This window comes from Myxine glutinosa, chromosome 3 (assembly GCF_964187855.1).
Source record: "Myxine glutinosa chromosome 3, kmMyxGlut1.1, whole genome shotgun sequence".
NCBI classification, from domain to species: Eukaryota; Metazoa; Chordata; class Myxini; order Myxiniformes; family Myxinidae; genus Myxine; species Myxine glutinosa.
The window spans coordinates 206,833,346-206,905,434 of record NC_136263.1 but is presented as its reverse complement, the minus strand read 5'-3'; positions in this window follow the sequence as shown (position 1 = coordinate 206,905,434).

Below are 72,089 nucleotides of genomic sequence, written 5' to 3'. Positions count from 1 at the left end.
AGATTCCGTGTATAATGTTCCTCGCTGAATGCGCTGAGGTAAATATGAATAAAAAATATGGATCTCGTCAAATATTTTTAGGTAGGCCATGTCCTTCCCAGGTTCAATCGCCATGTCTGTGCCAAATATCAAGTGCGTGAGCCTCTCCGTTTAGGCGTCTATCGGTAACACACACACACAAACTGTGTTTTATTTATATAGATAAAGAAGTTGAAGATATAAAAAAGTTGACTCGCTTTAAACAAATTCCAAGCTAAACTAGTATATATACAGTATATATACAGTATATATATATATATATATATACAGTATATATATATATATATATATATATATATATATATATATATATATATATATATATATATATATATATATATATATATATATATATATATACTGTAGGTATATATACTAGTTTGGCTTGGAATTTGTTTTAAGCGAGTCAACTTTTTTCCAACCATGGATTTAAACATTACAGTACTTCAAAAATGTACATAATTATGTAAACAAACGATGGAATACAATATTTATTAATAACGTTTGGTTTGAATCTAGTTTTTCTTTGTAAAGCGAAAAGTTTTCCATACATTCAAGCTTCAAAATGAAGAAGAATGATGGCTCCACAGGCCAACGATCGGCCTCCGATGTGCATTTTAAGCCTGAATCAACTCGTCTTCGATCATAAATTACTTTTTGAAGACCCAAAGGTACATTTTGATTACAACTCAAGCAAAGGAAACCAGGCAATGCCTGTTTCGTTCGGGGCGGTTATACATCGCCCAAAGAAGATGCGTTTCATATAGCCAAAGGAAATAAAATAACATTTTGTTTTCGCACAAGTTTTCAAGGCTGAATCGTGTTCACATCCTGGATTAACAAAGAAACTCCATTTGACGTGTGCATGGACATGCAATTCATAGCTCTGAAATATACAGATAAACACAAACGGGAAATAATCTCGTCCGGTAATTACGATTAATTGCGTGACTCGGCGCGCTCCATTCACCTCACCACAAGTCGTTCAGAGGGGTAGGCATCTTTGACCATTTCAGTGTCTTTTGGGTCTTCATGGTGTTTTGGGTCTTCAGGGTCTTTTGGATCCTCTGGGCCCTTCTTTTTTTTTGTATACAGAGTCGAGGCTCGTGAAAGAGCTAACATTTATCAAACAAACAAATTAAACAAACAAGCAAACAAAGTATATAAAAAGGGGAGCGGTCGACAAGATGGGGAGAGAAGGGGAGGAAGCACACAAACACAACATTTGAGATCAGGGACATCGGGAGATGTGTGGGAGGGAGAGGGCCTGTGGGGAGGCAGGATAGGTACTAAACGCAAGGACACCAAGGACTTCCAGGAAAGAAGACAAAAGTCACCTCAAAAAAGTGGATTTGGGGTGAAATTAGCGGGGGTAGAAAAGATCAAGGTTTTGGATTGGGGAAGATAAGAGATGGTGGTGAACAGCCGTTTTAAAGACCTGGAGGGAGGAGTGGGATTGAAGAGAGTGAGGGAGTTTGTTCCAGAGGCGGGAGAAAAGAGGAATGAAGGAGTGAAGGTGAGCAGAGAGTCTTGATTTTGGCAGTTTAACCATAAGAGGGTTGCAGGCAGATCTTTTGCGACCTGTAGGAATATTTGGGGGACAGAGCCCAGAGAGAGCTGGGGGAGCAAGGCCGGAGAGGAGTCGGTAGAAGACGGAAAGACCACCAACCTGCCTGCGGTGAGTAAGTGAAAGGCCCTCAGAGATAGCGTCATCGCGGGAGATTCTGATGATTCTGAACGCTTTGGTTTCAACAGCGTGAAGACGAGCTAGGTGTGAGGCAGGAGCACCAGCCCAGAGGGGAGAGCAGTATTCCATTGAACTGCGGATGAAAGCCTTGTATGTGGTGAGGAGCTCAGGTGTGCCGAGGAAGGACTTCGCACGACGGAGGATGCCCAGTCGGCGACTGGCTTTGGAGGCCAGCTTGGAAATGTGGTTTTCCCAAGAAAGATCATGGCAGATAGAGAGACCCAAAAGCTTTAGCGACAGAACTTCTTGGAGAGGATTTTTGAGAAAGTAGATGGGAGGGTTGTCCAGTCGATTTTTTTGGAGAGACATAATAAGAGTGTGAGATTTGTCAGGATTGAAAGACATGTTCCACTTGTTTGACCAGTCTGTGATTTTGTCCAGGTCTTCAGAGAGTGAGGAGGCTGCAGACTGCCGATCTGAGGGAAGAGGCATGGAGCGGCAGAGAGTGGAATCATCAGCAAAGAGATAGAGAGGATTTTCCAGAGAGTCGGAGAGATCATTGATAAAGACCAGAAAAAGCACAGGGCCCAGAACACGGCCTTGGGGAACTCCAGCCTGAACAGGAAGGGGAGATGAGAGAAATCCATTCAGGGCCACACGTTGTCTACGACCAGAGAGGAAGTCCGCAAGCCATGCATGGAGATTTCCATGGATAGCATAGGAGGAGAGTTTGGTGAGCAGAGCTGGGTGCCAGACCGTATCGAAGGCACGTGATATGTCAAGGGAGACGGCTCTGATTTCCTGTTTGGCATTGTGGACCTCCATCCATTGTTGAGACAGCAGAAGCAGCATGTCCAGAGTAGAATGACCTGGTCTGAATCCAAATTGATGATCGGAGATCAAGCCATTGGAGAAGAGGAAGGATTTGATATCCGAAGCAATGATGGATTCCATGACTTTGCTGATAATTGGGAGCAGGCTGATTGGTCTGTAGTTGCAAGGATCTGTTTTTGCACCTTTTTGTGTAAAGTGGTAATGTTTGCTGATTTCCAGGATGCTGGCAGATGACATTGAGCAAAAGAGAGGGTGAAAATAACAGAGAGAGGGTGAGATAGAGCGGAAGAGCAGGATTTTAGGACCCGTGGGCTGATGCCGTCTGGTCCAGTTGCAGAATCAGAGTCGAGGTTTTTTTTTTTTTTTTTTTTTGTATACTGAATCGAGGCTCGTGAAAGAGCTAACATTTACTTCACAAACAAATCAACCAGACAAACAAAATATATAAAAAGCGGGAGTGGAAAACAAGATGGGGAGAGAAGGTGAAGCACACAAACACAACATTTGAGAGCAGGGAGATGTGTGGAAGGGAGAGGGCTTGGGGGCAGGAGGCATGGGAAGGGGTGGGGGGGGGGTGGAGGGAGAAGTATAAAACACAAGGACACCAATGACTTCCAGGACAGAAGTTGGTATTTCAAAAAAGTGGAATTGGGGTGAAATTAGCGGGGGTAGAAAAGATAAAGGTTTTGGATGGGGGAAGATAAGAGATGGTGGTGAACAGCTGTTTTAAAGACCTGGAGGGTGGAGTGGGATTGAAGAGAGTGAGGGAGTTTGTTCCAGAGGCGGGAGAAAAGAGGAATGAAGGAGTGAAGGTGAGCAGAGAGTCTTGATTTTGGCAGTTTGACCATAAGAGGGTTGCAGGCAGATCTTGTGCGACCTGTAGGAATATTTGCGGGACAGAGCCCAGAGAGAGCTGGGGGGGCAAGGCCAGAGAGGAGTCGGTAGAAGATGGAAAGACCACCAACCTGCCTGCGGTGAGTGAGTGAGAGGCCCTTGGAGTTAGCTTCATCGCGGGAGATTCCAATGATTCTGAATGCTTTGGTTTCAACAGCGTGAAGACGAGCTAGGTGTGAGGCAGGAGCACCAGCCCAGAGGGGAGAGCAGTATTCCATTGAGCTGCGGATGAAAGCCTTGTATGTGGTGAGGAGCTCAGGTGTGCCAAGGAAGGACTTCGCACGACGGAGGATGCCCAGTCGGCGACTGGCTTTGGAGGCCAGATTTGAAATGTGGTTTTCCCAGGAAAGATCATGGCAGATAGTGAGACCCAAAAGCTTGAGTGACAGAACTTCTTGGAGAGGATTATTCAGAAAGTGGATGGGAGGGTTGTCCAGTCGGTCTTTTCGGAGAGACATCGTAAGAGTGTGAGATTTGTCAGGATTGAAAGACATGTTCCACTTGTTTGCCCAGTCTGTGATTTTGTCCAGGTCTGCAGAGAGTGAGGAGGCAGCAGACTGCCGATCTGAGGGATGAAGAATGGAGCGACAGAGAGTAGAGTCATCAGCAAAGAGATACAGAGGATTTTCAAGAGAGTCAGAGAGATCATTGATGAAGACCAGAAAAAGGACAGGGCCTAGAACACTGCCTTGTGGAACTCCAGCCTGAACAGGAAGAGGAGATGAGAGAAACCCATTCAGGGCCACACGTTGACTACGACTAGAGAGGAAGTCCGCCAGCCATGCGTGGAGATTTCCATGGATACCAAAAGAGGAGAGTTTGGTGAGCAGAGCGGGGTGCCAGACCGTATCGAAGGCACGTGATATGTCAAGGGAGACTGCTCTAATTTCCTGTTTGGCATTGAGGACCTCCATCCATTGTTGAGAAAGCAGAAGCAGCATGTCCAGAGTAGAGTGTCCAGGTCTGAAACCAAATTGATGATCAGAGATCAAGCCATTGGAGAAGAGGAAAGATTTCATATCTGAAGCAATGATGGATTCCATGACTTTGCTGATAATTGGGAGAAGGCTGATTGGTCTGTAGTTGCTGGGATCTGTTTTTGCACCTTTTTTGTGCAAAGCGGTGATGTTGGCAGATTTCCAAGCAGATGGAAGATGACCTTGGGCAAAAGAGAGGGTGAAGAGAACAGAGAGAGGGAGTGAAAGAGCGGAAGAACAGGATTTTAGGACCCATGGGCTGATGCCGTCAGGTCCAGTTGCAGAATCCGAGTCGAGGGTTGACAGAAACTTTTCCACCTTGTCAGGAGGAAAGGACACAGAGTCCAGGAGCAGCTGGGTACGACTGGGTACGGTGGGTACAGAGAGGGATGGGTTTGGGACACAAGATGTAGAGGCAAACACAGAGTTGAGGCATTCAGCTTTTTCGCGTGCAGAGTCAGCCGTGTGGCCATTTGAGGTGAGGGAGGGGATGGAGGGGGAACAAACACCAGAAACAGATTTGACCAGACGCCACCAGGATTTGGAAGAGGGAGACAGATAAGAAAGTTCGGTCCTGAGAACGGAGAGATATTGTTTCCTGGCTCTCCTGAGCGTGGACACACACTTGTTTCGGGCTTTGTGAAAGGAAATGAGATTTCCTTCCGTTGGATTTGCTTTCCAGGAGACGAAAGCAAGTTGTTTCTGGGCAATAGCCTCACCACAAGATTCCGTGTACCATGGACGGGAGGAAGGGTATGACAACAGAAGACGAGATGGGATAAATCTGTGCATGAGACAGAGCAGTTTGCTTTGGAAGAATTCCCAGGAAGAATTTATGTCAGAGGCAGTAGAGATGGGAGACCAGTCCAGATGATTGATGGCTGCTTGAAGACCGTGCCAGTTGGCCTGAGTGAAATGCCAGACTCGTCGACGCTGAGGAGGCTCTCTGAGAATGGTCAGAGAGATGTCCACTTTAACAAGCACATGATCAGAAGAGCCGATTGGAGCAGAAGAAGAGCAGCAGACATTTTCAGGGAAGTTAGGCATAACCAAGTCCAGAAGAGAAGATGCTCCGTTGACTGAAATCCGGGTCGGGAAATTGACAGTTTGTGTCAGTCCCAGTGAGTCACAGAAGTCCTTTGCTGAAGAGCCATGGCTGGTGAGAGAGGTACCCACACCCAGCCAACTGGCATGGTGACAGTTGAAATCACCACATATGAGGAAGAGAGAGTTGGGATGGGTAGATAGAAGTTGATCCATATTCTCAGACAGCGAGATGTAGATGGAGTCATCACTGTTTGGTGGACGGTACAACACACATATGAACAAAAGGTGGGAGCGAAGGGGAAGCCGTAGCCAAAGGTATTCCTGGGGGTGAGGTGGAGAGAGGGCAGTGCAGGGCGAGTGAGGAAGAGTTTTTTATAAAGATAGCAACCCCACCTCCAGGACGAGGCTCAGGTCTATCATACCGGAGTAGGGAGTAACCTGGGAGAGATACCAAGGAATCAGAGACATCGTGAAGGAGGAAAGTTTCTGTTAAGCAGATCACGTCTGGTTTGTCAGAAGCAACCTGTATGGAGAGATCAGACATGTTTGAGCGAAGGCCCCGGATGTTTGAGGTCCATACTGTTAAGGAAGAGGAAGGGGGAGCATCGGATACAGAACAGGGGGTGGGAGCGGTAGGGTAAGATGTGGAAGAGGAGGAAGAGGTAGGGAGAGCTGTTGAAGGTGTGTCAGAGATTACAGAATAGCTCGGAGAAAGGGAAGGATGGGGCAGACAAAAGGTTTGATGGTGATTGGGAGAGGCGCAGTAAGGTGTTATTTGACGAGGGGGAAGAGCGGGGCAGAAGGTTGAGGGAGATGAAGGTGAAAGTTGGAAGGGGGAAGAAGCGGGGAGGACGCTTTGAGGGGGAGGGGTGAGAGGGGAGTCTAGGAGGGGAGGAGCGAGGGAGAGTCTCGGAGGGGAGGGGTGTGGGGGGAGATTTGAAAGGAATGGGTGATTGGGAAGATTTGGAGGGGAGGGGCAAGGGGTAAGATTTGAAAGAGATGGGTGATGGGGATGATTTGGAGGGGATGGGCAAGGGGGTAAATTTAGAGGGGAGGGGTGATGGGAAATGGGATTTTGGGGTGATGGGATTTTGAAAAATGTACGATTAATGGGAAACGAACATTTATTGCAAAATGAGTTTCTTGAGACATTCGAGTCAAAAATACGTTTGAGGACGCTGGAGGGAGGATGGAGTGCTGGAGAGTTTAGGGAATGAATGAAAGATGCACTATAAGAGATGGAATTTTTTTTTGGAATGAATGGATTTGGTGAGCAAGTCGAAAGCATCCTTTTATAGAAGAAGAAGAAAAAGGTGTTATAGAATATGACAGAATACAGGTCTTCAGGGTTCAGATGAGACATTTTTTAACAACGTGATCACAAACAGCGTGGTCGAAGAATGAACGAACGAACAACTAAGAACGAATTACCGAATAAAAACGGAAGGAAATCTTTTTGGGTTTTTTTTTTTTTTTTTTTTTGAGATTTTAAAACAAGGAAGTATGGGTTGAAAAGACCGTGAAAACAGAGACCGGAAAAAAATTTCAGCGTGATCGGAGAACTGCTGAGACAAAAACAAAGCCTAAAGCCAAGGTTGGACACAGTAGCCTAGTACTACACTTAGGCCTCAGAATACACGATGAGAAAGACCGACGATTCTGTACACAGGTACAAAAAACCAACGCCAAGAATACTATTAAAGACACCCCAATAGGTACATACAAGACCAGTTTCGACAAAAACACAATTGTGAAAAGTTACTTAACTTCGAAAGCGAGCGTGCATGGACAGCTTTGAAGAGACGAGACCTCCAATCTTCTATTGACAGATTGTGTCAATCCCAGTGAGGCGCAGAAGTCCTTTGCTGAGGTTTGACAAAAACTCTTCCACCTTGTCAGGAGAGAAGGACACAGAGTCCAGGAGCAGTTGGGTTCGACTGGGTAAGGTGGGAACAGAGAGAGATGGGTTTGGCACACAAGATTTTGAGGCAAACACAGAGTTGAGGTATTCGGATTTGTCACGTGCGGTGTCAACTGTGTAGCCATTTGAGGTAAGGGAGGGGATGGAGGGGGAACAAACACCAGAAACGGATTTGACCAGACGCCACCAGGATTTGGAGGAAGGAGACAGGTTTGAGAGTTCATTCTTGAGTGAGGAGAGATAGTGCTTCCTGGCACTCCTGAGGGTAGACATACACTTGTTCCGAGCTTGGTGGAAGGAACTGAGATTGCCTTCAGTTGGATTAGCCTTCCAAGAGGCAAAGGCAAGTTGTTTCAGGGCAACTGCCTCACCACAAGATTCAGTGTACCATGGACGGGAGGAAGAGTAAGACAACTGAAGACGAGATGGGATAAATCTGTGCATGAGAGAGAGTTGTTTACTTTGGAAGAATTCCCAGGAAGAATTGATGTCAAAGGCAGTGGAGATGGGAGACCAGTCCAGATGATTGATGGCTGCTTGAAGACCGTGCCAGTCGGCCTGAGTGAAATGCCAGACTCGGCGACGCTGAGGAGGCTCTCTGAGAATGGCCAGAGATATGTCCACTTTAACAAGCACATGATCAGAAGAACCGATTGGGGCAGAAGAAGAGCAGCAGATATTGGCAGGGAAGTTTGTCATAACCAAGTCTAGAAGAGAAAATACACCATTGGCTGAGATCTGGGTCGGGAAATTGACAGATTGTGTCAATCCCAGTGAGGCGCAGAAGTCCTTTGCTGAGGTGCCATGGCTGGTGAGAGATGAACCCACACCCAGCCAGCTGGCATGATGACAGATGAAGTCGCCACATATGAGGAAGAGAGAATTGGGATGAGTGGATATAAGTTGGTCCATGTTGTCAGACAGTGAAATGTAAATGGAGTAATCACTGTTTGGAGGATGGTACAGAACACATATGAACAAAAGGTGGGAGCGGAGAGGAAGCCGTAGCCAGAGGTACTCCTGGGGGTGAGGTGGAGAGAGGGCAGTGCAAGGAGAGCGAGGAAGAGAGTTTTTGATAAAGACAGGCACCCCACCACCAGGACGAGGCTCAGGTCTATCATACCGGAGGAGGGAGTAACCAGGAAGAGATATTAAGGAATCAGAGACATCTTGAAGGAGGAAAGTTTCTGTTTAGCAGATCAAGTCTGGATTGTCAGAAGCAACCTGTATGGAGAGATCAGTCAGGTTTGAGCGAATGCCCCGGATGCTTGAGGTCCATACCGTTAATGAAGAGAGAGGAGGAGCATCGGGTACAGGACAAGGGAGGGGAGATGTCGGGTAAGATGAAGGATGAGAGGGGGAGGTAGGGAGAGCAGTTGATAGTGTGTCAGAGATTACAGAAGAGTTACAAGAAAAGGCAGGATGAGGAGAACAAAAGGTTTGATGGTAAAGGGATGAGGCACAGTGAGGGATTGTTTGAGGGGGGGGGCAGAGGAAAGTAGAAGGTTGGGGGAGGTGGAGGTATGAGATAGAAGGGAGAAGAAGTGGGGAGGAGGCAGCTTTGAGGAGGAGAAGGGGGGAGGGAGAATTGGAGAGGAATGGTATGGGAGGAGATTTGAATGGGAGGGGTTGGGGGGGAGTGTTGAAGGGGAGGAGTGAGGGGGGAGTTTAGGAGGGGAGGGGCAAGGGGGAGTTTAGGAGTGGAGGGGGAAGGGGGGAGTTTAGGAGTGTAGGGACAACGGGGGGGATTTGGAGGGATGGGGCAAGAGGGGAGTTTAGAAAGTGGATGATTAATGAAAGACCAACATTGATAACAAATTGGGTTTATTGTGATTTTCAAGTTAGCAATCCGATTTAGAACGATGGAGGAAGGATGGAAAGAATATGAATTTAGAGCATGCAGTGATTTAGAGTTATAAGGGATTGAATTTATTTTTTTTGAAGTGGAATGAGTTGGAGAGGAAATTGAAAGAAGCCTTTTAAATATGAAGAAAAACAGCTTGTTGTAATATTCCACTGAATAAAACACTGAAAGGGAAAGTTAAAACATATTTAAATAATATTTAAACAGAACCGTGAACAATCTTAAATGCACAAAATTCCGACGGTGGGAGGGCCGAGAGGGACCACCACGAGTCACGTGAACAGAGCAAAAGGTTGAGGGCAAGGAAATAATGGGGGCGGGGTGAACAGCACACCTGGACAGAGGTACAGGATGAGACAACAGCACACGTGGAGACAGGAAAAATAAATGTTTTTGGTTATTTTGGGGGGGGGGGGTTCGGGGGGTGGGGATTTAAAACGTCACACAAAGAGTATTATGTTCGGGGTAGAAGGGAAAAATCTAAGAGCCGAGCAAAACACGAAGTAGGGGACTTAAGTTAGCAAACAACGACGGGGGTACAAGGCCACACACGACGAGCAGAACACGATTAATTACGGTATTTGCCAGACGGTATTTAAAACGTTAGACAAGTGGTCGATGTTCGGGGAAGTTAGGGGGAGAAGAGTAAATCTAAGAAATATGCAATACAGCGAAGGAAAGAACTTAAATTCACAGAACACCTATGGGGGTATGGAAGCCGAGAGAAACCAGGCCGCGCACGCGGTGGGACAGAAAACGATTAAATTACACAAAAGTTTGCAAGAATTGCAAATCAACACCAACTGGAAAACACACTGCAACACATGCACAATAAAAAACCAGTAGAAATTGACGAAGACACGAATGGAAAAAATACTATAACTTTGCTGCCGTGCAGAGGTCGAAGACGCTTCCTTGCTCCAGGGACCGGAAACGGAAGTTATCATAATAGATTTCGCAAAAGTTAAAATAATATATTTGGCAAAAGTTAAAGTAATATATTTGGCAAGAGTTATCGTAATATATTTGGTAAAAGTGAAAGTATTATATTTGGCAAAAGTTAAAGTAACATTTGGTGAAATTTATTTTTTGATATACAACAGCTGCCTGATGATTAGTTAATAAATGCACAAAATCCAATACAATGCATTCATTTTATTGAATAGAAATGTCTCCATTGAACAAAATTTGTGGAAAATGCTTCATTGTTGGAAAACATACATGTCAGGAATGAAATCTCAGGATATTTTATTTTTGTAAATTTCGTAACATTTTGGGACAAAACTACAGCCAAGAAACGCAAACGCTGTAGCAATGATTGCAAACATTTCAGTTATAATTGTATGTTTTCCTTGTGTGCTTATATAAGCGGGAATGAAAGCGACCACAACCATTAAGAGAAACAGCATGTTGTATGTTATAAACTTTCCCTCATTTGAAGAAGAATCCTTGTTCTGAACCTTCGAAGCAAGGCCGAGGCACAATATTGCCAAAACAATCAAGTAGGTCAAAGAACAAAAAGCCCAAAGGGGTGAGGTCAAAGTACATTCAATAATGATTGTTCCCAAACGGGCCGTTGTGTTGTAGTTTACCCTTGGATCACTTACAAGAGCCCAGAGTAAGGAAAACACCACTTGTGGGGTAAAACAAAATACCACAACATATTTTTGTTTCAATAACTTGACTGCACTTGGACATTTCTTAAGAAGAGAATCTGAAAATAAGTATGAACAGAATCATGTTAAATATTTTCACATTTAATAAATGGAGGGAATTCGATGGCACGCCATCACAAATCCCCATGTTTCCCACCTCAAGCAAAGTTGAAAGATGGCAAAGCATTCCACTTGGAATGACCAGATATCAAATTTTTAATTAAAATATCTTCTGCTTTGACCTCTGTGACCTTAGGAGAGGGAGTGGGAGTGGGGGAGTGGGAGAGAGAGAGAGAAAGAGAGGGTGAGAGGTAGAGGGAGACAGGGGGGAATAGAGAGAGAGAGGACGAGAGAGAGGGAAGGGTGGAAGAGAGAAAGAAGAGGAGGGGAGGAGAGAGACAGAGACAGAGACAGAGACAGAGAGAGAGAGAGAGAGAGAGAGAGAGAGAGAGAGAGAGAGAGAGAGACTGACTGTTTCTTCCTTTTATTACAAGAGTGAAAAAAATCAGTTATGTTCAGTCACAAAGAAACAAAGCACAATAAAAATGGTCTCAAGGAAAAAATATTATCAAATCATCATCATCAAGTGTGCATATGACATCATTAAAAACCCACTTTTCTTTAAAACATGTTAAATTCTTGTTCATTTTAAAAAACCGGTACTCTAGCTTTAGTCTTGCATTTACAAGAGCCTTAAGGGTGAGCAGTACATCATATGACGAGTCAGAAGCCTTTCCCATTTTTTTCTTTCTGGATTTATAAATTGCAAACTTGGCCTGGCCAATTAAAAAGTTCATTATAACCACATTCCTAAGGGAAGACGGTCCTAAAACACCATAAATAAAAACATTGTGATTGAAGAGGGAACCAAGCTTCACAAAGCGTTCCTGAAGGAATGTAAAACGAGGTTGCAATCGTTCACACTCAAGGTATATATGCGGTAGGGTTTCAATGGATGCACAGAAAGGGCATAGATTAGAGTTAGCAGTAGAAAACCGGTTCAGTAAAACATTATAAGGTAAAATCCAGTGTACAAGTTTCCATTGAATATCTCCAACATACTTTGGAGTAGGCAAAGGATAAAAACTCCTCCAGTTGGGGCAATTGGGGGATATTGGGGGTAAAAAATCCCGCCATCGAAGCCTCGGGTGCTCAGAAAATGTTTTTGCGTATAACATTTTAACGTACGCATTGTACAAAGTTTAGTTTGGAAAGGCAAGAAGGGATAATGCAGTATCATCAGGGCTGTTCAGGCCAGGGGACAGATTAAGTGGCGGGCTGAAGACCAGGAGTTTGGGGAAGTCACCCGTTGTTTCCTCAGGGGAAGGGCCAAGTTCCTCGCAGGTATTACGATACGTTGTGGATATCCCTTGAAGGAACCGAGAGATGATCCTGACAGATTTTATTCCGGTTTTTCGTGCCACAGCGGCAGCACTCAACCGGCAGCTCCCAGACTCTGTAATGAGGTCTTTCAATCGCAGCAGCTTGGCATCAACAAAACGTTGAACGAGTCCCCTATTATTCAAGCTGTTTTCCAGGAAGGGGTTGTAGCATAGGGGCTCATTCAACAACATTTCCATGTTGTATGTTTCCATTTCACGGGAAAAGGCCAGGGCTTGCCAGGCGTTCATCACCCCTTGGTAAAAGGTGGGCAGCAAGGATGAATCGATTTGATGAGGGTTCATCAAGAAAAGTTCTCGGCAGTAGCCCAGCTTGCATGTAAGCTGCAACATGCAGTTAGCCAGAGGCCTCCAGAGTAGGGCTTCATCTCCATATACAAGTTGGCACACGATATGAAGCCGGAAGACCATAATCCGGCTGCGGATATCAATAAGACCTTGGCCACCTTCAGTGAGAGATAAGTATGCCACGGAGGGTTGGAGCCAGTGTTTCCCGCTCCAGAAAAAGTCGACAATGCTCTTTTGCAGTGTAATAAGAAGGCTGTAGGCATATCATCTTATGCCATAGCATAGAGGCGACAAGATTGTTAATGACGAGAGTTCTTCTGCGGTACGAAAGTTGAGAAAGAAGTCCTTTCCAACGGGCCAGTTTTGCCATTACCTTGTCCGGTAACCCCACCCAGTTCTGCTGCTCAAAGGTGTTGTCTCCTAGGAAAATACCGAGGTATTTGATGCCACTTTTCTGCCAGTTCACTCCTCCTGGTAGGACAATTGGCGGGCAATCTCCAGGTCCTATCCAAAGAGTTTCACTCTTCTTCCAGTTTACCTGGCCTGAACAAGCCTGACAATATGTCTTTAGTGCCTGAGACACCGCAGTGACGTCAGCACTATTTTTTGTATAAATACAGACATCATCTGCATAGGCAGAGACTTTTAGCGGTGTGGTAAGAATTGATCCAGTGAAGCCAGAAATGTGCGTACGTAATTGGAGCAGAAGAGGTTCGATGGCAAGAGAGTATAAAAGTCCAGATAGCGGGCAACCTTGCCATACTCCCCGTTGTACAGCAATGGGGCTACACAATACTTGATTAATTTTAAGAACACTGGATATATTACAATACAAAAGTTTAACATACGAGATAAAAATAGGCCCAAACCCAAAATTCTCCAAAACTCTAAAAAGGTACATGTGGTCAATACAGTCAAAGGCTTTTACTTGGTCAATGAAAAACAGGCCAACATTCGTATTAAAAATGTTACAAAACCGAATGGTATCACGGATAAGAAAGACATTATTATAAATAGTATGTCCAGGAATACAAAAGGATTGATGTTCTCCTATTAGTACATTCATAAAAGGTTTCATTCGATTAGACAAGGCTTTGGCTAAAATTTTATAATCCGTACATAAAACAGAAATAGGACGCCAGTTCTCGATAAGTTGAGTGTCCGCTTTCTTAGGAATTAAGGTGGTGACTGCTCTCCGGCAACTCCACGGCAGTTGTCCATCCTCTAAACATTCATTCAATACCCGCAGTAGGTGAGGTCCAATGGCATCCCCAAAAAACTGGAAAAATTCACTAGTCAGCCCATCCAGTGCAGGGGCTTTATCAGGTTCCAAGGCCTTCAAGGCAGCGGTGAGCTCAGGTAACCTGAGAGGATCCTCCAACTGCTGCTTCTGATCCTCCGCCAATGTTGGAAGGTTAGAAACAAGTTCCGATATTGCATCCTGGTTAATGTCATGCCGCATAAACCGTTGTTTAAAATGTTTCCGGGCACATTCCCTGAATCTGCCATCTTCATAAAGGAGTTCCCCATCATGGAGCAAGCGTGTAATCATTGACGAAGAGGCCCCCCTTTTAAGGCTGAAGAAGATTTGGTTGGAGCATAAAGGTCGTGTATGTACCTCATCTTCAGGCGCAACAAGGCATTTTGTGCTCACCTTTCAGATATGGAATTCAGCAAGGCCGTTTTTCCATGAATTTACTGCCTCATTTCCTGGTAGCTCACACTTGCAGTTCCCTGGAGCTATTCCTGTAATTCCAGGATTTCATCTTCCAGTAGGGTTGTGGTTTTTCTTTCCTCTTGAACACCATACGCACGATATTGTTGGCAGAACAGTCTGATGTGGGCTTTGGCATTATCCCACCATTGTCTGAGGTTTGAGAAATTCCCTTGGGAGGCAACTAGGATATTCCAAATTTCCGGAAAAATGTCCTTAAAAGGTACTATCATCAAGTAAATTGTTATTAAATTTCCAAAAAGCACTTTTGTGTTTCGGGCAGGGGGCAGAAATTTTGAGAAATGTTGCGCTGTGGTCCGAGAATCCTGATGGGCAAATTTGGGATGACAGAACGAGGCGTTCAAGTGGAGGATTAACATAAAACTTGTCCAAGCGAGCGAGTACAATATTATTCTGAATGCATCGACACCATGTGTATTGCCTGATTGATGGGTGCTGTAGCCGCCATATATCTGTTAAATTCATTTGTTTTAAAAATTGGGTGAGGGGGATTGTGGAGGCAGGATGGGGTTCTGCACTGTTCCTGTCTAGTTGGGGTTGGAGGGTGCAATTAAAATCTCCACCAATACAAACATGATTGTCTTGGTTTTTTAGGGCGTTTTGGCTGTCGAGGGACGTTAGGTGTGTCCCAAGGGCCCAAGGGCCGAGCTACAGGCGTACTTGGGGCATAGATATTAAAAATAGTATAAAATTTTCCACAGTAGTGGAATTCTAGGGATGCTAGGGATCCCTTGTGTATTTCGTCGAATTTAAGCGATGAAGGCGAAAAGGAGGGGCTAATAATTATTGCGACACCGCCTTTACGGGAGTCACCGTTACTAAAAAAAAGGACAGGCCGGGGAAGAGCCTCCACCACTCTGCGACACAGCAGTCGTTGGCATGGGTCTCTTGTTAGAGGGCAATGTCAACTTTCTTTTGTAATAAAAGGTCCCTAACTTGAACTTTACGGACAGAGCTACATCCTCCGTTAATATTCAAGCTACAAATGGAAAAACTCATTACAGCTACAAGGAGGAGTGGCCACCACTCAACTTTTTGATAGCAGTTCATTCTTAGCTTTTTGTAAACACTTCTTTAACCGGTGACGTTGGGAGGAATTGAAATTAAAAACGTGGGGCCGTTTTACCATCCATCTAGCGGAATGTATAAAATCAGGTAGCTCCGGAAAAAGGTTCCTATAACAACATTCCTTTTTCGGAATGTGCTCTTAAGAAACCTTTTTATCTCAGAGGGAGGGATTGGAGGGGTTTCTTCTTCCTTAAGGCTACCATATTCACAAACAGAGTCATCTATATCAGATGGCTCAGATGATGTGTCATACTGGTTTTCATCATTTAGTTCCTCATCGTCATCACATCCCTCCACATTATCGGATGGGGCATAGTCCATAGAGGGAGGGGATGGGGAGGGAGAGAAATGAGCCATCTTCAGGGGAGGGGGGGGGGAGGGGAGGGGTACTGATTTTTGCGATTCAACCATATCAGTTTCTAGGTCAGTAGGCAAGGGGGAGGATTCATCCACATCTATGTCCTCCAATACAGAGAAATGATTTTCTGTGATGAGGGACAAATCTGGGGCCAGGGGGGGGGGAGGGGCTGTCGGTTTTCAGTTGTAGGTTTTTTAAAGAGATGACCGTTTTCATCTGTTGTTTGCAAATGTCTTTTTCCTTTTGGGCAGACTAATTGAAACTCGTCCTGGTTAGTGGGAAGAGATTGCAGGGGTTTGGGGGGAGGGGGGGGCGGGGGAAGGAGGACGTGATCATCGGGAGGGGATTTCCATCGGCTACCACGGCGAGAGAGTTAGGATCAGTTATAGCAGGCAACAAGCTGTGATTTGACGATGTCGCCTGGGGGGTGAGGTCTATCGTTGACAAGAGATGGCTGCAATTAGATCCTTCAGTAGAGGGAGGGGCCCCTGTTTCAAGGGGAGGGGAAGGGGGTATGGCGGGGGTACTTGGATCGGTGGTAGGAGGGCTTGGGTCGGTGGTAGACAATCTTGGATCAGTGTTGGTAAGGCTTGGGTCGATGGTGGGAAGGTTCGGGTCAGTGGTGGGAGGGTTTGGGTCGGCGGCGGGAAGGTGGGGGGCTTGCTTATTCCCGGTTCGGAGGGGAGGTTGTACTTGTGGAGAATTCTCTTTTCGGGGGCAGTCATGCTTAACATGCCCAAATTGTCCGCAACCAAAACATTTTAGAACGTTGGTGGACACGTACACTGTATATTCATTCTGTTGATGTTTTAATTTTATTATAAGGTTTAAATCCTTCTGGGAATCTTTTAAAATCATAAACACTTGCCGCCGGAATGAAACCACGTGCCTTAAATCGTTGTTCCGTGACCCGAAGGGAATCATAGATTTACGAGACACGATGGTACCGTATCGGGACAATTCTTTAATTAATACATCGTCGGATACAATTGGGGGGCAATTGGATATCACGACTTTTATCGCTGGGCTATCTAGTGGGGAAATCATAACAAATAAATCTGGATCGATTGTCAAACCCTGTTCGACAATTTGTGGGACACAATCCGCGTCGGACAAAAAATAACGATCCGCTTGTTCATCCGCGAAGCGGCAACAACCTTGTCGATCCCGACAACACGACCGGTTGCGAGGACAACGTCCTCGACACTAACCTCACGTTCCGGAGGTACACAAAAGAACCCGTGCTTACGGGTCAGGCTCTGAAAGGCCGTAAATCGAGATAGTGCAGCTGCCCTGCTGGAACAGCTGCACTTACAACCCCTCCCCAACTCGGGGAGGGTGAATATATAATATAATCTTCCCTACCCGAACTCCGGGAATGGGAAGTAATCAGACCTCTCCGATTTCCCTAACTTCGGAAAAGGGAGGCAACAAAACAAACTGAAGGAAAGAAAAACGAAAGGAAAAAAAGGAAATAGAGGTTTAAGATGAAGGAGCAAACACCGATCGGGCGACGCCCAAAAATGGCGAACCCTTACCAGCAATCACCCTGTGCTCTCCGGCTCTCTCTCCCGTCTCAACGTATATGGGAATCACCAGGAAGACTCCACGAACAGGCACAAGGACACAGAGGGGGGGGGGGGGGACGGAGCAACAACACAGAGCACTCACAGGCCTCCACAAGCAGACGCCATGACAGTACAAACGGCCAGCAGGTGGAGAGAGAGAGAGAGAGAGGGAGAGGGGGAGAGAGAGAGAGAGGGAGAGGGGAAGAGGGGGAGAGGGGGAGAGGGGGAGAGAGGGAGAGAGGGAGAGAGGGAGAGAGGGAGAGAGGGAGAGAGAGAGAGAGAGAGAGAGAGAGAGTTTTGTATCTTTTTATTATAAAAATAGAAAAGAAAACCCCCAAATAGGGGTCACATTCTCATTTCAAGGAGAGAAACAAACAAAAAAAATATTAATACAGTAAAATTATGCACAAAACATTTCACAAAACAATAAACGTTTCTCCAGGATTTTACAAATGACTTCTTTCACGCACCATTTGGTCTCAAACTGTGGCAGCCTTCCTGTTATGGAAAAAAAGGCAAAGTCTAACTTTACACGGCTCGTCACAAGATTTTTAAACAAGAACAAGGCATTTTCCTCATTAGCTCAAAGATCATCAACGTTTCTTTTTCTTGATTTATACACTGCCATTTTTGCCTGTGCAAGCAGGAAATTACCTAACACATCATTCAAATTCTTGTGTGAGATGTCTAAGCCATAAATGAAAACACAAGTGTTGAAAACCAAACCAATCCTGCCAAAACAATTTTTTTTTTTTTTTTTTTTTTGGAAACAAGATCGAGGCTCGTGAAAGAGCTAACATTAATCACACAAAAAGACAAACCGACACACAAAACACAAAAAACAAGGGGAGCGGCAGACAAGATGGGGAGAGAGGGGGAAGGACACAAAAGAGAGGGGGAAGACGGGGAAGGACACAAACACAACATTTGAGAGCAGGGACATCGGGAGGACTTGGGGGGAGGTGGGAGAGGAATAAAACATATGAACACTGCAAGGACTCTGGGGTGAATTACCGGGGGTAGAAAAGATCAAGGTTTTCGATGGGGGAAGATAAGAGATGGTGGTGAACAGCTGTTTTAAAGACCTGGAGGGAGGAGTGGGATTGAAGGGAGTGGGGGAGTTTGTTCCAGAGGCGGGAGAAAAGGGGAATGAAAGAGTGAAGGTGAGCAGAGAGCCTAGACTTTGGCAGTTTAACCATAAGAGGGTTGCAGGCAGATCTTGTGCGACCTGAAGGAATATTGGGGGGACAGAGCACAGAGAGAGCTGGGGGAGCAAGGCCGGAGAGGAGTCGGTAGAAGACAGAAAGACCACCAACCTGCCTGCGGTGAATGAGTGAAAGGCCCTCGGTGTTGACTACATCGCAGGAGATTCCAATGATTCTGAAAGCTTTGGCCTCAACAGCGTGAAGCCGAGCAAGGTGTGAGGCAGGAGCACCAGCCCAGAGGGGAGAACAGTATTCCATTGAGCTGCAGATGAAAGCCTTGTATGTGGTGAGGAGCTCAGGTGTGCCTAGGAAGGACTTCGCACGATGGAGGATGCCCAGTCGGCGACTGGCTTTGGAGGCCAGCTTGGAAATGTGGTTTTCCCAAGAAAGATCATGGCAGATAGTGAGACCCAAAAGCTTGAGCGACAGAACTTCTTGGAGAGGATTGTTGAGAAAGTAGATGGGAGGGTTGTCCAGTCTGTCCTTTCGGAGAGACATTGTAAGAGTGTGAGATTTGTCAGGATTGAAAGACATGTTCCACTTGTTTGACCAGTCTGTGATTTTGTCCAGGTCTGCAGAGAGTGAGGAGGCTGCAGACTGCCGATCTGAGGGATGAGGAATGGAGCGACAGAGAGTAGAGTCGTCAGCAAAGAGATAGAGAGGATTTTCAAGAGAGTCAGAGAGATCATTGATGAAGACCAGAAAAAGCACAGGGCCCAGAACACTACCTTGGGGAACTCCAGCCTGAACAGGAAGAGGAGATGAGAGAAACCCATTCAGGGCCACATGTTGACTACGACCAGAGAGGAAGTCCGCCAGCCATGCGTGGAGATTTCCATGGATACAAAAGGAGGAGAGTTTGGTGAGCAGAGCAGGGTGCCAGACCGTATCGAAGGCACGTGAAATGTCAAGGGAGACAGCTCTAATTTCCTGTTTGGCATTGAGGACCTCCATCCATTGTTGAGAAAGCAGAAGCAGCATGTCCAGAGTAGAGTGACCAGGTCTGAAACCAAATTGATGATCAGAGATCAAGCCATTGGAGAAGAGGAAAGATTTAATATCTGAAGCAATGATGGATTCCATGACTTTGCTGATAATTGGGAGAAGGCTGATTGGTCTGTAGTTGCTGGGATCTGTTTTTGCACCTTTTTTGTGCAAACCGGTGATGTTGGCTGATTTCCAAGCAGATGACAGATGACCTTCAGCAAAAGAGAGGGTGAAGAGAACAGAAAGAGGGAGTGAAAGAGCAGAAGAACATGATTTTAGGACCCGTGGGCTGATGCCGTCAGGACCAGTTGCATAATCAGAGTCGAGGGTTGACAGAAACTTTTCCACCTCGTCAGGAGGAAAGGACACAGAGTCCAGGAGCAGCTGGGTACGACTGGGTACGGTGGGTACAGAGAGGGATGGGTTTGGGACACAAGATTTAGAGGCAAACACAGAGTTGAGGCATTCAGCTTTTTCACGTGCGGAGTCAGCCGTTAAACCGTTTGAGGTGAGGGAGGGGATGGAGAGGGAACAAACACCAGAAACAGATTTTACCAGACGCCACCAGGATTTGGAAGAGGGAGACAGATAAGAGAGTTCGGTCTTGAGAATGGTGAGATATTGTTTCCTGGCTCTCCTGAGGGTGGACACACACTTGTTTCGGGCTTTGTGAAAGGAAATGAGATTTCCTTCCGTTGGATTTGCTTTCCAGGAGACGAAAGCATCTTAAGAAAGATAGAGAAAGATAGATATCTTAAGAAAGATAAATAAAGGAGCCAACCGTTGACATTCAACATAAATATGAAAGAGGTTTTCAGGCCTTTTACAAAAGGGACATTCATCTGCTAGGAGACTTGAGAAGCGGTGCAGCAAGTGGTTAGAAGGGAGGATCCAGTGTGCAAGTCTCCATTGGAGGTCACCATGTCGTGGCGGCACAGGAGGATGATAGAATCCTTTCCAATTAGGAAAATATGGGGGGGAACAAGGTAAGAGGTCTCTCCATCGAACCCTCCGCTGTGTCATTTGCCCTTGCAAAAGAAAACTTACGCAACCCAAATAGAGGTCTTTTTGTTTAGGAAACCCATTGAATCCTATGCTGAAGGGGGTACACGGAGGAGAGTTGGCAAGAGAAAACTTGCAAATAAGTTCAGGAAAGGTAGCAGGAGAAGCACCTTGTTCGTTGTCTGCTTGGACTTGCTCCCAGTTAGGTGCAAGCTGTACATAGGTATGAAGCACACAGCGTAGCATACGTGCCACAACTCTGGAGGATCGCACGCCAACCAGGCTTGCCAATGCATCAGCTCCAATCCAACTGCCATTTGGGCTTAAAAGATCGGCGACCGATTTTATGTTCTTTGCGACAAAGCATTGAACGAGACACCTATCAGCAGGCATATCATGGAAAATTGAATTGTAAAACAAAGGTTCCATCAAGAACATTTGCTTTGTGTACGAATGCGTAGCTCTTGTTGTCGTTAGAGTTCGCCATGCGTTTAGTACACTCTGATAAAACCTGGAGAGGGGAGACATATCAAGATGCGAGAGATCCATCAAGAATATAGCGTGGTCATAGCCTAGTCTCCCTGCCTGCTGCAAAAGGCGACGAGCGACGTCGACCCAAGGTGGAGAGGGGTGCATGTACAGCATGCATAGAGCAACCGAAAGTCGAAAGCCATTAACCGGCTCTTTATGTCAACCAGGCCTTGGCCTCCATCGGTCAGTGGCAAGCTGAGGACCTCGGGTCGCAACCAGTGCTTTCCATCCCAGAAGAAAGACACAAAGCACTTCTGGAGCTGTTGAAGCAACACTACCAGAGGGTGCAGCACAAAGAACCTGTGCCATAGGGTAGAGGCCACCAAACTGTTGATCACCAAGACCCTTCCACGATAAGACAGTTGTGTTATCAGATTTCTCCATTTTTGCAGTTTTCCTTCAACAAGATCCAACAGACCAGCCCAATTCTTTGCTACTGTGGCATCATTACCCAATAACACTCCAAGGTATTTCACGCCATCAGTGGCCCATGCAAGAGGAGCAGGAAGTTTGGGTGCCGAGTGACATGACGGACCAAGCCAAATGGCGCTCGTTTTCTCCCAATTCACTTTGGCTGAAGAAGCCTTTTCAAACACGGATAGACAATAACGGACAACGTTAATGTCATTGAGGTTCCGCACAAAGACACACACATCATCAGCATATGCCAGCACCTTCATGGGCCGTTCAAGATGAGAAAACCCAACCCCGGTTAGTCTAGCACGCAAATAACCCAGTAAGGGTTCGATGGAGAGAGCATAGAGCAAGCCAGAGAGGGGGCAACCTTGTCGAATTCCCCTGTTGACAGGCATGGGTGTAACAAGTCCATTGTTTATCTTAAGCACACTAGAGATATTGTTATACAGTATCTTAATGTAAGAAATGAAGGTCGGACCAAGTCCAAACCGTTCAAGCACTTTGAAGAGGTACCGATGATCGACGCGGTCAAAGGCCTTCTCCTGATCAAGGAGAAGAAGTCCCAAATCTGTGGGGTTTTCTTTGCACAGTTCAATCATGTCTCTTACGAGGGAGATGTTGTCATAGATGGAGCGCTTGGGTACACAATAGCATTGGTCTTCTTTCAACAATGAGGAGAGATGAGGAGTAAGTCGCGATGCCAGGGCTTTTGAGAATACTTTATAGTCTGTGCATAGCAAAGAGATTGGGCGCCAGTTTTTAATATAGAGCAAGTCTCCTTTCTTTGGAATGAGGGTGAGAATAGCCCGTCGGCAACTCTGAGGGAGCTCTCCAAGCTGGCAGCTTGCGTTCAAGGTGTGGAGGAGTTCGGGACCCAGTAGATGCCGGAATTTCTTATAAAATTCAGTTGTAAGTCCATCCAATCCAGGCGCTTTCCCAACAGCAAGGCTGTGCAGAGCGGTGCCAAGTTCGTCCAAGGTAATGGGCCCCTCCAGGTAGGAACGTCCACCCTCACACAACACTGGCAGCCCTACGGAGATAGAGGCGACACTGACAGGATTTATTTGCTCCATCGAGTATATTTTCGAGAAATATTCCTTTGTGAAAAGTTTGATCACTGATTGGTTGAAAGTGATGGATGAGTCTGCCAAACGCAGTTGAGAGAGCTGTTTGTTCGGGAGGCGTTTCTCTAAGGAAAAAAAATACTTAGTTGGTATGTCTGTCTCGTTAAGGTGCTGCACCCTCATCTGAACTAGGGCACCACGTGCATTCCTCTCAGTTATTTCTTTCAATAAAGACTGTTTTTCGGTTAAGGCTCTTTGCACATTATTATTTTGTCCTGTGACCCTCTGAAGATGTAAAATCTCTGATTGCAATAATTTCCTTGCTTCATAATCAGCCCTTTTTGAGAAGCTCTGGTATTGTTGGCAGAAACCTTTGATTTGGGTTTTTACTAGATCCCACCACACCAGTGGGTTAACAGAACAGCTTAACTTCCGTTCCAAGAGATCTGTCCAGAAAGATTCAAAAGCCTGAATAAAATTGAAGTCTTCTATTAAACTATTGTTGAATTTCCAGTGAGAACTCCCTGGACACGGTTTCGAGAGTTGAACGAATGCTCGAGCTAGGGAGTGATCGGAGAAACCGGAAGGCACGATGTCAGATTTGCAAACTCCATGTAACAGGTGAGAATTTACATAAATGTGATCAAGCCTCGCAAGTGAGATGTGGTTGTTGGAACAACGACACCATGTGGACGATTGTTCGGAAGGGTGTTGCAAGCGCCAGACATCATGGAGATTATATTTTGTGATGATATTTGCAAAGAGTTTTGCGGTACATGGTTGAGGTTCCGGCCCGTTTCGGTCGCATGAGGCATTAACAGTACAGTTAAAGTCGCCACCAATAATTAGACAAGTCTGCAGATCCAGTGTTTGGAGGAACTTTCTGAGTTCAGCAAAGAAGGAGATCCGCTCACCGTTTTTGCTTGGAGCATACACATTAAGGATTGTAAACTTGACCTGATTGAGATAGAAGGTCACAGAGGCAAGATGGCCATCAATGATATTCGCAAATTGAAGCGAGGATGGTTGGAAATGTTTCCCTAAGACAAACATGATTCCTGCCTTAGACGAGGAGCTGTTACTAAAGAAACACTCCTTATCCATAATGAGTCGCCACTGGGCCTGAACAGATCTGACGGCGTGGGTCTCCTGCAACAAAGCTATGTCGAGACCGTTTGCGTTTATCAGCTGCTTGATCTGGATCTGGCGGAGTGAACTTCCACCACCATTGACATTTACTGTTCCAATCTTGAAACTCACCATGAATTAACTTAGAGTCTTTTTCGTCTTGGCGATCAATTTTCTTAAACGGTGACAATGTGTCTGACGAAAGTTGAATGAGTCAGGCCTGCGTATAATAGCCTGAGCACACTCAAGGAAGGACGGTAAATCGGGAAAGTATTCTGTTAGGTTTATACTGCGTTTCCTGTACGTATTTTGCAAGAAAAGTCGTATTTGTTCAGGGGAAGTAGGACCTAGACTGATAAGCTTCTCCATTGCTTCCATCTGGCTGTTTGCTTACTCCAGGTCAGATTCGTCAGTCAGTTTTAATTTCCGAATCACACAAGCTTGTATAATCCTGCATGTCGCTACTGTCATCAATATTGGCACACGGACCTGCACTAGTTGTAACATCTGTGTGCTCTCCCACCGTGGGAACATTGCTTTGAGGAATAACAGCAATAATCTGTGGATTTGGTGAAACAGAAACAGCATCAGCAGATGCAGCGATGTTGCTTCCCCCGACTGCAACAACCTCCGATGGTGTGGCGGTATCTAGCAGAATAGGAGTCTCTTGCAAAATATTGATTCCTGCGTTTCCAGCTTCACCCGGTGATGAAGTGAGAGCAGTAACTGGGACAGTTTCGCTATTTTCTGCTGACGGGAATTCAGCATCATCATGCTCAGGATTAACATTTTCCAAAGTGACAGCAGGTTCATCACCAGTGGCCTCGGCAGGTTCATCACCAATGGTCTCAGCAGGTTCATCACCAGTGGTCTCGGCAGGTTCATCACCAGTGGTCTCGGCAGGTTCATCACCAGTGGTCTCGGCAGGTTCATCACCAATGGTCTCGGCAGGTTCATCACCAGTGGTCTCAGCAAAATCATCAGAGGACTTTCCAATAGCCGAGTCCATAACAGGTGAGACGATTCCATTTGATTTGTTAACAGGTAAGCCAGTCCCTGCATGTGGAACGTCTATGTCCTCACATGAAAGGGGGCCGAACTTGTTAGCTGAAGGTACAGGGTTTGTCCCAGGTAAGCTTTGTAGAGTGGCATCGGTCACGACTGGGGGGGTGTTACCGACAGGTTGCTTATTGTTAAATGCTACCTTTTTATGAGTTAAATGACCGTCGGGAAAGGTCTTTCTCTTCCTTGACGGAACAATGGTGAAACCATCCCCGACGTTCGTTGTGCTGTTTGGATCATCGGGATGGGAAGGCTGAGCGTCATTGCCGGACATGGCAGATGTTCCCTTCACAGCCGAAGCAAAAGATGAAGAAGAAGAATCCTTGTTGTTTACGTGGTTTGTCCCATCGTTCGACGAAGCCGTTTTTGGGCAAGAGCGTTTCAGGTGTCCGAATTTACCACATTCAAAACATTTCAAGGTGTCAGTGGTTACGTATAATTGGTAATCATGATTATCAATTTTGAATTTTAAAACAATGTTCAGCATTCTTTCGACGTTAGAAGGAGGAAGTACAAGATAAGCTTGTCTCCTGAAAGACATCACATGTTTAGCCCGGTCGTCCTGGCAACGTAAAGGTAACATAGTGACATGCGAAACCACAGTACCATAACGAGATAGTTCGGAGACCAGTCTCTCATTCTTCAGGAATGGAGGACAGTTCGAGATGATCACGTTAACGGCCGGAGTGTCGAGGGGGGACACGAGTACGAAATGTCCGTCATCTGTCGATAATCCTGTACATACAATCTCGTGAACCAGTTCAGCCTCGGATACGAAAATAACGACACGTTTGTTCATTCGCGAGGCCGCACGAACTTTATCAATACCGATTATGTTGCCCACAGCAATAACGAGGTCCTCGACGCTGACCTCGTTCGGCGGGACACAAACGACGCCATGTCTACGAGTTAACGCTTCATATGCCGCGTAACGCGAAAACGAAGTCATAATTTACAAGGGACGAGGGACGGGGGACGGGGGACGGGGGACGGGGGCCGGGGGAAGGGGAGACGAGGGACGGGGGACGAGGGACGGGGGACGAGGGACGGGGGACGGGGGACGGGGGACGGGGGACGAGGGACGAGGGGAGAAGGGACGAGGACGGGGGTGGGGGGGAGGGGAGAAGGGACGAGGACGGGGGTGGGGGGGGGGTGAATATCGCTCTCGAACAGTGATTAATTAATTAATTACGAGCCGAAACAGATTTTCAAAGGCGAAAACAAACACAGCTGGTGGAGAAAAAAAACGATCAGCCGGAGGACGGGATGGGCCGCCGATTAATGCAAAAGTTATCCACAAACAGCTGCGGGCTCTCTTTCTCTCTCTCAGAAAAGGAAAGGAAACAAAGGACACGGAGTGAATATAAATACAAACGAGATAAGAAAAAGGGAATCGAGGAGGGAAAAGGGAGGCAGAGGGGGGTGGGGGAGGGGGGGGGAGGCCGAAGCCCCGAAGTGTTGGGTCTGATCAAAGGGGAGGGGTTGGGGCACAAATGCAGAGTAAGGATGTGAAGATAAACGAAACGGGGGGAAGGAGAAGGTGAAATACGACGTGGAAAGGGACAACAGAGCAGCTTGTACCTCACCACACATGCACAGCCACCATCTTGCCGCGCCCGAACACACCGACAGCCAGCAGGGGGAGAGAGAGAGAGATAGAGAGAGAGAGAGACAGAGACAGAGACAGAGACAGAGACAGAGACAGAGACAGAGAGAGAGAGAGAGACAGAGACAGAGACAGAGAGAGAGAGAGAGAGAGAGATAGAGACTGACTGTTTCTTCCTTTTATTACAAGAGTACAAAAAATCAGTTATGTTCAGTCATAAAGAAACAAAACACAATAAAAATGGTCTCAAGGAAAAGTTATTATCAAATCGTCATCATCAAGTGTGCATATGACATCATTAAAAACCCACTTTTCTTTAAAACATGTTAAATTCTTGTTCAGTTTAAAAAACCGGTATTCTAGCTTTAGTCTTGCATTTACAAGAGCCTTAAAGGTGAGCAGTACATCATATGACGAGTCAGAAGCGTTTCCCATTTTTTTCTTCCTGGATTTATAAATTGCAAACTTGGCCTGGCCAATTAAAAAATTCATTAAAACCACATTTCTAAGGGAAGACGGTCCTAAAACACCATAAATAAAAACATTGTGATTGAAGAGGGAACCAAGCTTCACAAAGCGTTCCTGAAGGAATGTAAAAAGAGGTTGCAATCGTTCACACTCAAGGTATATATGCGGTAGGGTTTCAATGGATGCACAGAAAGGGCATAGATTAGAGTTAGCAGTAGAAAACCGGTTCAGTAAAACATTATAAGGTAAAATCCAGTGTACAAGTTTCCATTGAATATCTCCAACATACTTTGGAGTAGGCAAGAGATAAAAACTTCGCCAATTGAGGCAATTGGGGGGTATTGGGGGTAAAACATCCCGCCATCGAAGCCTCGGGTGCTCAGAAAATGTTTTTGCGTATAAAATTTTAACGTACGCGTTGTACAAAGTTTTCTTTGGAAAGGCGGGAAGGGATAATGCAGTATCATCATGGCTGTTCAGGCCAGGGGACAGATTAAGTGGCGGGCTGAAGACTATGAGTTTGGGGAAGTCACCCGCTGTTTCCTCGGGGGAAGGGCCAAGTTCCTCGCAGGTATTACAATACGTTGTGGATATCCCTTGAAGGAACCGAGAGATGATCCTGACAGATTTTATTCCGGTTTTTTGTGCCACAGCGGCAGCACTCAACCGGCAGCTCCCAGACTCTGTCATGAGGTCTTTCACTCGCAGCAGCTTGGCATCAACAAAACGTTGAACGAGTCCCCTATTATTCAAGCTGTTTTCCAGGAAGGGGTTGTAGCAGAGGGGCTCATTCAACAACATTTCCATGTTGTATGTTGCCATTTCACGGGAAAAGGACAGGGCTTGCCAAGCATTCATCACCCCTTGGTAAAAGGTGGGCAGCAAGGATGAATCGATTTGATGAGGGTTCATCAAGAAAAGTTCTCGGTCGTAACCCAGCTTGCATGTAAGTTGCAATATGCAGTTAGCCAGAGGCCTCCAGAGTAGGGCTTCATCTCCATATACAAGTTGGCGCACGATATGAAGCCGGAAGACCATAATCCGGCTGCGGATATCAATAAGACCTTGGCCACCTTCAGTGAGTGGTAAGTATGCCACGGGGGGTTGGAGCCAGTATTTCCCGCTCCAGAAAAAGTCGACAATGCTCTTTTGCAGTGTAATAAGAAGGCTCCCGGGCGGTTGTAGGCATATCATCTTATGCCATAGCATAGAGGCGACAAGATTGTTAATGACGAGAGTTCTTCCGTGGTACGAAAGTTGAGAAAGAAGTCCTTTCCAGCGGGCCAGTTTTGCCATTACCTTGTCCGGTAATCCCACCCAGTTCTGCTGCTCAAAAGTGTTGTCTCCTAGGAAAATACCGAGGTATTTAATGCCACTTTTCTGCCAGTTCACTCCTCCTGGTAGGACAATTGGCGGGCAATCTCCAGGTCCTATCCAAAGGGCTTCACTCTTCTTCCAGTTTACCTGGCCTGAACAAGCCTGACAATATGTCTTTAGTGCCTGAGCCACCGCAGTGACGTCGGCACTATTTTTTATATAAATACAGACATCATCTGCATAGGCAGAGACTTTTAGCGGTGTGGTAAGAATTGATCCAGTGAAGCCAGAAATGTGCGTACGTAATTGGAGCAGAAGAGGTTCGATGGCAAGAGAGTATAAAAGTCCAGATAGCGGGCAACCTTGCCATACTCCCCGTTGTACAGCAATGGGGCTACACAATACTTGATTAATTTTAAGAACACTGGATATATTACAATACAAAAGTTTAACGTACGAGATAAAAATAGGCCCAAACCCAAAATTCTCCAAAACTCTAAAAAGGTACATGTGGTCAATACAGTCAAAGGCTTTTCCTTGGTCAATGAAAAACAGACCAACATTCATATTAAAATTGTTACAAAACCGAATGGTATCACGGATAAGAAAGATATTATTAAAAATAGTACGTCCAGGAATACAAAAGGATTGATGTTCTCCTATTAGTACATTCATAAAAGGTTTCATTCGATTAGACAAGGCTTTGGCTAAAATTTTATAATCCGTACATAAAACAGAAATAGGACGCCAGTTCTCGATAAGTTGAGTGTCCGCTTTCTTAGGAATTAAGGTGGTGACTGCTCTCCGGCAACTCCACGGCAGTTGTCCATCCTCTAAACATTCATTCAATACCCGCAGTAGGTGAGGTCCAATGGCATCCCCAAAAAACTGGAAAAATTCACTAGTCAGCCCATCCAGTCCAGGGGCTTTATCAGGTTCCAAGGCCTTCAAGGCAGCGGTGAGCTGAGGTAACCTGAGAGGATCCTCCAACTGCTGCTTCTGATCCTCCGCCAATGTTGGAAGGTTAGAAACAAGTTCCGATATTGCATCCTGGTTAATGTCATGCCGCATAAAACGTTGTTTAAAATGTTTCCGGGCACATTCCCTGATTCTGCCATCTTCATAAAGGAGTTCCCCATCATGGAGCAAGCGTGTAATCATTGACGAAGAGGCCCCCCTTTTAAGGCTGAAGAAGAATTTGGTTGGAGCATCAAGGTCGTGTATGTACCTCATCTTCAGGCGCAATAAAGCATTTTGTGCTCGCCTTTCGGATATGGAATTCAGTAAGGCCGTTTTTCCATGAATTTGTTGCCTCATTCCCTGGTAGCTCACACTTGCAGTTCCCTGAAGCTGTTCCTGTAATTCCAGGATTTCATCTTCAAGTAAGGTTGTGGTTTTTCTTTCCTCTTGAACACCATACGCACGATATTGTTGGCAGAACAGTCTGATGTGCGTTTTGGCATTATCCCACCATTGTCTGAGGTTTGAGAAATTCCCTTGGGAGGCAACTAGAATATTCCAAATTTCCGGAAAAATGTCCTTAAAGGTACTATCATCAAGTAAGTTGTTACTAAATTTCCAAAAAGCACTCTTGTGTTTCGGGCAGGGGGCAGAAATTTTGAGAAATGTTGCGCTGTGGTCCGAGAATCCTGATGGGCAAATTTTGGATGACAGAACGAGGCGTTCAAGTGGAGGATTAATATAAAACTTGTCCAAGCGAGCAAGTACAATATTACCCTGAATGCATCGACACCATGTGTATTGCCTGATTGATGGGTGCTGTACCCGCCATATATCTGTCAAATTCATTTGTTTTAAAAATTTGGTGAGAGGGATTGTGGAGGCAGGATGGGGCTCTGCACTGTTCCTGTCTAGTTGGGGTTGGAGGGTGCAATTAAAATCTCCACCAATACAAACATGATTGTCTTGGTTTTTCAGGGCGTTTTGGCTGTCGAGGGACGTTAGGTGTGTCCCAAGCGCATTAAAAAAAACTCGCCGAGCTGCAGGCGTACTTGGGGCATAGATATTAAAAATAGTATAGAATTTTCCACAGTAGTGGAATTCTAGGGATGCTAGGGATCCCTTGTGTATTTCGTCGAATTTAAGCGATGAAGGCGAAAAGGAGGGGCTAAGAATTATTGCGACACCGCCTTTGCGGGAGTCACCGTTACTAAAAAAGGACAGGCCGGGGAAGAGCCTACACCACTCTGCGACACAGCAGTCGTTGGCATGGGTCTCTTGTAAGAGGGCAATGTCAACTTTCTTCTGTAATAAAAAATCCCTTACTTGAACATTTACGGACAGAGCTACATCCTCCGTTAATATTCAGGCTACAAATGGAAAAACTCATTACAGCTACAAGGAGGAGTGACCACCACTCAATTTTTTGATAGCAGTTCATTCCTAGCTTTTTGCAACCACTTCTTTAAACGGTGACGTTGGGAGGAATTGAAATTAAAAACGTGGGGCCGTTTTACCATCCACCTAGCGGAATGTATAAAATCAGGTAGCTCCGGAAAAAAGGTTTCTATAACAACATTCCTTTTTCGGAATGTGTCCTTAAGAAACATTTTTATCTCGGAGGGAGGGATTGGAGGGGTTTCTTCTTCCTTAAGGCTACCACATTCACTAACAGAGTCATCTATATCAGATGGCTCAGATGGTGTGTCACACTGGTTTTCATCATTTATCTCCTCACCATCATCACAGCCCTCCACGTTATCGGATGGGGCATAGTCCATAGAGGGAGGGGACGGGGAGGGAGAGAAGTGAGCCATCTTCAGGGGAGGGGGGGGGAGGGGGGGGGTACTAATTTTTGCGGTTCAACCATATCAGTTTCTAGGTCAGTAGACAAGGGCGAGGATTCATCCACATCTATGTCCTCCAATACCGAGAAACGATTTTCTGTGACGAGGGACAAATCTAGGGCAGAGAGGAGGAGCTGTCGGTTTTCAGTTGTAGGTTTTTTAAAGAGATGACCGTTTTCATCTGTTGTTTGCAGATGTCTTTTTCCTTTTGGGCAGACTAATTGAAACTCGTCCTGGTTAGTGGGAAGAGATTGCAAGGGTTTGGCGGGAGGACGTGATCATCGGGAGGGGATTCCCATCGGCTACCACGGCGAGAGAGGTAGGATCAGTTATAGCAGGCAACAAGCTGTGATTGGACGATGTTGCCTGGGGGGTGAGATCTATCGTTAACAGGAGATGGCTGCAATTAGATCCTTCAGTAGAGGGAGGGGCCCCTGTTTCAAGGGGAGGGGAAGGGGGTACGTCGGGGGGGTTTGGATCGGTGGTAGGAGGGCTTGGGTCGGTGGTAGACAGATTGGGATCAGTGGTGGTAAGGCTTGGGTCGATGGTGGGAAGGTTCGGGTCGGTGGTGGGAGGGCTTGGTTCGGCGGCGGGAAGGCTTGGTTCGGTGGTGGGAGGGTTTGGTTCGGCGGCGGGAAGGCTTGGTTCGGTGGTGGGAGGGTTTGGTTCGGTGGTGGGAAGGCTTGGGTCGGTGGTGGAAGGGTTTGGATCGGTGGTGGGAAGGTGGGGGGGGGGGGGGTTGCTTATTCCCGGTTCGGAGGGGAGGTTGTACTTGTGGAGAATTCCCTTTTCGGGGGCAGTCATGCTTAACATGCCCAAATTGTCCGCAGCCAAAACATTTTAGAACGTTGGTGGACACGTACACTGTATATTCGTTCTGTTGATGTTTAAATTTTATTATAAGGTTTAAATCCTTCTGGGAATTTTTTAAAATCATAAACACTTGCCGCCGGAATGAAACCACGTGCCTTAAATCGTTGTTTCGTGACCCGAAGGGAATCATGGAGATACGAGACACGATGGTACCATATCGGGACAATTCTTTAATTCGTACATCGTCGGATACAAATGGGGGGCAATTGGATATCACGACTTTTATCGCTGGGCTATCTAGTGGGGAAATCATAACAAATAAATCTGGATCGATTGTCAAACCCTGTTCGACAATTTGTGGGTCACAATCCACGTCGGACAAAAAAAATAACGAGCCGCTTGTTCATCCGTGAAGCGGCAACAACCTTGTCGATCCCGACAACACGACCGGTTGCGAGGACAACGTCCTCGACACTAACCTCACGTTCCGGAGGTACACAAAAGAACCCGTGCTTACGGGTCAGGCTCTGAAAGGCCGTAAATCGAGATAGTGCAGCTGCCATGCTGGAACAGCTGCACTTACAACCCCTCCCCAACTCGGGGAGGGTGAATATATAATATAATCTTCCCTACCCGAACTCCGGGAATGGGAAGTAATCAGACCTCTCCGATTTCCCTAACTTCGGGAAAGGGAGGCAACAAAACAAACTGAAGGAAAGATAAACGAAAGGAAAAAAAGGAAATAGAGGTTTAAGATGAAGGAGCAAACACCGATCGGGCGACACCCAAAAACGGCGAACCCTTACCAGCGATCACCCTGTGCTCTCCGGCTCTCTCTCCCGTCTCAACGTATATGGGAATCACCAGGAAGACTCCACGAACAGGCACAAGGACACGGAGGGGGGAAAACGGGGGGGGGGGGGAATGGAGCAACAACACAGAGCACTCACAGGCCTCCACAAGCAGACGCCATGACAGTACAACCAGCATACAAACGGCCAGCAGGTGGCGACAGAGAGAGAGAGAGAGAGAGAGGGAGAGACTTTTGACTTTTCTTCCCCTTTATTACAAAGAAAACAAGTTTTACATGGTGAAGGATGCTTGTTACAGGCATCAAAAGAAATAACCAGGAAAGGAAGGGGTAACAAAGAAGCAATATTTTAAATTTATACATTTATAAATTGATTGTTAGAACACCACCAACCATACCACATAAGGATTGTTTCGCACACCACCGGTTTTTAAATAAAGCAGGATCTTGAGTTTCAAACTCAAAAAGAACACGCGATGTAACCAATGCTTTAAAAACAGTTAAAACGTCATCAACTAAAACGTCAGTGTTCTGCAGTTTTCGTTTCCTTGATAAATAAATGGCAAGTTTTGCCTCAGAACACAGAAAATTTGCTAAAAGACATTCATTTTTACATTGATACAAGACATTAAAACCAAATATAAAAGCACAATGTGTAAAAGTCAAACTGAGCCCCCGGATCACACGTGACAGGGTTTTAAAAAACGAGGCCAACCTTGAACATTCAATGAAAATGTGAAAAATGGTCTCTGGGGTGTCGCAAAAGGGGCACAATTCCGAGTTTTCAGGACATATACGGTGGGACAGGATGTTGCAAGGCAGGATATTGTGCGCTAACCGCCATTGTAGATCACCCGAGCGCTTGACAGTAGGTTATTTGTACATCACCTGCCAGTTTATTGTTGTGAAACGGTTAGCTTGAAGCAGTGCTCGCCAATGAGCTTGTGGCTCTGCAGGTTTGCCAGGAAAAAGAGTGAGAACACATAGATTGTACACTGAGGATTTCTCCATCTGGTTAAAGAGCCTAAAACCTTGAAATAAAATTAAAAGATTTGGGAAAGGACATTGGGATCGATGGAGGGCATCTTCTATGTCTGGGTCCCATTTTAACCCGGTTCGCTTAAAGGTCCGTAAAATCACAGAGAAAATTCTGCCAATGACTCTGATAGACCTCACACTGGTGGCCACGGCAATGTCAGCAGCTGGCTTCCATCTATGTACAAAGGGGTTCCTGAGGTGTTTTATTCTGGTAACGCCGACATCAATAAACTTTTGCATAAAAGATCTGTCACTACAGACCCCATCAAAGAAAGAATTTAAAAATATTGGTTCATTTAAAAACATCTGAAGGGAGTAAGCACTGGTGTCACGGCGAAAAGAAACAGCCTGCCATGCTTCCAGCATGCTTCGGTAAAACAACGGGACCGATGTCATATCCACGTGCTTCGTTTCAAGAAGAAAAAGCTCGTCACCATAGCCAAGTTTCCCAGCTTGCTTAAGCAAACAATGGGCAAAGGCTTTCCATGGGACGTCGGAGTATAGAAGCCTTCGTACTGAGAGGAGGCGAAAAGCCATCACTTTGCTCGTCACATCTATTAGCCCCTGTCCACCTTCTGCAGTCGGCAGGCTTAGTATTCCTGGCCGGAGCCAGTGCTTTCCCCCCCAGAAAAAATCTACAAAAAGGCTTTGAAGTTTTTTAAGGATAAAACCTGGGGCCTGCAGTGCCTTGAGAACATGCCAGAGCATTGATGCCGCGAGGTTATTAATGACCAGAGTACGACCCCGGAAGGAAAGCTGCCTCAATAGTCCCCTCCATTTTATCAACCGCTGCTCAGTTTTGGTAATCAGCGACTCCCAGTTTTTTGAAATAAAATCTTGAGTTCCAAGAAAGACACCGAGGTAGTGTATTCCTTCATTGGTCCATACAAGCTGCCCTGGTAGGGTTGGAGGGGGAGTTTCATTCTGTGGACCTAAGTAAAAAGCTTTGCTCTTTTCCCAATTAACTTTAGTCGAGCTTGCCAGGCTAAATTCCTCGACAGACTCAACCAGAGCGCGAACATCGTCATCGGAGTGCACAATTGCGCAGAGCAGAGGTCATCCGCATAAGCAATGGTCTTTACGGGATTTTCTAACGGCAGAGGATAAAACCCTTGTAGCCGTATGCGTAAACGATGTAGTAAAGGTTCAATTGACAGGGAGTATAGAAGGCCAGACAGGGGGCACCCTTGACGAATACCCCTGGTAACAGGAAAAGGCTGACTTAAGATGTTATTTACTTTGAGCAAGCTAAAAATATTATTATACAATATTTTAATATAACAAATAAAATTTTCCTTAAAACCAAACCCCCGTAAAACAGCAAAGAGATAAGAGTGATCAATCGTGTCAAAAGCTTTTTCTTGGTCTAAAAACACCAGACCAACATTTCTATGTTCAGCAATACAAAAATCAATCATGTCACGTACAATAAAAATGCTATCGTGTATTGTCCTTTTAGGAATGCAATAGGATTGATTGGGGTGTACAATCTCCCCAATCAGAGGTTTGAGGCGGTTGGCAAGAACTTTTGAGAAAATCTTGTAGTCCGTGCAGAGGAGCGAAATGGGACGCCAATTTTTAAGTTGCTGGAGGTCTCCTTTCTTAGGTATGAGAGCAAGTATAGCCCTGCGACAGCTGATTGGTAACAAGCCTGATCCTAGGCTATCAACTAAGAGGTCAAGCAACTCAGGTCCCAACAAATCCCAGAAGGTTTTGTAGAACTCTGCAGGGATTCCATCAAGTCCAGAAGCTTTACCTGTGGGCAAAGTTTGCAAAGCAGTAAAAAGTTCGTCAAGAGTCACTTCCTTGTCAAGTTGTTGACATGCAGGTTCGGACAAGGTGGGCAAAGAAGTGGTTAAGGAGCGAATCATGTCTTCTTTAGTGTTTCTGGCACAATACAAGTCAGAGAAGTATTGTTTTGTCAAGCTTCTAATGTCTTTTGGATCGTGTGTTGTTCGGCCTCCCGGTGCCTGCAGCGAAGTTATTTGCTGGTTTCTCTTTTTTCGTGCTTCCAAAGCAAAGAAAAACTTGGAAGGAGTATCAATAGAGCTGTAGTTCTCCATTCGTAGCCTTATTAGAGCCCCTCTGGCTTGTTTTGCACAGAGTTGAGCAAGGAGTGCTTTCTTCGTTGCTATTAGAGAACTAGTCCTTTCGGCACTGGGAGTTGGAAGGCTTGACTGGAGAGACAATATTTCTTTGGCAATTAGAGATTGCAGCGCAGATTCGTTCTTTGTACAAAAGGAGCTATATTGCTGGCAAAAAGTCCTAATATGGGTTTTCGCATTGTCCCACCATTGTGTGAGGCAGGAGTAGGAAGGCTTCCGTAGTAGTAAAACTTCCCAAAAGGCTCGGAAGGCGACAGGAAAAGCGTCATCTTGCAGAAAACTCACATTGAAGGTCCAATGGGCAGTGCCACGATTTCGAACCGGGGAGAGTATATGAAGAACAACCATGTGATGGTCCGAAAAACCACTTGGGGTGACGTCAACATGGTCTATGACATTTAGAGAGTCATTATTGATGTAAAATCTGTCTAGCCTTGCAAGAGATAACCGGCCATTTGCACATCGGCACCACGTGTATTGCCGTGCAGATGGGTTCTGGAGTCTCCATACATCCATAAGGGAGAATTTGGACAATGCTCTCTTTAAGGGTGTTGTACTTGATGGGTGAGGCTCTTCTCCATTACGATCAAGGGTGGGATACAATGTGCAATTAAAGTCCCCACACAGACAAACAAGACCATCAAAATCAAGGTGTGTGAGGGACATTTCTAACTGTGTGAAAAAAGCTAATCTTTCTGTGCTCGTACTGGGTGAATATACATTTATGAAAGTGTGTTTATAACCATTATAAAATAAATTAACTGAAACTAAATGCCCTTTAATAATCTCCTTAAAAGTGACATTTTCAGGACAGAAAGAAGGATTTAAATAAATAGCCACTCCAGCACTAGGACAGGTCAAGCTACTAAAGAACCACTGTCCTTTCATGATGCGAGTCCATTCGCTCATGCACGAAGAGCTACATCTTGTCTCTTGCAAAAGAGCAACATCGAAATGTTTTTGCTCGACAAGCAACTTTACCTGAGCTTTACGCAGGGGTGAACGTCCCCCATTTATATTTAAAGTTACAACAGAGAAGGTCATGGTGTAGGTAGGGAAGATTTATCATGTACAGGGAAGTTAGGGTGTGCTTGTAGCTCTTTCCGAGCTTTCAATACACACTTTCTAAGGCGAAATACTTGTGACTCAGTCACACCAAGTTGTTCAGCCTTAAGGAGGAGACGTCTTGAGGAGTTTATAAAGCCAGACAGGTTCGGGAAGAAGGTTATAATTTTAACCTTTTTCTTTCGAAAGGTGTCCTGGAGAAACTTTAGAATTTCAGTGGGTGATAAATCATCATCATCATCACCCTCCAGTTCCTTGGCTATTGCTGGGTCATTCCAGACCTCGCTACTAGCACTAGAGGCAAGCGACGAGGCCCCATCTGAGTCGTAATCCGAAAGGTCTTCATTTTTTCCCCCACACACCGAAACCGATGCTCTCGTAACGGGAATATCGTCTTCTACTAAAGGTGCAGCTGTTTCCACAGCGGGAGTTTTAAAAACCGTAACAGGGATTAACGTTTTTATATCAGAGGCTTTGCACTCTCCTTCTGGAGCTGCTACTTCTTCTGCCTCCATTACCTCAGACACTTCATCGTCAGCAGGGCGCGGGACGAGAGCAGGTTTGTGGTTCTTGACTTTAGTTTCAGTAACCGGGGGGGGGGGGGGGGGGGGGGGGTTACCACAACATCTTGGGGCATTGCACTTGGTCCTTGTTCATGAGAGGAAAGAACGGAAACATTTTCTTCCATTTCAGCAAACACACTGAACCTATTCTGCAGCAGAAGACCAGCTGCAGGAGCTTCTGTTTCTAAAAGAGAAACATTACGTTCATTCGACGGCGCTATCTTTTTCGAAACGCTCGCCTGTATGTCCTCATTACCGCTTCCTCTTTTATAACTCCTCCTGGAGGACACAGTAGTAAAACCCGCGTCATCAGCCGGTGAATTATCGATTTCCGCGCTCGAATGTGAAGGCTGATCTGCCGTCCCAGACGCGCCATTATCATTGCGAAGATCGACATTTGGTTCTGTCCGTCTAGATGTGCCACTAGGATCGGCATTTGTTCCTGACTGTCTAGATGTGCCGCCGGATACACACTTCGGACAAGCACCTTTTAAATGTCCGAAGGCACCACACGTGAAACACGTCATTGTCTCTGTTGCGATGTACATTCGATAATTTCGATTTTCAACGACCAACGTAGCTGAGGCATTGAGCGATTGAGCATTGTTTTTTAACACCATGTAACAGTGCCGCCGGAAGGACATGATATGGCGGACTGTAGAATCCGAACGCAAACGGAAGGGAATCATGGAGATTTTTGACACCACGGTGCCAAACTGTGTTAAAACGGACAAAATCTGTTCGGTTTTAACAAAAGGCGGTAAATTAGATAAGGTGATTTTCACCGCCGGTGAGTCCAACATACTAACGTTAACGAAAATATCTGGCGGTAAGGACAAACCAGTTCAACCGCCTGAGCGACATAGCGCTCCTCGGAAAGAAAAACAACAACTCGTTGGTTCATCTTTGAAGCTGCTAACACATTTTCAAAACCAACGAGTTCACCCAAGCCCATCACGACGTCATCGACCCGAACCCCGTCGGGTGGACTAACTATTACCCCATTTTTACGAGTAAGTGACTCGTAAATGCTGTTCTGCAAACGACTGTTTGCCATAGCGATAAATGAACAAAAGCTAAGGAAATATTTGAAAAAAACAAAACAAAATAGAACCTATCGCAAGCAAAGCCTGCAGGCGAAGGTAAAATGAAAAGAAATAGAATAAGGGAGCCGATAAACGACGATAATGAAGAACACGGCAAGCAGAGCACAGGCCCGAAGAACACAAGGTTCTTTAGGACTCGCACCAAACTCACCATGCGCGCCCTCTCTCTCTCTCTTGTCTCAACAAAGAAGGAAAACACGGGGGAAAACTCCACAAACACGTACAAGGACACAGAGGGAGTGAAAAGGGGGATGGGAAAGGCAGCAACACAACACAGTACTCACAGCTCCTCACACACGGCAGCCATGATTGCCACACCCACGCACGACTCACCAACGACCAGCAGGGGGCGCGAGAGAGAGAGAGAGAGAGAGGAAGACGAAGAGAGAGCTGAAGAGAGAGAGGAAGAGAGAGAGGAAGAGAGAGAGGAAGAGAGAGGAAGAGAGAGAGGAAGAGAGAGAGGAAGAGAGAGAGGAAGAGAGAGAGGAAGAGAGAGAGAGAGGACGAGAGAGAGGACGAGAGAGAGGAAGAGAGAGAGGAAGAGAGAGAGGAATAGAGAGAGGAAGCGAGAGAGGAAGAGAGAGGAAGAGAGAGAGAGGACGAGAGAGAGGACGAGAGAGAGGACGAGAGAGAGGAAGAGAGAGAGGAAGAGAGAGATAGAGAGAGGGATAGAGAGGAAGAGAGAGGAAGAGAGAGGAAGAGAGAGAGGAAGAGAGAGAGGAAGAGAGAGAGGAAGAGAGAGAGGAAGAGAGAAAGGAAGAGAGAGAGGAAGAGAGAGAGGAAGAGAGAGAGAAAGAGGAAGAAAGAGAGAGGAAGAGAGAGAGAGAGGAAGCGAGACAGAGGAAGAGAGAGAGAGAGAGAGAAAGAGAGAGACAGACAGACGGGGAGACGGAGAGAGAAAGATGAATGAATAATTCCTTCATCTTATTGCTTTCCTGAAATCATGGCAATCTGGATCAGCTGCTAACTGTCAATTATTGAGTTATCGACCTTTTTACCAGAGATTGAAAATTATATAAGAAATGTCAGGCATAGGATAATCTACAGAGAAAACTACATTCATTTCCATTGATTACAATCTCTTGAGTACAAGGGTTCATGTAACATACAGGTGCCTATAGAAAGTCTAAACCCCTTTCAAAATTTTCACCTTTTTGTTCCTCGTAGCCTGGAATTCAATGGCATTATATCAGACTTTCTCACCTTTATTTACACCTCGTAACCCACCACTTCCAAGTGAAAAACAAATTCTACAAATTTCAGAAAATTATTTCAAAATGCAAAACTAGAATTTTGTTGGTTGGATAAGTCTCCACCGACAGGTCAATACTTTGTGGAAGCACCTTTGACAGCAATTACAGCTGTGAATCTGTTGAGATAGGTCTCTACCAACTTTGCACACCTTGATTGGGCAATATTTCCCAATTCTTTTGAACAAACTGCTCAACCTCAGTCAAGTTGCTTGGGGAGCGTTGAGGGACAGCAATCTTCAAGTCATGCCACAGATTTTTGATTGGATTTAGGTTGGGGCTCTGACTGGGCCACTCAAGGTCATTTATCATTTTGTTCCTTAGCCACTCCATTGTAGCTTTGGCTGTGTGATTCGGGCTGTTGTCATGCTGAAAGGTGAACTTCCGTCCCAATTTCAGCTTTCTTGCAAAGGGCAGCTGGTTTTCCTGTACAATATTTCTGTATTTTGTTCCATCCATTTTCCCTTCTATCCTGACAAGTGCCCCAGTTCATGCTGATGAGAAACATCCCCATTATGTGATGCTGCCACCACCATGTTTCACAGTAGGGATGGTGTTCTTTGGGTGATGTGCTGTGTTGGATTTGTGTCAAACGTAAAGTTTAGCATTTTGGCCAAAACGTTCCATCTGGTTTCGTCTTACCATAAGATTTTAGAATCTCTGGAGTGGCTTTTGGCATATCTCTAATAGGACTCTCGGTTGGCTTTTTGAGTAATGGCTTCATTCTTGACCATCCTACTATACAGGCCAGACTTGTGGAGTGCTTGGTGATATTGTTGTCACATGTATACAGTGACCAGTCTTTGCCATAAAGGCCTGTAACTCTTCCAAAGTCATCCTCAGGTCACTCCTGGCTTGGTCATCCAGTTTGGAAGGATGGCTGGTCTAGGCAGGGTCTTCGTGGTACCATAGCCTTCCACTTCTTAATACATTGTCTTGAATATCTCTTGGAGCACATCCAAGGCCTATGAAATATTTTCATAGCCATACCCTGATCTGTGCCTTGCCACAACTTTATCCTGGAGATCTTTTGAAAGCTCCTTGGTGCTCATGGTTTAGTCTTTGCTGTGAAATGCACTATCCAGCAGAGGAAACCAATAGGAACAGCTGAATAAATTCTAAAATGACCAGAATCACTGCAAGTTAACACAGGTGGAGGCCAATTAACTTGGTGTGTGATTTTGAAGGTGATTGGTTACACCTGAGCTAATTTACAATTCTATTATATGGGGGGTAGAAGCTTATCTAACCAAGATATTCTAGTTTTGTATTTTTAATTAATTTTCTGAAATTTGTTGAATTTGTTTTTCATTTGGAAGTTGAGGGTTATGATGTCCAAATAAAGGTGGAAAAAGTCCGATTTGATGCATTTTTATTGCAGGCTACAAGGTAACAAAAGGTGAAATTTGCAAGGGGGTATACTTTCGACAGACACGACATTTTTTTGATCATGTTTGTTCTTTTAGAACCTTCTATTCTGCATATCACCAGAATTTTTGAATATAATGCTGCAATTGTAACACGAGTTTGATAAAAACATTGGTTTCATATGCAGTTTCAATAAAACGTATAAAACCAATACCTTTAAAAGCAAATGCAATTCTTGCACATTTAGCCAGCATGCAGGTTATGGCAAATGAAATCATAGAACACGGAAACGTTTCTCGTGAACTGCACACGTTATCTGTTGGTTTCCCAATAAAAATCAAAGCACTGCCAAAGCATCCTCCTAATGCCACAAGGAGAAGAAGATTCATTTCAAAATTTCCATCATTCATCATAGTGAGGTCACGTTGTGTGTACATCATCGCTACAACCACAGATACCAACAATATTCCAATGAGTGAAAGGACCAACAGACTGATCGTCACTGGATCATGTAAAGCTAGAAATTCTTCAGCCATAAGTATACAAGCGTCCCGATGTTTAGTCGGCCAAAAGTATTTGGGGCATTGGAAGCATTTTTGCGAATCTAAAACAAAAAAACCATTTTTCATTTTCAGATGAAACTTGTTTACTGATAAATTTTAAGTCACTATAATATAATACAGAAATGTTCAAAATAGCCCTGGTCAAAAAGTGGGAATCAAACACTTTTAGTCTGAGATTTTAGAGGATCTAATGGTATCCTACGTGAGAAGCGTTGTGTTTTTCACAATTGTGATCGAGTGGCAGCACCTGAGCACATGACCACCATTTTGAATAGCCCAGTGGGTCACACAAAATATGCAGGCCGATTACCAAGTGAAATGAACAGACACAACAATGAAAGATTACACTTTACAGTCTATTAAAAAAATTAATGGTTTTATTACCTCCGCCACCAAAGATGGATAAAGATTATGTTTTCGCCATTACCTGTTTGTCTGTGAGCAGGATATCTCAAAACGTTATGGGCGGATTCAGACGAAACCTGGTAGACAGGTTGGTTGTGTCACCAGGACGAATTAATTTGATTTTGGTGAAGATCTGAATCCAGATCCAGATACGAGAATTTTTATTTTTACAGCGTAGTCTGTCGGGTAATGCCATCTGGAACAGTGTTTGTCTGTACGTCTGATATTTGTATGTATGTATGTATGTTTGTATGTATTATGTTAAGTGCCGACATACTGTATATCAAATTTTTCACCTTTTGTTGCCTTATAGCCTGGAATGAAATTACATTAAATCAAACTTTTTCCACCTTTATTTACACATCGGAACCCACAACTTACAAGTGAAAAAAACTTCTGCAAATTTCAGAAAATTCATTAAAAATATAAAACTAGAATATCTTGGTTGGATAAGTGTCCAACCGCCTTATAATGTCAATTATAAATGAGCTCAGATGCAATAAATCACCTTCAAAATCACACCCAAAGTTAAATGGCCTCCCTGTGTTATATTGTGGTGATTCTGATTATTTCAGAATAAAATCAGCTGTTCCTGTCGGTTTCCTCTGCTGGGTAGTGCATTTCACAGCAAAGACTCAACCATAAGCACCAAGGAGCTTTCAAAAGAATTCTCGGATAAAGTTGAGGAAAGGCGCCGATCAGTGGGTGGATATAAAAATATTTAAAAGGCGTTGAATATCACTTGGAGCACAGTCAAGACACTCATTATGAAGTGGACGGCAATGGGTATCACCACGACCCTGCCTATATCAGGCCGTCCCTCCAAACTGGATGAGCAAGCAAAGAGCAGACTGATCAGAGAGGCCACCAAGAGGCCAATGGCAATTTTGGAAGAGCTACAGGCCTTTATAGCAAAGACTGGTCACTGTGTGCATGTGACAACAATATCCGAAGCATTCCACAAGTATGGTAAGTTAGCAAGACGAAAGCCAGATTCAAAACAGATTCAGATGAAATAATATCTCAGGCATCCTTTGAGCTAGGAAGCTGAAATTTTGGCAAAAGTGCTTTGGCAAAAACACTATTTATATATATATTTTTGATTAATCAATTCATTGATTAATTATTTATTACCGATTTATTAATTCGTTACATATATTCTTTTTTATTTGGGCAATATTTCAGGTACACTTTGAGATAGGAAGCTGATATTTGGACACAACAGTGACAAAGTCATGAGGCTATAAAAGGTATTCTTGATTTATTGATTAATAAATTCATGGATTAATTATTTAATTTTCATTTAATTATCAAATTGATTAATTTTCAAAACACTACAATTTGGATGAAATGGTGGTAGTTTATTGGGAGGAATGCTATTCATCAATCCATTAAGCCATTAATTATTGTACTATTAATATTTATTTTATTCATCAATCAATTGTCGTACAGCATACCCTCCCAAATCCATCTCCATATGCTCCACAGCAGCATTGCTGCATGCTGGAGGATTTGTTAGTTATTTATTTGAAAAGGGGGCGGGTTTCTTTCAATGTATCTCTACTTGTGTTTGATATTTTGAGAGCTTAAGAGCAATTTGCAAACCAAACGTGTTATTACTATTATTAATAGCAAACTAAACTGTTTCAATTTTGAGTATTGTGCAAACTTTTTTTGAGAAAGCAGCACAATGTTTCAGGAATTGTATGTGAGCAATTGGGGAAAACCGTTATTGCGACATTCATATTGCAACACATATTACCCATCATTAAAAAAATGCAATCAATCAGTGGAGGCAGTGATTGCAAACCTTCAATCTCTGCAGACCTGGACAAAATCGTAAAGTGGTCAAACAAGTGTAACATGTCTTTCAATCGTGACAAATCTCACACTCTCACTATGTCTCTCCGAAAAGATCGTCTGGAAATCCTCCCATCGACTTTCTCAACAATCCTCTGGAAGAAGTTCTGTCACTCAAGCTCTTGGGTCTCAATTTCTGCCACGATCTTTCCTGTAAAAACCACATTTCCAAGCTGGCCTCCAAAGCAAGTTACCGTCTGGGCATCCTCTGTTGTGTGAAGTCCTTCTTTGGCACACCTGAGCTCCTCACCTCATACAAGGCTTTCATCCGCAGCTCAATGGAATACTGTTCCACCCTCTGGGCCGATGCTCCTCCCTCACAACTAGCTCGGCTTCACACTGTTGAAACCAAAGCTTTCAGAATCATTGGAATCTCCCGTGATGAAGCTAACCCCGAGGGCCTTTCACTCACTCACCGCAGGCAGGTTGGTGGTTTTTCTGCCTTCTACCGACTCCTCTGTGGCCTAGCTCCCCCCAGCTCTGTCTGTGCTCTGTCCCCCAAATATTCCTTCAGGTTGCACAAGGTCTGCCTGCAACCCTCTGATGGTGAAATTGCCAAAATCAAGACTCTTTGCTCACCTTCACTCTTTCATTCTTCTTTTCTCCCACCTCTGGGACAAGCTTCAGTCCCATTACTCCCTCCAGGTCTTTAAAACAGCCGTTCACCACCATCTCTTATCTTCCCCCATCCAAAACCTTGTTCTTTTCTACTCTCGTTAATTTACCCCAGATCCACTTTTTTGAAATACCGACTACTTTCCTGGAAGTTCTAGCAGTGTCCATTTTTTCTACCTGATCCCATGCCCCCCCTCCCCCTAGCCCTTTCCCTCCCACTGATCTCCCAACGTCCATGCTCTCAAATGTTGTACTTGTGTGCTTCCCTCTCTCTCCCCATCTTTTCTCCCGCTCCATTTATTATTGTCCCCCGTCGCACCACGGAGCGAAAGGGGGACTATGGTTTTCCCCTCCATCCGTGTGTCCATCCGTCCATCCGTCCGTCTGTCCGTGCGTGCGTGCGGGCAGGTGTGCGTGCGTGCGTGCCTATGTACGTGCGTGCGTAAGCGAAGGACCGCATTCAAATTTGGTGTGTGGGTGCAACACACGTCAAAATCCAAGATGGCCGCCGCCATGTATGTCTGACGCCATGTATGTCTGAACCTTGTGAGCGGAATATCTTAAAAAATAAGCGAAGTACCAACTTCTAATCTGGTGTGTGGGTGTATCTACGCATAAGGAAGAACCTTTTGAGAATTGGGTCGCCACGTCAAAATCCAAGATGGCCGCCGCCATGTATGTCTGAACCTTGTGAGCTGAATATCTTGAAAAATAAGCGAAGTACCAACTTCTAATCCAGTGTGTGGGTGTATCTAGGCATAAGGAAGAACGCTATTGAAAATTGGGTCGCCACGTCAAAATCCAAGATCGCCGCGACCATATAAATGTCTGAACATTGTGAGCAAAATATCTTGAAAAATAAACGATCGACTAATGTCTAATCTGGTGTGTCGGTGTATCTACGCATAAGGAAGAACGCTGTTGAAAATTGGGTCGCCACGTCAAAATCCAATATGGCCGCCACCATATATATGTCTGAACCTTGTGAGCGGAATATCTTGAAAAATAAACGAACTACTAACTTCTAATCTGGTGTGTGGGTGTATCGACGCAAAAGGGAAAACGCTCTTGAAGATTGGGTCACCACGTCAAAATCCAAGATGGCCGCCTCGTGTCTTCCACTTTGTCAACTCGCATCACTTCACCGACAGGGGACCTAGGCGTAACGCTTGTATGTTTTATGTGTCTTGTATGTTTGATTTTTTTTGGTCATTGATGTTAGCTTTCACGAGCCTCGATCTTGCACACCAAAAAAAAACAAAAAAAATGCCTGACACCCATTTGTATCAATTTTGTTAGAACCACATGATGATTTATTTTACAACCACATTGTTACATCCAGATTAGCTGCTATACGTAAAAAAAACAAATGGAACAAACACCACAACAAGATATCATTAACTTTTTTTAAATTAAAATATCTTTTTCAAAATTGATTTATCACCATGCTTATTTTACCTGTCTCATTTGAGAACTGCACTTGTGGGCAAGCAATGCAATCATGACAACATAATGGCTTTCCAATCTGGGTCGCCTTTCGAGTTCCAGGTTTGCAGGAATTGCTGCACAAAGAGCTCGGAACCTTAAAAACACAGAATTCATTGAAAAGAAAGATTAAAAATATATATTATTGTTATAGGGGAGAGGACAATCCATACATAGATTGTGTTCAGAATAGTATGGATCATGTGAATTTAGGAGCTTAGATTTGCTCCTGTATCAGGGGAACTTAGAAGTCAGTGATATTGTAGAACATGCAGAGGAGGCAGTGACTGCAAACCTTAAACCAGAATACGTTATGATTATATTGTGCAAAACCTCATGTAACTGGTGAGGCCAGGTGGAGGACTTTTGGGCGCTTAAATGCACAGGAGTAATGCCATAAATGTGCTTTATGGGACATGATGGATGCTCTGAAAGCCCCACGAGCAGGTATGACAATTTTGCTGAGGAATCACTAACGATTGTGGGGAAAGCGGCTTTGTGTGGGGCGAGGAGGTTTTAGATGGAGGAAGGGCGGGTGCTGTGATCTAGTGTCATCCTTCTGTTGTGTAGTGGCCAGTAAGCTGTGGATGGTCTGAATAGATGATAAGTGCCGTTGTGCATACAGCGCGACCATTCTCTGCTTAGTCTCTCCAATAGGATGGACGACTGGAGAGATTGTGCAGCAGGCGGCCTCCTCATCGTGACCCCTTTGATTGCCATCCCGAGCTGCACGCCATTGTGTCATACCCAACTACATGATCATACCATTGTGATAAAGCAACACCAGATCATGTCTGCCTGAATTTCTCACTTGCTCCATTTGTGGAGTGCAGTATTTTACCGACATAGTGGGTTATTTATTACCCTGCGCTCAAAAAGCGAAAAGCAGCATTCGGGTACGTACGTATGTGTGCCGTGCGTCTGCATTTTTGTCCCCGGTCGCACCGCGGAGCGAAAGGGGGACTATGGTTTTCCCCTCTGTCCGTGTGTCCGTCCGTCCGTCCGTCTGTCCGTGCGGGCGTGCCCGCGTACATGCGTGCATGCGTGCGTGCATAAGCGAAGGACCGCATTCGAATTTGGTGTGTGGGTGCAACCCACGTCAAAATCCAAGATGGCCGCCGCCATGTATGTCTGATGCCATGTATGTCTGAACATTGTGAGCGAAATATCTTGAAAAATAAGCAAAGTACCAACTTCTAATGCGGTTTGTGGGTGTATCTCGGCATATAATAAGGAAGAACCCTATTGAAAATTGGGTCGCCACGTCAAAATCCAAGATGACCGCCGCCATGTAAGTCTGAACATTGTGAGCTGAATATCTTGAAAAATAAGCGAAGTACCAACTTCAAATCTGGTATGTGGGTGTATGTTGGCAGAACGAAGAAGGCTATTGAAAATTGGGTCGCCACGTCAAAATCCAAGATGGCCGCCACCATATATATGTCTGAACCTTGTGAGCGAAATATCTTGAAAAATAAGCGAAGTACAAACTTAGAATCTGGTGTGTCGGTGTATCTAGGCATACGGAAGAACCCTATTGAAAATTGGGTCGCCATGTCAAAATCCAAGATGGCCGCCGCAATATATGTCTGAACCTTGTGAGCTGAATATCTTGAAAAATAAGCGACGTACCAACTTCAAATCTGGTATGTGGGTGTATGTTGGCAGAAGGAAGAAGGCTATTGAAAATTGGGTCGCCACGTCAAAATCCAAGATGGCCGCCACCATATATATGTCTGAACCTTGTGAGCGAAATATCTTGAAAAATAAGCGAAGTACCAACTTCTAATCTGGTGTGTCGGTGTATCTAGGCATATGGAAGAACGCTATTGAAAATTAGGTCGCCACGTCAAAATCCAAGATGGCCGCCGCCACGTATGTCTGAACCTTGTGAGCAGAATATCTTGAAAAATAAGCGAAGTACCAACTTATAATCTGGTGTGTGGGTGTATCTAGGCATAAGGAAGAATGCTATTGAAAATTGGATCGCCACGTCAAAATCCAAGATGGCCACCACAATATATATGTCTGAACCTTGTGAACGAAATATCTTGAAAAATAAGCGAAGTACCAACTTCTAATCTGGTGTGTGGGTGTATCTAGGCATAAGGAAGAACGCTGTTGAAAATTGGGTCGCCACGTCAAAATCCAAGATGGCCCCCTCCATGTGTGTCTGAACCTTGTGAGGGAAATATCATATCATAACATGTTTTCTGCGTCTTCCACTTTGTCAACTCACATCACTTCCCCGACGGGGGACCTAGGCGTAACGCTTGTTTAAAGTAATTTTCTCGGCAAGCATTGGTTCGATTGACACAAAATGTTACCATAGGAGCGCCTCCACGTGTGTCTTATTTTAGTGATAATTATGACGTCATAGGTGACATGGTACAGGCGCCATCTTCGAAAAATCGAAAAACTTTGCGCCTCTATATCTTTTGTTAACCACCCCATTGGAAAAAATTGAAACATGGCTCATTGTCAAGTACTCCGCATGGGGAATAAGATTGGTTCATGATGATATCATCGGTGCCTTCGTTATGACCTCATAATTCGATAAGTATAACACTTCATCCGATCAGTGTGAATTTTTTTCTCTGCAACTGTTGGTCTGATGGACACGAAATTTTCATCATTGGAGCGCTTCCTCTTATGGAATATTTGAATGATAATTATGATGTCATAGGTACAGGCGCCATCTTGGAAATCCCGAAAAACGTTGCACCTCGATCTCCAAAACCGCTCCATGGAAAAAAAACAATTAAATGTTTCTCATTCTAAAGTACTTTGCATGGGGAATAAGTTTTGTTAACGATGACGTCATTGGTGCCTTAATTATGACATAATTCGACAGGGACAACTCTTAGTCTGATTAGTTTCACATTTCTTGAGCATGATCGACACAACAATTATAACAGAGAATATAAATTTATGATGTCATTGCTCACGTGGTCTGGCAGCCATGTTGGATCAAAGAAAATAATCTCTTCAAAAACAGAAGAGTTGGCTCTCACCAAGTTGACTGGTAAGTATGCTGTGAATACCATCCAGTTTTAATTGTAGATTGTATTGTGTGTCTTTCATCCATGTTTATGTCTGCTGACTGCTTTGTTTGTTCCATTTATTATCCCCCGTTGGACCTATTCTGAAACGGGGGCTGATGGAATGGGTGTCGTCCATCCACCCGTCCATCCATGCGTGCGTCCACAACCTCGGATATTTATGGACCCATTTTGTTTATATTTGGCAAAATGACAACTCATGATGGTTTACGTATGCACATCATTTTGTTTCGCGATGCGATCAAAGATGGCCGACTGGTGGCCATTTTAGTTGTAAAAATCCAGACATGCATTTACTGACCTTGATCAAACTTTGCACACAGATTAATGAATGATGGCTTACATAGGCACCTCATTTCTTTTCGAGATCAGATCCAAGATGGCCAACTTGTGGCCATTTTGTTACTTAAACGTGTTCCCAACCATTTCTCGACATGCATTGACCGATTTTGTTCAAACTTGGCACAAAGACAATACATAAGAGTATACATATGGACAAGGTTTTGTTTTGTCATCCAAACAACGATGGCCGACTGAAGGCCTTTAACTCTATACAGCAAAATGAGGAGAACCATGAGGGCTATGACATTTTATGTATTTTTCTTCTTGTTTATTCAGAGTGTGTTGTCTATCCTTATCCCATATTGTTTTAATAAAACCTTTTAATTTAGTAAAGATATCTTCCCGCCTTCTGCCTCCATGCACATGCGAACGAATGCCAGATTTGGCATCATTTAATAATAATAATAATAATTCATTTATTTTGTATAGCGCTTTTCAAGAAGCCCAAAGGCGCTTTGACAGAGTGGAAAACATAATGCATAACAATACATGAAAACAACAATTGCAAAAAGACAAGAATAAATCGGGAAATATTTAAAGCAAAAGGAGGGAGAAGGAGAAGAGATAGTCAGGGGTTAAATGCTGTGGGTTGAATGTTGAATGCAGTGTTGAACAGGTGGGTCTTTAGTGATGTTTTGAATGTGGTGAGTGAGGAGGAGTCTCTGATGGTGTGAGGTAGTGAGTTCCAGTGGGTGGGAGCAGCGATGGAGAAGGCCCTGTCCCCCCAGGATCTGAATTTGGTCCGGATGGAGGGGGTCAGGAGGTTGGTACCAGCAGAGCGGAGGTTGCGGGTGGGAGTGTGTCTGGAGAGGAGGTCAGCCAGGTAGGATGGGGCCAGGTCATGGAGGGCTTTGTATGTCAAGAGGAGGATTTTGTACTGGATTCTCTGGGGGATGGGGAGCCAGTGAAGCTTGTAAAGGACGGGGGTGATGTGGTCACGGGTCCGGGAATGGGTGAGTAGACGGGCAGCAGAGTTCTGAATGTATTGGAGTTTATTGGTGATTTTTGAGAGTGAACCATAGAGGAGGCCATTGCAGTAGTCCAGACGGGAGGTGATGAAGGCATGGATGAGGGTTTCTGCAGCCGTGGAGGAGAGGGATGAGCGGAGACGGGCAATGTTTTTCAGGTGAAAGAAGGCTGACTTTGTGATCTGTTTAGTGTATTTGTCGAAGGAGAGGGTTTGGTCAAAGATGACGCCAAGATTCCGGATGTGAGGGGAGGTGGATACTGGGATACCGTCGATGTTGAGGGCAAAGTTATGGGTGGATTTTGTGAGCGTTTTTGGGCCAATGATGATTATTTCAGATTTATCACAGTTAAGCTTGAGGAAGTTGATTTGAAGCCAGGATTTTATTTCAGTGATGCAGTTTGTCAGGATAGAGTGGGTGTCGGTGGAGACGGACTTGGTGGAGATGAAAAGCTGGATATCATCGGCGAAGCAGTGGAATTGGAGACCATGACGGCGGATTAAGTGACCGAGGGGGGACAGGTAAAGGATGAAGAGGAGGGGGGCCAAGAACTGAACCTTGGGGGACACCTTGGGGGAGGGGAGCAGTGGGGGATTTGCAGTTATTGATGGAGATGAACTGGGGTCTGTCAGAGAGGTATGATTTAGTCCAAGAGAGGGCAGTGCCAGTAACGTTAAAGGTGGATTCAAGTCGGGTGAGGAGGATGGTGTGATCAATGGTGTCAAAGGCAGCGCTGAGGTCGAGGGGGACGAGAATGTTGAGGTTGCCAGCTCCCTGGGGATTTGTAAGCAGGCTAAATTATGAACACAGTAACTTCTAACAGAGCTTCGACAATTTGTGGAGGTCTTAGACATCTGGCTCAGATCTCTCTGTGTTGGCGGACACTTTAACGGGACATTATAAAAAGTCAATGAGTGTCGACTCCTCTTATTGTCACTTTCATGGATTCAGTAGCTATAAAACTTGGAAATTCAAGTTTCTTTGGTGTTAAGAACATTCACGCTTGCCTTTGGTGTACCATCGTTCCACATAAATTCACTTGAAACAATACGAAGCTGCTTCTCTTGTGGATAAGATGAATCAAAAATACCAACAACTTTAAAATCGAAGTCATCTTCAGTGTTTTTCTGCCAGTTCACAATCTCATATACTGCTGGAGGGTCTCCATTGTTATCAAAAAAGAATGTTTCTCCTTTGTTAACTTTGAAAGTGACCTTTTTCAAATAGTATAATAGCTGGAGTTTTCATTGAAGAAAAAATGAAAATTAAGAAATCAATATTACAGAGAGAATATAGTAATAATACAATATATGATACGTATAATGCGAAGTGTGGCATCTGTCCATGCATTTGTGCATTTGGCTGTCTCCAATTTCCGGCGGCCGCTTCCGCCCCTGCTTTTGAAAAGCTCCGCACGCAGGTAAAGCTCAATATTCAAAATAAGAAATGGATGATATCAAAAGAGATATTTTAAATGTATAAATACATCATGGATTCGCAGTTTCTTTATTAACAGTGCATTGAGATATGAAGTGTGGCCTCGAGTTTCGCACACTCGCCTCTAAACTGTCTAGCCTGGGTTTGAATCCTGATCCAGCTTCAAACTTTCATTGCCAAATCAATGTCAATTTGTGTGCCGTCCCTCAGATGACCAGTTAAACTAAGCACACTGTCTGTCAGCATTAGTTGGTGGAGGCTAAAGACCCTACCACTCCTCCTCTCCCCCCTCCCTTTTCCCCCTTGGTGTCCTTCACAGGGAGTTTGCAGCTATCGCCAGCACCACGGCTAAATTCCAAATTCTTGCCATAACTACTGCTGTGACGGTGATGGCAAACCACCCAGGATAGCCCTTGCTCAGGAAGCTGCGTCGGTGGCATCAATGCTCTGTGAAGAGTGTGGTGCATCAAAGAGAGAAGCATTAGAATTGTCAGTTTTACATGTATAAAGTCATTCTTAAAAAGACGTTCTTTAAAATGTAAATTAGAATGCATAATAGCAAGATTGGAATAAACCTCAGAACCAACATAAACCTCCTTTGGACATGTTGACTTTCATCACAAGGTCAGATGCATCTTGATTAATGGGTTTGGGTTTGGTCATGAAATACCTTAGTCCATGTAAAGTGTATACAGTCATGTGAAAAAGTAAGTACACCCCATGTAAAATTTTGACTTTTTCAACATATTTCAACATACAGCTATTTGATCTTTATTTCAACAATATTGAAAGATAAAGGTGATATAATATAACAAATATCATGAAACATTTACATTTTGTAGTCCATTGTATAATTTAAATAAACATAAATGCAAATTTCGCATGTGGAAAAAGTAAGTACACCCCTTACATTTATCACTACTTCAAATACCTATAATTAGAATGAGGTGCACCAGCTCAGGTGCAAATGATTGGAACATCGTCAGAGAGGATCTTGGAGGAACCTGTCTTATGTAACCCTCAGACATTTAGTTTCGTTTGCTCTTTGTTGTTGAAGTGTTCGGCGTCACCATGCCTAGATCAAAAGAGCTGTCTGATGCATTCAGAAAGAAGGTTATAGATGCCTACGAGTCTGGGAAGGGATTTTAAAAGATCTCCAAACAATTTGAAATCAATCATTCGACTGTCCGGCAGATCATCTACAAGTGGAGAAGATTCCAAACAACTGCCAACTTGTTCAGGCCAGGCCGCCCCAGGAAGTTCAGCCCGAGAGCAGACCGCAAGATGCTGAATGAAGTCTCTAAGAACCCCAGAATGTCATCACGGGACCTACAGGTAGCTCTTGCCACAGTTGATGTCAAAGTGCACGAGTCCACCATTAGAAAGAGGCGGCACAAATTTTATCTACATGGGAGGTGTGCCAGGAGGAAACCTTTGCTGTCCAGAAAGAACATCAGGGCAAGACTAAAGTTTGCCAATGAACCTGTCAGGCAAAGACCAGCACTTCTGGAACAATGTGCTCTGGACAGATGAGTCAAAGGTAGAGCTATTTGGCCACAGTACCAGAAGACATGTTTGGCGAAAACCAAAGATAGCATTTGACCACAAGAACATGATACCAACTGCAAAGTATGGTGGTGGAAATATTATGGTTTGGGGCAGCTATGCTGCATCAGGGCCTAGGCAGCTCTCCATCATATAATCCACTATGAATTCTTCATTGTACCAGAGGGTGCTTGAGGATAATGTGAGTCCATCTCTCCAAAAGTTGAAGCTCAACCGAGTGGTGGACCTTGCAACATGACAATGACCGTAAACATACCAGTAAATCCACCAAGGAATGGCTGAAAATAAAGAAATGGAGGGTTCTGGAATGGCCAAGCCAAAGCCCGGATCTAAATCTCATTGAAATGTTGTGGGGGGATTTGAAACGAGGTGTGCACGCAAGAAACCCCTCAAACATCGCACAGCTGAAAGAAATCTGCATTGAGGAGTGGGCAAAAATTTCTCCCAGTCGATGTCAGAGACTGGTAGACAGTTACAAGAAACGCCGACTTGAGGTTGTTTCTGCCAAAGGGGCCAAGGGTGTACCACCTATTAGAGCCAAGGGTGTACTTACTTTTTCCACAGAAGGAAATGGCATCTCTGTTAATTTTTTGTTGAATAAATTATTGCAAAGTCAATTTTTCATTGTTTTTTGTTCAATGAGATTACCTTTATCTGTCGATACTGTTTAAATGAAGATCAAACATTGATATATCCACATATGTTAAAAAGATTAAAAAAACATTGCATGGTGTGTACTTACTTTTCCACATATGAAATTTGCATTTATGTTTATTTAAATTATACAATGGACTACAAAATGTAAATGTTTCATGATATTTGTTATATTATATCACCTTTATCTATCAATGTTGTTGAAATGAAGATCAAATAGCAGTATGTTGAAATATGTTGAAAAAGTCAAAACTTTACATGGGGTTTACTTACTTTTTCACATGACTGTATATATACAGACTTGGCATTTAATATGGAATATTTTTTGGTGGGGGTGAACTTACTTTTCAAGATGACTTAGAACCAAAAGTTCATTGGAATTATGTTGAAATTATTCTAGATTTTGTTCATGTGACCTTTAAAAGAAACAAAAACCACATTTGACATTTCGAAGCAAATAAATTGATCCTTGAAAGTGATGTAAACTGATATCGAACTCAATTCACGGACAGTACTGTGTTAAACTTCTGTACATTTTCCAGAAGTATCTCTTTATTTTGCACATTAGCCAAAAAAAAATTCAACAAAAACAAAAGCTAAATTATGACTGGGATTACGGACAGTAAAATTACAGTTCAGTACTTCGTGTAACCCCCACGAGCATTCAGGAGAGCACGTACACGTCGAGGCATGCTGTTCACGAGTTTGCCAAGGTTTGGACAGGAATCGCTTACCATGCAGTGACAATAGTCTGCTGCAATTCACGAACAGAGGTAGGCTGCTGGTCCAAGTTGTCGATTTGACGCGTTAATTCTGCCCACAAGTTCTCTATCGGATTCATATCCGGGGACATGGCAGGCCACTCCATATGCTCTACACCACGGTCAGCAAGAAAGTGTTGGATCATGCGAGCACGATGACGCCGTGCATTGTCATCTTGGAAGACAAAGTTTCCTCGAAAGGCTGCACAAGCAAATGGAAGCAATGTTTCTTCCAGAATGACCCTGTACTTGAACTGGTTCAGGTTTCCATTCATAAAAACCAGGTCAGTTTTGCCCCCTGCATGAAAAGCAGCCCAAACGGTCACCCCACCACCTCCAGCTTGGACTCTTGGCACTATACAATCTTCGTTGTGGGCTTCATGCACTTGTCTGCATGACGCGGCCATGCAGACGCGGCCATCTTGACGATAGACCAGAAATCTAGACTCGTCAATGAAGGTCACATGATTCCAGTGTCCTGGCTGCCATTGACGGTGCTCTGGCCCACTGCAATCGGCGCTGGCTGTGTTGTCTGGTCAGGCGTGGCTTTCTCAGGGTATGCCTGGCTCGATAGCCTGCTTGAACCAGTCATTGGTTGACTAGCCTTCTGGATGCAGGCACATTTGTCAGTTGCTGCCACTCAGCCCTAAGCCGATTAGCTGACTTGGTACGGCCATTGCAGACTAACCGGTGCAGCTGGCGATCATCTCTCCTTGTGGTTCTGCGTGGACGTCCTGGCCTCGGTATTCGAGTAGGGACACCCCTCTGAGCATTTCGTTTCAGGATCTTTGACACCTGACCTTGAGTGATGCCATACTGCCGAGCAATAGCATGCTGTTTCATGCCAAAATTTCGTAAAGCCACCACTCCATGACGAGCAGCATTGTCAAGTTGACGGACCATCTCCAGAGGAAGCAGCAATTACTTTTGTAGACGTGCAGCAGTTGTTTTCCACTAATACAGAACGCAACAACCCTTATATACCCAATTGTGAATCCAATCGTCAAATGTACCTGTCCTTACATTTTGTCACGCCACCTGTGATATAATCCTGTTGTTGACTTCTTGCTGCGAAAGACAATCAGTGACATGGTTCTTTCAACAAAGACATCACCGTAGGGTAAAAGAAATTCACCAGATTGATATACTGAGTTCAGAAAGTAAACCCAAGTCAAGAAAAAAAAAAATTCCATATTAAATGCCAAGTCTGTATATATATATATATATATATATATATAGATAGATATATATATATATATATATATATATATATATATATATATATATATATATATATATATATATATAGATATATATATATATATATATATATATATATATATATATATATATATATATATATATATATATATATATATATATATATATATAACTGTAAGAAATAGTAGAAACTCCAAAGTACGAGCAGGGCGTCTCATTTGTATTGAATATATAATCGTTAGATTAAATAAGACGCGGACGTAGCTTCAGGACGTCGATCTTTAATTGTCGACAAGCTTTCGACCAACAAAGGTCTACAGCTGAGTCTACAAAAACAGCAGGCATGTATATCAGTCAAGTATGTATGGTGATATGTGTGTGAGATGTGTGATGTGTGTAGAAAATGCATACAGAAGGAAGAGCCACGCCAAAGTTCACTCACCAGCCCCAAGTTCAACGGAAGTGGCCGTTTGCGTTACGGTCACTTCCGTTAGGGTGCACGTGCATATACAAATATAGAGATATACATACATAAACACACAAGCATATATTCATATCCCATTTATATTCATATAATATATTTATATATTTATATAAATGACATATAAAGGTAGAATGAATGAATGAATGAATGATGAATGAATGAATGAATGAATGAATGAATGTTTTTGTAGACTCAGAAGAAGACCTTTGTTGGTCGAAAGCTTGTCGACAATTAAAGATCGACGTCCTGAAGCTACGTCCGTGTCTTATTTAATCTAACGATTATATATATATATATATATATATATATATATATATATATATATATATATATATATATATATATATATATATATATAGATATATATATATATATATATAGATATATATTGTTGTGGATTTGCAATAAAGGCAAACCCCCTTTCGTTAATTGCACTACAACATGTAGCCTGCAGTGGTTAGTTATTTCTTATTAAATGTAAAGATGAGCTCCCCTCCCATTGTTTAATAATTGAAGCAGATATGTGTTGTTAGGCAGGATTCCAACCCCCTCGTACTGGTGAACAAGGACGTTCGTTCGTGTGCAGGGAGGCGTGGCTAAAAATACAGTCCACGTGATCAACCGCGGCTGTGGTGGGCGTGGCTAACATAAAAGCCCACGTCACCAGCAGGCAACCAACCAGGTCGAGCCGTCACCAGCAAGCGACCAATGAGGGGTCGTGGACGTGTCACCAGCAGGCGACCAATGGTGGGTTGTAAAACCTCCCCGAATGAAAGTGGGAAGGAAGAATGAAACCTTCCTAAAGGGAGGCAGGGCTGAATGACCGTACCTGACCAACCTCGGCCAATGGGAGGCCGTGGAACCTTCTAGAAGTGCATTCCACCCGATAAAGGTCCGAGCCCATCATCGTTCGAGCTCTCTCTCTCAGCGTTGATCTTGAAGCTGGCTGTCCGACATGCTGGTTCATCCTTCCTGTGCTGAAATTCATTGTTTGCGTGGATTTCAATGCAGCTGTTCATCCTGCGGACCTCCCTCAAGCTGCGCATCCAGTTTGATTATGCGCTGCTCACGGGAGCCGGTGGATCCAAGTCAGCGACGGCACGTCCATCAGTTCGAGATTAACCGGTGTGATTCATTCCCTGTGTGAGTGAGCAAGATGCCTGCTGGGATTAGGCGAGGTAAGGATTGTGAAGACTGCCTCTTGTCTCTTTTTCTGCGCCTTGTAAACAAAAGGCGAGTACATTTTGTGTTTTCAACCTGTTCGTATCGTCTTTACTTTATTTGCCAAGCATCGTCCAAAACCGAATTTGACTAGTCAATAAAGCCCACCAATCACGCAAGATAACGCTGCAACCCACACCGTGCAATCCGCTCGGCACACCCTAAGGTGTGGGAACGCGAGGGTTCAATAACCTGTCTTTCTGGCTGCGTGTCTGAAGTTATTTGGGTTTAGTGACCAGCAACCCTCCGGCACGTGGCTTGGAGACTGCCGATTGAAGTTGCTTTGCAACCCTCCGGTCGCGAGCTTCATTGCCGCCGACGGCCCAGTGGATTCGGAGCCTGAGGGGAAATGGGGTCATAACCCCCCCCCTCCACCCCTTAGTACGTCGACAGACCCGGGATCCGCCAAAAAAAAAAAAAAAAAAAAAAAAAGTATAATATATATATATATATATATATATATATATATATATATATATATATATATATATATATAACTGTGAGAAATAGTAGAAACTCCACAGTACGAGCAGGGCGTCTCATTTGCATTAAATAAATAATCGGGAGATTCAATCAGACGCGGACGTAGCTTCAGGGCGTCGATCGTTACTTTCCGACAAGCTTTCGACCAACAAAGGTCTTCTTCTTAGTCGTCCCCAAGTTCAACGGAACTTGGGGATGACTAAGAAGAAGACCTTTGTTGGTCGAGAGCTTGTCGGAAATTAAAGATCGATGTCCTGAAGCTACGTACGCGTCTGATTTAATCTCCCGATTATATATATATATATATATATATATATATATATATATATATATATATTGTTACGAATTTGGGTAGTGATATATGTAGAGCTGAGTAGATCTGAGTAGGTAACATGCTTCGACTGACGCGATAGGGAATCTACATGTAATAAGTTCTGTGTGTTTCGGCGTTTTGTCGGTTAAGGTGTATAATTGTGAATCTACCAGGAGATTCGGGTGATAGGTAGTGTAGGGGTTAATGGGTAGAGCCCTTGTATGTCTCACCTGGTAGTCAAACCTTTGTCCCTTATGGCACTACAGACCACATGGACATTGGTTAGGATTGCCTTCGTACAACACTAATAACGCCCTTTCCCCATGACATGCCTTAGGAAGAAATCAGGCCAGAGCACCGCCACACAGCCGCCACCATTTGCACCTCTGCGAGTCCTATCCACCCCGCATAGCACATGCTATAACACAAGGAGCGGGAGTGAGAGTGACGCAGTGGGCATGCCCCTGGATGAGCCGGCGAGTCGGTGGAGGCTCTGATTGGCAGGACAGTGCGCCAATGCTGACATCATCGGCCGGGGATATTAACGGGGGCCGGACGCCATATTGAGCAGTTAGTTGCTGAACACCATTGCGGAGTTGAGCAGGAGGACCAAGAGAGTCGAGTTCCATTCCTCAGTCGAGTTGAGTAGTTCAGCAGATGGAGTAGGACTAGCAGTTGAGTGACATTCCTGGCAGTGAGAAGGTTTTTGAGTTCACAATTCGCAGTTCACAGCTTGAGAGAGTCCCGGTGCGATCCTGAGTTGGCTTGTGAGCAGAGTCCTGGCCCTGGTTGAGTTGGCTGGTGTGTGGAAGATCGCTGTCGAGGTGGTTGGAGCTTGATCCTTTTTGCTGGGTGGATTCGCGCTGGCCTGCATTGGGACCTCGTGGTGATCGGTGCTTGGTGCTCGGGGCTTTGGAACTTCGAGCGAGGCGTGCCGCGGGACGAAAGGAGCTGGGTGTTGGATGGCAGCCACCAAGACGACAAGGACGAGATAAGGCTGTATCCGCGAATACATTTTACATAAAAGACGTGTTATTTTTGTATTCATCGCCCTCGTCTCGTGTTTGAAATCAGTTGTGCGTGGGATCCCAATTTACTACCTTATTTTATTACCGGCGCGTGCTTTGACTGTCTTTGCTTTTCCTGAATAAACCCTTGCATTATTTTTGTACATATATCTGAACGCAGTTTACCTGGTGGTTGATTTCAATAGTTAAGGCTGCGGGGACTCTCGCCGCTTCCCTCCATTCCGCGCACTTAGGGGCTTTGGGTTTTGGAATTCCGCCATTGAGTTTCCGCCTCAGAGTTAAAGCCTTCGTGATCGGCATCCGCGACCGCCAGATATTATTTTCGGCGGTTGCACGACAATATATCTATATTATAATAGCCGTAGATGATTCTGTCTGTCTGTCTGTCTGTCTGTTGGGTGACTGTCCGGGGTGTGGCTTACTCGGTTTGCAGAGTAGCTCCACCCATAGCTCCACCCATTCTGGGAGTGGCTTCATATAATTATAAACAAATATCCACCATTTTATGAACTCGCATAGCTTTGAGGCCTGTTTTGTAGGCCCGTGGTGTCTTGCTCTCTCTCCCAGTTTTATTTCAAATCAAATTCGATATATCATTTCATTTTTCACAGTCGCTAACATAGTTTTAGACTCGGTAGAAAAAAAACGGGAAGAAAATCCAAAGAAAGTTGCCGTTTATAGAACGAAATGAATTCTCAAACGCCTGTAACTTCAAGGCCATTGAGTCTCTCTCACGCCTTTATCTCCAATCTAACTCACCATATGATTTCATTTTTATCGATGGTTTTAGACTCGGTGTCAGAAATAATTGAGAACATTCCACACACGCGGGAAATTGCAGAGATATATTTTTTAAAATCGCGTCATGGTGTATCGTACACCGCCCAATATGACACCGACGGCAACGTGTCGATATATATTTAAAATTCGCTTTTGCTTTTCTGTTAGGATATATTACTTTTTCGTTTGATGACAGTCGTCACAAAAACGTCAACAATGATGCCGACATATATTTCTTCGTTTTTATTTCATTCAACATTATTAGCCGGAAGTAAAATATGTTTCAGGAAATTACCGAGAGATATTTCTTCGTTTTTTAAAATTAGTTATGTGCGCATACACTTTAAATAGGTTTATTCGAAATCTTTAATTTTCCACAATATAATTTACTTGCCATTTATCATTTGATGATTACGAGACAAATTCCTCTTGAGGATCGTGACAATTCATGCGCTGCGTGGAAACTTCTATTTCCAAAATGAATGAGATGATCGATGAAGAACGCAGACTTGAACAGGATGTAGCAAGAAAACGAATGAGACGGGCGAACGAGTCCATCGACGAACGTCAATGCAAACTTGCGGGGTCACCCGTGGGAATCCCACGGGCATGGATGTGTGTGACATTTCGACATATTGAGTTAGATGCTGCACATTCATTTTTACAAAATGGTTACTGGCAAGTCATCAGATCCAGAAATGGTGTAATGAACACAATTTATTTACGCGCAAGCACGAAAGCAAGACGGGCCGATTTCCGATTCCGACGGGCCGACGGGCGAGACGGGCCAATTTGGAGCAAGAAAAAGAACGAGACGGGAGAAAAACGAGAGAAACGAGACGGGGAAAGCCGATTGGAGAGGCGAGTGAGGAGCGATTGGAGAGGCGAGTGAGGAGCAATTGGAGAGGAGAGTGAGGAGTGATTGGAGGGGAGTGTGAGGCGCGATTGGAGAGGAGTGTGAGGCACGATTGGAGAGGTGTGTGAGGCACGATTGGAGAGGAGTGTGAGGTGCGATTGGAGAGGAGTGTGAGGCGCGATTGGAGAGGAGTGTGAGGCGCAATTGGAGAGGGGTGTGAGGCGCGATTGGAGGGGAGTGTGAGGCGCGATTGGAGAGGAGTGTGAGGCGCGATTGGAGAGGAGTGTCAGGCGCGATTGGAGAGGAGTGTGAGGCACGATTGGAGAGGAGTGTGAGGCGCGATTGGAGAGGAGTGTGAGGCACGATTGGAGAGGTGTGTGAGGGATTGGAGAGGAGAGGAGAGTGAGGGATTGGAGAGGTGAGGGATTGGAAAGGAGAGGAATGTGAGGGATTGGAGAGGAGAGGAGTGCTAGGTGGAGAGAGGAGAGAGGAGAGTGTCAGGTGGAGACAGGAGAGTGTCAGGTGGAGAGGAGTGAGGGGTCACATATTATGTGAAATAAATAAATTGTGTTCATCACACCATTTCTGGATCTGATGACTTGCCAGTAACCATTTTGTAAAAATGAATGTGCAGCATCTAACTCAATATGTCGAAATGTCACACACATCCATGCCCATGGGATTCCCATGGGTGACCCCACTAGTATATATATATATTGTTACGGTTTTTAGAACCTTCACTTTATAAATTTTTGTAAATGTTCCCTTATAAATAATCCCATGTAAATATTCCCATTTCTTGTAAAGTTTAAAGATCGCACCCTAGTTAGTCCATGTACAACACGTAGAACACCATAGGACCTCTCTGTAGTTATCTCATTATTATGTGTTTTAGTTAAGGATCTGTTCCCAATAGTTGAATCTGCGTTCCATTAATCAAATAAGGTAGGCTCCTTCAATTATCCCCGATCATCTCCCTCTCTTCAAAGTGCAGTAGCGATAGGGCAGCGTTCGCTGCCCCTTGTCTTGGTTTGTTTGCTGGCCCCAAGCTGCCATTACGCACGTGGTAATCTGGAGGAAAAAGGGGAGGAGAGGGTTAAAGTGCCAGGAAGTGGCATGGCCTGTCAATGTCTCCTCAAGAGGTGGAGCCAGCGAGCCCTCGCCGGCCAACCAGGGCCGGGGTGAGCCGACTGGTAGGCGTGTCCTAGGAGCCGGCGGCTGGATACAAGAACGCCCAATAAAAGCGGTTGCGAGGGACTGCTTCAAGAGATGAGTGCGAAGGTCCGAAGTACGAGGTACCAGATGAGAACACGACGAATCGTAAGGCAGGAGAGTGGGTCTGTTGACAACGACAATACCGCAGTATATACGCATTGTCTGACAGTGTGAAACCATATGTGCAGCTGCCGCCGGGTTTCGCCTCAAGCCCGGAGCGTAGACCGGAGCGTGGACTGGAGCGGACCTCGATGCTGTGCATCTGCCCGGACCTTCCTGCCCTGCCATCTGCTTGGACCTTCTCCCCCTTCCAGCCATTCCTTCCTGCCATTCCCTATCAGTGTAAGTCTGTTTGTTTGTCCGGGGTTGTAAGTAAGACTGTATAGTTAAGCTTGCCCTGTGTCCTTTTGCTCTGTATATTGCTTTCATTTCCTCTTCTTTTGGGTTTTTGTATATAATTAATAAACCCACTCTTTGTTCTTCCCTTACTCTGGTTTCCTCTCATTCGATCGCCTCCGTCTTTTCTTCCAATTGAGTACCTGTGGCACGATTCGGCCAACGCTCGGAATCGGGTTTAGTCTCTTGTTAACGGCCCGAGTCGCAGTTCGCTTCGCTCGGCGCATCCAATCACGCTGCGGCCCGGGTGGGAGTATCTCCTCGCTTTTGGCCGGTGGTGGTAATTAGGTAGTAAGACGGATTGGGCTTACAACCCTACTCACCACCGACCGGAAGTGACGTCATACCCCCAGGACCGGCGGATGGCCAGCTTAACAGGACAAGGGGATTAACCCCCCCTTGCTAACGCGAGTGCCATCCCCCGGATCCGTAACAATTGGTGTCAGGAGTGGGATTGGACCCGAACCAAATTTTAACCCATCTTTAAAATTTGGTCAAAAATTTAAGAGCGGCCGAAATTTTATTAAATCCAATTTTATTAAACACCACTAAATTATAATCATGCCATGGATGATCAAGGCGATCGGATGCCGGTCAGGGAGAATGAGGAGGTCGAGGCGACCCAGGACCCCAGGGAACAATTGGGGGTAATGGAAGAGGGGGTTGAAGAAGGTGTAACAGTGGGGGTTGCAGGTGCACAAGATGGCGGCTTCTCGCACGTGGTCGCGGCAGCGCAGGGTGGCGGCGCCTCGCACATGGTGGCGAGAGCCGCACCCAACTGTACCAACGTTTAAGGACATACAATCATTTATGGCTGAAATGAGGGCCTTCATGGTCAAAACGGAGGGAATGGAAAACAGAATGAGGGCTGATAGTGAGCGATTGGGAGGCCAAATTGGAGCAATGAGGGACGAAGCAAGGGGTACCAGTGACCAAATTGATAAGTTAGACAGCAAATTGGAGCAATTAGACAGCAAATTTGAAGGGGTAGACAGCAAATTTGAGGGATTAAGCAGCAAATTAGGAGGAGTAGGAAACAAGTTAGGAAGCAAATTGGAGGGATTCGGGAGCAGATTAGGGGGCAAATTGGGGGGCATAATTGGCCAAGCCAAATAAATTAATGAGGGGTTAGCAAGGGGGCAAGCCAGGTATGAGATAAAGCAGGTGGAGAGGGAGAGAGACCACAGAGTGGGCGAAGAGGTCGTGGGGGTACGCGACGAGGTAGCGCGGTGTGAGAAGCGCGGAGAAAGCGATGTGGAGCAAAGCGCAGGTAACTGGACCGGAGTAGAGATCACGACCTGGGGTATGGGGAAGATGGCGACCACTGAGGTAGAAAGGAAAATTTTGTTAGTGCCAGCGGCCATCGAGAGAAAGGAAAAATAATTGATTCAAATGGGAAAAGGAATAGTCGGAATTGAAATTGAAAAGACGACAGAGGTAGCCCATTAATTGGAGGGAGGAATGGAAGACATGCAAAGTCTCAGCTCACACCTTGATGCTGTGCCTAACCCAAATGAAAGTTTGCAGGTGTTGGAGCGAAGAGGAAGAAGCACCCAGGTGAGTCGGCCTGTATATTGTGCGGGGAGATTTTGCAGGAGGATGTTTGGCGCAAAAAGAATTTTCGCGCGCTTGGGGTCGCGACGGCACCCGGGCGCTAGTGAAAGGTCCGTGGTGAGATGTAAGAGTGTGAATGAATGCACGACAGAGTGTGATAGTGGGAGCGATTGTGAAGATTGTGAAACAGAGTGTACGGAGTGTGACACGGAGAGTGAGTTGGTGGTGGCGCGGGTGTGGGAGAGTGCACCGGAGTGCGTGAGTGGGTATGTGCTGGAATGCACACCTCTGGTGAGTGGTACGGAGTACGTACCGGGAGAGTGTGCACAAGAAGGTGCATGAGAGGAGTGGTGTGTAACAGAGAGTGTGGTGGTGGAATGGACGGAGTGTGTGGAATGCATGAGAGGCGCTGAGACGCCGGGTTTTGTGAGTGTAAAAGGGGTCGCGTGTGTGTGAGCATGCGAGTGAAACATCGATGTTGACCGGGGCAGCGGTTAGGGTGACCTATAGCCGACGCGAGCTCCCGGTCCATGCCGGGTGGTGTGGGCTGCGGGAGCCAGCGGGGATCGGTGTCGCGTCGCTCCTGTTCAGAGCGTCGTGCACGATTCGGGCCGGGTCCCACCCCGCACAGTCGAGTCCGCGCTTTGCCGGGCAAGGCGACCGGCCCGGTTCGAGGGGAGGTAGAAGGGGTCGGAACGGCGCCCCCTTGTGGTGGCGGCGCTCCACCCGGGCAAGGTTAGGCCATCGCTCTTGGGAGCGCAAGGCCCTGCGTAGGGATGGTGCTTTGAACCTTGGCCCGACGAAACCTCCTCCCCTGAATCGAATGCCGGAAGGACCCAACCGCAGGAGACCAAACCACCCTCATTCATTGATCGGCTTTTCGAAGCCGAGCTTTGAAAATGTCATGACGCACCGAGGCTCGAAGTTTATTGGACATTTGGTAGGGATAGTGAATATGATTGGCAAATTGGATTGGCAAATTGGATTGGCAAATTCGATGGGCAAATTTGATTGGCAAAATTGGAAATTGATGGCAAAAGGTATATGGCGTAGAGGGATGGTAAATCCACCATCCCTCACATCGCACAGGGCACATGAGCATTAGTTTATGGGGTGGCTGTGCAAACTAGCCCAGGAGGGTTAGGATAAAATGATAGGGATTTAGAGATGACTTTAGGAGATTTGAGATTTAAGTAGTGACATTGTACAGGTAGTAGGGGACGTAGGTAGATTAGCTGGATGATAACGACGGGGGAGTGCTTAGTATAAGGGAAGACGGGGAGCATGAGTTTCAGAAGGGAGTAGTTAGATCAGATGATGCAGCGTGTGTGAAGAAAGAGTATTGAGCAGAGTATTGTGGAAAGTGTGTGATTGGCATTGTATTGAAGTGAATGGTCCTGGGAGGAAAGGAGGGTGCAGGTGACACCAGGTGTGTGGGCACAGGTGTGCAGGTGAGGTACAGGTGAATGAAGAATGGTTGTATGGAATAGATGGTCTGGAGTGAATGGAGCATGGAATAGATGATATGGAATGGAATGGATGGAGTATGGAATGGATGGTGTGGAGTGAGTAGTGTGAAATACGTGGAGTGGAGTGGTTTGTGCGAAAGGAGTGGATGGGGAAGATGGACCCCTTCACGAGTACCCAGGGAGGGTAGTTTAAAAGTAGGTAGAGGGTATAGGTAAATTATGGTGGTATTGACGTCTGTGGTGCGTGTGGAGAATGGTGTTTGGATGGGTGCATGAGTAGCGTAAATTGGCTGGGCGTGTGGCCTGTTAGTGTGTATGGTTGAATGGGCACTCCGCCACTGCTAGTCTGTCGGCCAGGTGAGGGCGCAGGTAGGCTCTGGGAGCCAGTAGTCTTCAGTGGGGCCCGAGGATCCAGGGACGGACCCGGGTAGCCCGACGCCAGAGAGGGCAGTAGTGGGGAGAGCGCCAGAGGGCCTTCCCCAGGTAGATAGGTTAGGGACAGGAGCAGCTAAGCTCGGGAGGCAACTACGGTGGTGGAGGTGTGCAGGTGAGCAGGCCTGCTGGGAGCGCCACACGACCCAGCCCTGAAATTGTGCGAGAGCACCGGGAGGTGAATCGGGGGAGTGAGACCCCAAATTGGTGAGCGCCACAGATGGTCAGTGGGAATTGGTTTTTAGAACCGCATCGAGTAAAGTGGCCAATGGTTTTGCAGGGAAAGACCCCGGGTAGTGTAAAGAATGGTAATGTCATTTAGAAGATAGGTCGAATGAAATCCATTCACACCATATGCAGCCACTCACCAAGGTGAGATAGACTCCACACAATGATGTTGAATTCGTAAATGTTTGGTTGGATTGGAAGACGCATCATTACGTTAGTGTGACATTGTGCTGATGTTCCATCTCTTCCTCCTTAGGAGGGATTTATGAGGAATTGGAATTGGGGGCAAATTTGGATTAGAGGGATTGATAACCAATTTGGATTAAGGGAGATATGGGGAAGACGAGACAGTAGTGACAAATTTGTAAATGTGTAGAATTTTGTAAATACGGGGTCAGGGCAAGGGTAGGGTAGGTGACAGGGGGGGTGACATACAGTAGGGACGTACTTCTCTGCTCGCTCCCATGCACACCTCACCTTGCATTACCTTGTATTAATGTGTACCCTTGCGACCTTGCCCCGATGCTTGCTGTGTCCTTCCTTCCCCACTCACGGCTTGGTCTTTTGGGTCTGGGGGGAGTGCGCAGGTAGCCGCAGTTGTGTGCCTGAACCGCCGCTGCCAGCCTACCTGGACCGGTACACCACTTTATGGACCACACGTTTTGTGGCTGCCCACCTTATGGACCACGGTTCTGTGGCCAAGCACCACACTGATAGACCCCACATGTTGGGGCCTGACCCCTCTGCTGGGACCGGCCAGGATGGCCAGAGAAAGTTTTCACTTGCGGACCTCGGTGAGGTGGCACTAAGCCATGCAGGTGGACCACCTTTAGTTGGCCCCTGCTGGCCATAATTAAAAACAGCGAACGCGTTTTGTGCCCTGGTTGTTTATTATCCTCAAATAGGCCGCAAGCAAAGCAGACTCAACATCAAGAATAACATCAAGAAACACCGGGCCAGCAGAGCGGGAGAAACAAGAAAGGTCATCAGTTTGTTTATTATTGAAATGTGATGTCATGTGTGAAATGAGCACTGGATGGTGCTTTTCATGCTTTTGTTGCTGATTGGTGCTTTATGGTGCTTTGTAATTCTCTTGTACTCGGGGGTGCACTGCAATATCAATTGTGCATCCCCGGGCATTTGGGCATGGTGTATCGGTACAGTGCAGTGCATGCTCTTCCTCTTTTTTTTTCTTTCTTTTTTTGTATGCAAGATCGAGGCTCGTGAAAGAGCGAACATTAATCACACAGAAAGATAAACCGACACATAAAACATATTACATCGGGAGCGGTAGACAAGATGGGGAGAGAGGGGGAAGGACACAAACACAACATTTGAGAGCAGGGACCGAGAGACATGGAGACATCGAGAGATCTGTGGGAGGGAGAGGGCTTTGGGGGTGGGGAGGCATGGGTAGGGGGTGTGGGAGAGGTATAAAACATATGGACACTGACAGGACTTCCAGGAAAGAAGTTGGAAATTCAAACAAGATGGATCTGGGGTGAATTAGCGGGGGTAGAAAAGATCAAGGTTTTGGATGGGGAAAGATAAGAGATGGTGGTGAACAGCAGTTTTAAAGACCTGGAGGGAGGAGTGGGATTGAAGGGAGTGTGGGAGTTTGTTCCAGAGGCGGGAGAAAATAGGAATGAAAGAGTGAAGGTGAGCAGAGAGCCGAGATTTCGGCAGTTTACCATCAGAGGGTTGTTGGCAGATCTTGTGCGACCTGTAGGAATATTTGGGGGACAGAGCACAGAGAGAGCTGGGGGAGCAAGGCCGGAGAGGAGTCGGTAGAGACAGAAAGACCACATACCTGTCTGCGTTGAGTGAGTGAAAGGCCCTCAGAGATAGCTTCATCACGGGAGATTCCAATGATTCAGAAAGCTTTGGTTTCCACAGCGTGAAGCCGAGCTAGGTGTGAGGCAGGAGCACCAGCCCATAGGGGAAAACAGTATTCCATTGAGCTGCAGATGAAAGCCTTGTATGTGGTGAGGAGCTCAGGTGTGCCTAGGAAGGACTTCGCACGACGGAGGATGCCCATTCGGCGACTGACTTTGGAGGCCAGCTTGGAATTGTGGTTCTCAAATGTGGTTCTCTTCTCAAAAGTTCTGCTATTTGTCTCCCAAAAGACAGGGCCTGGGTTTGCAGTGTACATAATTAGTGTCTTGTAAATAATGCTCCCCACCGGCTTTATGTGTAGTTTGGAAATAAATCCGTGATTCGGTTATCCTGTGGGCATGAGTCAGTTAGACAGAATGCAACGCAGCAGGGGGACATAAGTAATTGTTTTAAAGCTGTTGCACTCAGGGTAAGGTTAATAGTAGATGGTTACTACACCTGAGTGTCACATTAAGTTAAAGTTCTTTCGGGCTGGGATGCTCTGGAGGAGAGACGGGTGCTGTGTTACGGTTTTTAGAACCTTCACTTTGTAAATTTTGCTAAATGTTCCCTTATAAATAATCCCATTTTTAATCCCTTATAATCCTTATATAATATCCTTATAATCCTTATAATCCCTTATAATAATCCCATTCCCTTATAAATAATCCCAAGTAAATATCCCATTTTTGGTAAAGGTTAAAGATCGCACCCTAGTTAGTCCATGTACAACACGTAGAACACCATAGGACCTCTCTGTAGTTATCTCATTATTATGTGTTTTAGTTAAGGATCTGTTCCCAATAGTTGAATCTGCTTTGCATTAATCAAATAAGGTAGGTCCCTTCAATTATCCCCGATCATCTCCCTCTCTTCAAAGTGCAGTCGCGATAGGGCAGCGTTCGCTGCCCCTTGTCTTGGTTTGTTTGCTGGCCCCAAGCCGCCATTACGCACGCGGTAATCTGGAGGAAAAAGGGAAGGAGAGGGTTCGAGCACCAGGAACGAGGCGTGGCCTGTCAATGTCTCCTTAAGAGGTGGAGCCAGCGAGCCCTCGCCGGCCAACCAGGGCCGAGGTGAGCTGACTGGTAGGCCTGTCCTAGGAGCCGGCGGCTGGATACAAGAATGCCCAATAAAAGCGGCTGCGAGGGACTGCTTCGAGAGATGAGTGCGAAGGTCCGAAGTACGAGGCACCAGATAAGAACATGACGAATCGTAAGGCAGGAGAGTGGGTCCGTTGAGGACGACAATACCGCAGTATATAAGCATTGTCTGACCGCGTGAAACCATACATGCAGCTGCCGCCGGGTTTCGCCTCAAGCCCAGAGCGTGGACCGGAGCGTGGACTGGAGCAGACCTCGACGCTGTGCATCTGCCCGGACCTTCCTGCCCTGCCATCTGCTTGGACATTTTCCCCCTTCCAGCCATTCCTTCCTGCCATTCCCTATCCGTGGAAGTCTGTTTGTTTGTCCGGGGTTGTAAGTAAGACTGTATAGTTAAGCTTGCCCTGTGTCCTTTTGCTCTGTATATTGCTTTCATTCCCTCTTCTTTTGGGTTTTTGTATATAATTAATAAACCCACTCTTTGTTCTTCCCTTACTCTGGTTTCCTCTCATTCGATCGCCTCCGTCTTTTCTTCCAATTGAGTACCTGTGGCACGATACGGCCAACCACTATAATCGGGTTTAGTCTCTTGTTAACGGCCCGAGGCGCAGCTCGCTTCGCTCGGCGCATCCAATCACGCTGCGGCCCGGGTGGGAGTATCTCCTCGCTTACGGCCAGTGGTGGTAATTAGGTAGTAAGATGGATTGGGCTTACAACCCTACTCACTACCGACCGGAAGTGACATCATACCCCCAGGACCGGCGGATGGCCAGCTTAACAGGACAAGGGGATTAACCGCTCCCCCCTTGCTAATGGGAGTGCCGTCCCCCGGATCCGTAACAATATATATATATATATATATATATATATATATATATATATATATATATATATATATATATATATATATATATATATATATATATTTATAGCTAATTATATATGGCTAATTCCATAATTGTGTGGACCAACAGTGAATTACGTAGTGACTGAAATTTGCATGATTTTCCTGATATCCCATATAATCTCACATGAGTTTCATATCATTAAACTGGTAGAGCAGCAATTGGGTGTTCCAATGTGTAAATGGAAAAGCATTATTATTAATGCAAATATTTTACCATAATCTTAAAAGAAGTGTTGGTGTCCCCGTATTTTTTTTTTCATTTTCTTTGTGACTTACGGTATAAATATATTATTTTGAAATGCAACTTCACTGCTGTTCTTGAATTAATGTATTTTTCATTGCGAATAAAAACATTAATAACCAACAATAATTTTTGTATCGTTGTATAGTATCATGTGTTTATCATTTTGTGTGCCGTTGGTTCAACAATTATGACTCGCAACGTAAATCTTCGGGTCCCCCAGTTTGATCTATGAAACTGCCATTTCTATGAAGTGTAAATTCAAAATAAGTAGCCATGAGGGGGAAATGTTAAATATATTCATGAGATTAATCATTCCACAAAATGATGATGAAGCATTTGGATAACATAGTAGCATGTTGAAGAAGGAATTACGAACACTCTTAAAGAAGTTGGAAATCGCGTCCCCCGACATTGTTTACGTTGTGAATTTTCCCATATAAAACTATCACATCAGATAAGCTCCGAGTTTCATGAAACTACCCCTTGTAGAATTCCCGGATGTTGTTGTTTTCGAACGGTGCAGACGGCCCGGCAAAACTGGGGCACGCATGGGTCACAAAATTTTCCTTCATGTAGTGTCGTTATACATAGCGTGAGTTATATATATATATATATATATATATATATATATATATATAGACCTTGCCCTTGCCCTATATATATATATATACACACACACACATGTATACATATTGTTGTGGATCTCGGGTTCGTCGACGTACTAAGTGGGGGTTAAGCCCTGCTCCCCCTCGATCTCCGAGTCCACGAGGCCGCCAACCACACTACACTCATGGTGGTCGGATTGCTAAGCAATTCCAGCCGCCGAGCCCACAGCTACGCGCGGAACGGTTGATGGTCACGACCCGAGTACCTTCGACACACGCAGCTGTGAGAACAGGAACTGGACCCCGCACAAGTCACGCTGATACTGGACGCCCGAACGGTTGTGCGTCGTGTAACCCGTGCCGTTAACACTATTGAACCCGATCGAGCAGTTTTAATTCGAGGTGATGCTAGGCCAATGTTGAAAGGACGATGACGGCCAGGTTGGAAACCAAACCACAGGATTTATTTACAATTAGTCTGGGATCCGAGGCCTGGAAATGTGTAAAAAAGTGATTTTGAAGTGACACCCCTGCTATAAAATGTTTGACCCCTAGATCATGTCTGTGGGGGTGTTATCCACCAGAAAAGTGACTTTAGCAAGGTAGTTTGGATTGCGCGAATTCTGTAAGGACGTTTTTTAACTTGGGGCGTCAACTGTAAAAAAGCAAGAAATTTAGGGGTAGGGGAAATTCAATTGACCATATATTCCATAATACAGGGGTGAGTGCATCAAATTACCACTCATTCTTTTTGTTATAAATGTGGCTTTTATATGAAACATGATTCAACGTGATTGGACCATCCATGAGGTCAGCAGAGATCAAAAGGTCACGGAAAATGGGTTAAGCTGGAAATTTAGCTCCTTTATCAAATAATTCACATATGTATATGTCACAATATGTTCCTTGCAT